This window comes from Patagioenas fasciata, chromosome 16 (assembly GCF_037038585.1).
Source record: "Patagioenas fasciata isolate bPatFas1 chromosome 16, bPatFas1.hap1, whole genome shotgun sequence".
Classification (NCBI taxonomy): Eukaryota; Metazoa; Chordata; class Aves; order Columbiformes; family Columbidae; genus Patagioenas; species Patagioenas fasciata.
In genome coordinates, this window is record NC_092535.1 from 4721510 (window position 1) to 4772267 (window position 50758).

The 50758-nt window shown below is 52.2% G+C and overlaps 3 protein-coding genes and 1 long non-coding RNA gene across 6 annotated transcripts; 3 read left to right on the plus strand and 1 right to left on the minus strand.

Annotated features, from left to right (window-relative positions):
* Positions 1-2393: 2393 nt before the first annotated feature.
* LOC139829230 (uncharacterized) lies at positions 2394-4182 on the plus strand. Its single transcript, XR_011741623.1, has 3 exons — positions 2394-2622; positions 3399-3461; positions 3806-4182. It is a non-coding gene; the product is annotated as an uncharacterized lncRNA (long non-coding RNA).
* Positions 4183-10107: 5925 nt separating this feature from the next.
* On the plus strand, positions 10108-18182 carry LOC136108289 (neuritin-like). Of its 2 annotated transcripts, XM_071815610.1 has the most exons (4): positions 10108-10202; positions 10674-10821; positions 13987-14223; positions 14590-18182. In XM_071815610.1, the coding sequence occupies exons 1-3, from the start codon at positions 10160-10162 to the stop codon at positions 14210-14212; spliced, it is 417 nt and encodes a 138-aa protein (XP_071671711.1). In that variant the 5' UTR covers positions 10108-10159; the 3' UTR covers positions 14213-14223; positions 14590-18182. The 2 variants fall into 2 exon arrangements, with proteins under 2 accessions (XP_071671711.1, XP_065706022.1); XM_065849950.2 differs by lacking the exon at positions 14590-18182 and having other exon boundaries at positions 13987-14527.
* Positions 18183-18293: 111 nt separating this feature from the next.
* On the minus strand, positions 18294-20537 carry SYS1 (SYS1 golgi trafficking protein). Its single transcript, XM_065849880.2, has 3 exons — positions 20354-20537; positions 19722-19789; positions 18294-19159 (listed from the first exon to the last, which is right to left on the minus strand). Exons 1-3 carry the CDS (start codon positions 20513-20515, stop codon positions 18919-18921), a joined length of 471 nt encoding a protein of 156 aa, XP_065705952.1. The 5' UTR covers positions 20516-20537; the 3' UTR covers positions 18294-18918.
* A 74-nt stretch (positions 20538-20611) lies between these two features.
* Positions 20612-46064, plus strand: SDC4 (syndecan 4). 2 transcript variants are annotated; one of them, XM_065850129.2, is made up of 5 exons: positions 20612-20710; positions 40719-40860; positions 41778-41830; positions 42070-42253; positions 43511-46064. In XM_065850129.2, exons 2-5 carry the CDS (start codon positions 40737-40739, stop codon positions 43660-43662), a joined length of 513 nt encoding a protein of 170 aa, XP_065706201.1. In that variant the 5' UTR covers positions 20612-20710; positions 40719-40736; the 3' UTR covers positions 43663-46064. The 2 variants fall into 2 exon arrangements, with proteins under 2 accessions (XP_065706201.1, XP_065706200.1); XM_065850128.2 differs by lacking the exon at positions 20612-20710 and adding an exon at positions 26869-27035.
* The last annotated feature ends 4694 nt before the right edge of the window (positions 46065-50758 follow it).

Sequence of the window (50758 nt, forward strand, 5' to 3'; positions counted from 1 at the left end):
GGAACGTGGCTACTGAGTAATGAGCATCTCTGCTGGGCCGGGGAGGCGAGGCGGGGGGAGACAAGCTGTGTCAAGGTCCCGCCTGGCTGGGGCTCACAGCATCGCTCCATGCCACGAGCTGGCTGGCTTGGTTGTGTCCTGCCCCAAGGGAATGGAGCCCAGTCCCTGCGTTGCTGGTGGAGGCTCCTGCCAAGTGTGTTGTGTCCCCGTGTCCTCGGGCTCCACACCATGCAGACATCCCCAACAGCCAGCTGCTGGCATGGGAGCTGGTAGAGCTGGGAGGGGGGTCAGGGTTGCTGAGAACAGCCCACAGGTCTGTTGGGCTGGCCAGGGCAGGAGCAATCCACTTTTCTGCTTGGCTTTTGTCTTAGGATATGCTACCTCGTACTGAGGGATACAGATCTGGCTGCTGGGGTCTTGGTTGTGGGAATGGCGGAGGAGATGGATGAAGAAACAAAGAGGAGGAGATGGAGGTGAATCTGGAGATGGAGGAGGAGATGGACATCTAGTTGAAGAAGGAAACGGAGAGGTACCCATCAGCAGCAGGACACGCACGTGCTCCCCATTGGCTGCCTGCAGTGACAGGGGATCGTGTGTCACCAGACTGGGACTGGGGAGGGTGGCCACGCTGCAGGGGCACAGCGCCTGCTCCCCTCCTCCTGGCGTCACAACCACCACCACCGCACTGCCCTGTGCTTTTTTGGGGGCGAGCGTGGAGTTTCCAAGAGTTGTAGTCTATTGTGTTGTTTTCCTGTAAATAGATTTATTTCTATTTTTTTCAGAACCAGCCTCTCTGTCTCAGGATTGCATTTGTTTTGGGCACATGTGGCATTCGCAGAGCTGTGGTTTCCGCTTGCTCTGGATTCCCGGGGCTGGAGGCACCTGGGGGTGCTGGCACGGCCGCCTGGGGGCAGGGGATCCCTGTGCGCTCGTTAGCTGCGGCCCCGCCCCCTCTAAATGCTAAAGCCGCTCATTAGGGGCAGCAGCGGGGCTGGTGTCCCGGCGGGGGTTTGGGGTGCTCGGGATGGGTCCCTTCCCCGGTGGCTTCTGGAGTGTCCTGGCAGGGGGCGTTGCGGGACTCCTTCCCCTCCTCCCTGGGTCGCTGCTAGTCTGCTTTCTGGCATTTCCCCTGTGCCGGGCGCTGCTCTCTGAACTCTCCTGCACCCCTGGATCCCGCCAGGCCGTGCACACGCAGATGCGCTCCCCGCATTGCTTCGTTTGCACGCAGGTGCGGTGAGTTCCCTCCGTCCAGCTGCTGCTCGGCGCCAGTCGTAGTTTGCACCGCCAGCCCTCAGCAATAGCTCCAGCCTCGAAGACTCGTCTTGTGACCCCCTTGCCCACCCCCAGCTGGGACAAGTGGGGCTGATGGGACCTGACACCCCAGGGGAGGGGTGAGGAGAGGTTGTGAGGGGGGTGGAACCCAGTGTCACAGGGAGGTCCGGGCTGCTGCAGAGGTTTGCTGGGTACCGAGTTCCCCATCTGAGCTGTCCCCCACCAGGCTGCTGTCAGGACTGGGGAAGCTGCTGGCTGGCAGAAGTGACCGGGCTGGAACTGAACGGAGGCACAAGGCAGCATCGGCATAAGAGGAGATCCTCATTGCAAAACATCACTGGCGTGTGGTGTTGACTGTTCACTCTGCTGCTGCTCAGGTTTTTGCCTAACCTAACTCATGCCAAGGCCCGACGTGTGCTGGGAGCAGTGCGTTAGGTCAGAGGCAGAGCTCCAGGGGGGCAGGAGAAGTGGCAAGAGCGAGCTACAGGGCTACGATGCACTATTATCGCCTGGAAGTTGCTGCCTCCTGCAGGCGGCACCTTTGTCTGGCAGTTTCGTCAAAATCTGCTAACTTACTGAAATGCTATAGAGCAAATCTCTCAGCTAGAGGGTATAAAACACGAGCTTTCTCAAAAAGCTTTTGAAGCGGCTGTAGCAGCAGCTGGACTGCTCAGGCTTTTGTGCTTCCCAGTGCGATACAGGGGATGCCCGCACCGTGAAGGAGGAGGAAGGATGAGCCCTTTGCCTGTTGGCTGGGTAGATATTTATCTTTTTGCTTGTAGGTGCACAAATTAAGAGTTCTGAGTTAAGAAACCTTAAGACTGGAGTAATGAATAACTGAGTTCACATGATTAATCTGGGAAAAGGGAGACTGAGTCTCTCTTTGTGTTTGTTGTATTTCTGTCCTTGCCTGTGTTCCAGCTGCAACTGCTGATGTCCGTTGATGAGCACAATGCAGCACTTCTTAGCTGCTCCCAGCACCTCAGTCCTATCTTTCCCCTCTTAACTTTTTTTGCGTTATGAAGATCCTGAAGAAGATGAAACCTGTGCTGCTGGAGGTACAGCCTCCACTGCCTGGAGTCCCCAGTGCAGTCGTCCTTCAATGAAACCTGCGCTGGCCAGGCACTGGAGCTCCCGTGTCACAGAGATGTGATGTCCAAGCCCGTGTTCCAGCTGCAACTGCTGGTGTCCATTGATGAGCACAATGCAGCCTGTCTCCTGTGCTCCTGGTGCCTCGGATGTGCAACTCGGCTCTTCTCGCCTGCTCCCAGTGCCTCAATGCAGTCTTGCCACTGCTGCTGTGTTCCCATTGTGAAGGTCCAGAGGAAGAGGATGCCTGCACTGCTGGAGGTACAGCTCACACTTCCTGCTTGCCCTACTAGTCCAGCCCTTGTATCCTCTTCCCCATGCCTTTGCCCATACCACCCAGCCCTTCTCACCTATTCCCACCAACCCAGTTCTACTCTTTTTTCATTATGAAGCTCTTGAAGAAGAGGAAAACTGCACTGCTGGAGGTACAGCACCCACTGCCTGGCCAGGCTGGAGCAGGCACCGCAGGGGATAGCATGGGATGGGGAGCTCACTGTGGGAAGTTCAGGGGACTGGGAGCTTGACTTATCCTCTCCACCCACCCCTGCAAGGCCATGGGCTGGGAGAAGCCCTTCTGGGCTGCTCATCCCCTGCTGAAATCAAGCATCCCTGCCTGGGGGGACACGTCCCCAGGGGAGCCCAGGGCACCCCGGACTCATGCCGGAAGGATGCTCGGCGGGAGCAGCTGGTGCTGCCCGGAGCCTGAGCTGGAGGAAGAAATGGAGGTGGATATAGAGACAGAGGAAGAAATGGAGGTAGATGGGTAGTTGAAGATTGGGTTGAAGATGGAAGTACCAGCAGCCGGATATGAACGTGCTCCCCAGCCATTGCCTGCAACCAGTGTAATGATGTTGTGGGGCTTGGTGGGTGGGTTAGACATTAGAAGAGGGAGTTTCGTGGTTTGTTGTATTTAATTGGGGTTTTTTTTGGTAAATAGGTGTTTGTGGTTTTGTTCTTTTTTTTTTTCCTTTCTTTCTGTAAATATATGTATTTAAGTTTTTATAAGACCTGAACTGTCTTTTTCTTGTATTTGCCAGGACAACCCAGCCATGCCTGTGGAGCAGCGCAGAGCCAGAAAACCACCTGCGCAGGATAAGGAGGTAGGTGTAGAGCACGGGTCTGTGCTTGGGATCCTATAGGGCAGGGATATGGCTGCTCACCCCTGCCCTCTCTGCTCCCTCAAGACTGTGTCACTCCCATATCTGCTGAAGGGCACAAAGCACAGGATCCACTGGCTGCAAGTGCTGGCCCATGGGTGCTGGTGACCCAGGAGCTGCCCAAACTCCAGGCAGCTCCTGCTGGGGACATGCCCAGGGATCCCGTCGCCCCACAGCTCTCCCTGGGCAGCAAGAGGGGTCATGAGTGCTGAGACCCCCGTCCCACAGGTCCGCTGGGCTGGTCAGGGCAGGACCAATGCACTTTTCTGCTTGTATTTTGGCTTAAGATACACCACCTCTTGCCGAGGAGCTGCTTATCTGGCTGCTGGGATGAAGGAAGGAGAGATGGAGGAGAAGATGAACGTACATGACATGATGGAAGAACAGATGGAGGTTGAGGTGATGGCGGAGGAGGAGATGATGGACGTGGATGAAGAGACAGAAGAAGAAATGGAGGTAGATGCAGAGATCAAGGAGGCAATGGACGTGGATGGATAGTTGAAGATTGAGGATGGACATACCAGCAGCCAGATAGGAGTATGTTCCCCAGGCACTGCCTGCAGCCACTGCAAGAAGGTGGGTGGGTTATTTACTAGAGATGAGTTGTAGGGTTTATTGTACTTAGTTGCAGTTGTTTTCCCTGTAAATAGTTTTGTTTATTTGATTGTGTTTGTTTTGTTAAATATATTTGTTTTTTTCAGACCTGAGCTCGTTGTCATTTTCTTGTATTTGCAGAGTTGTGGTTTCCGCTCGCTCTGGGTTCCTGGGGCTGGAGGTGGCTGGGGGTGCTGGGACGGCCACCCTGGGGACAGGGGGTCCCTGTGCACAGAGGGATCCCACTTGCAGAGGTCATGGCACTGGGCACCAGTGGGGTTGGTTCATGGGCTGCTGGAGAGTGGTGTCCGCAACAGCAAAGCTGTCACCTGCAACGAGTGAACTATGAGAACCTTGGGAATGACTTGTGCTGGGATCAGGGAGAAGGTTTTGCAGCTGTAGGTGCTGCTGTTTAAGACTCTGAACCTGCACATGCTCAAGGCTTTTGAGCTATTCCCCATCAGGCTGGTGTCAGGACTGGGGTTGCTCCCAGGTTGCAGAAGTGGCCGGGCTGGAGTCAGTGGGAGCTCTTCCTCTCCTCTGGACACATGCAAGGACCTTCAAGTCCTTCTCAAATGGTGGGGCCCAGCCCAACACAGCGCTCCAGGTGAGGCTGCACCAACCGTAGACCCAGTGGGACAATCCCTTCTCTCAGCTGGCTGGTCGGGCTGTGTTTGATGTCCCCAAGATGCCATTTGCCCTCTCTGGGCCCAGGCACACTGCTGGCTCCTGAACCACTGCACCCCCAGCACCTCAGATCCCTTTCTGCAGGGCTGCTCTCTAGCTGCTCCTCTCCCCATTTACACTTGTGCAGCTGTTGCCCCCTCCCAGGGGCAGAATAGGCATTTGGGCTTGTTACACATTAACCCATTCATCATCGCCCAGTGCTCCAGTCTGCCCCATCCCTCTGCAGGGCCTCTTGTCTCTTGAGAAACTCAACATAGAATCACAGACTGTTTGGGGTTGAGAAGAACCTCTGGAGGTCATCTAGTCCAACCCACCTGCTAGACCAGGTTCACCAGAGCAGGTGGCACAGGGTGGCATCTGTGTGTGTTTTGTATGTTTCCAGAGGAGGAGACTCTCCAGCCTCTCTGAGCAGCCTGTTCCAGGGCTCTGGCACCCTTGCAGTAAAGAAGTTTCACCTCATGTTGAGACAGAACCTCCTGTGTGTCAGTCTGTGCCCGTTGCCCCTCACCCTGTCATTGGGCACCACTGAAAAGAGTCTGGCCCACCCTGTCACCCACCCTGGAGATATTTATCAGCATAAACATGATCCTCTGTCAGCTTCTCTTCTCCAGGTCAAACAGACCTAGTTCTCTCAGTCTTTCCTCTTAAAAAAGAAGCTCCAGAGCCCCCATCATCTTTGTGCCTCTCCACTGGACTCTCTCCAGTAATTCCTTGTCCTTTGTAAACTAGGGAGCCCAGACCTGGACACACAACTCCAGATGCTGCCTCATTGGGGTAGATCGGAGGAGGAAGATAACCCGCCTCAACCTGCTGGTCACACTCCCTAGTGCTCCCCAGGAGACTCTTGGCCACAAAGGCACATTGCTGCCTCCTGTTCAACCTGTTGTCCACCAGCATGGGAGAAGAAACCAACACCCTCCCCGCTACAACCTCCTTTCAGACAGTAGTAGAGAGCGAGAAGGTCTCCCCTCAGCTCCTGTTCTCCAGGCCACACAGGCCCAGGTCCCTCAGCTGCTCCCATCACATTTGTGCTTCAGCTCCTTTCCCTTCTCTAAACTCTCTCCAGCACCTCAAGACCTTTTTTGTCTTGTGAGGCCGAAAACTGAACCCAGAATTCGAGGTGCAGCCTCCTTAGTGCCTGATACAGGGGAAAGATCACCTCCCTGCTCCTGCTGGCCCCACTATTCCTGATACAGCCAGAATGCTGTTGGCCTTTTGGCCACCTGGGCATGCACTGGCTCATGTTCAGCTGCTGTTCACCAACACCCCCAGGTCCTTTTCTATCAGGACGTTTCTAGCTGCTCTTCCCCAAGCCTGTAGGGCTGCCTGGGCTTTTTCTGACCCAAGTGCAGGACCCAGCACTTGTCCTCGTTCAACCTCAGACAATTGGCCTCAGCCCAACGGTCCAGCCAGTCCAGATCCCTCTGGAGAGCCTCCTACCCTCCAGCAGATCAACACTGCCAACCAGCTTCGTGTCCTCTGCAGACTTACTGAGGGTGTACTCAGTCCCTCATCCAAATAATTGATAAAGATATTAAAGATATTGTTAGGACAAGCTCCAGCAGCACACCTCTCCTTGTTGGCTCCTCCATCCCGTGTGTCAAAAAGTTATCATCAACGCTGCGCAGGAACCTCCTGCACTGTGTGTGCTGAGCTGTGTTGTCTCCCCAGCAGATATCAGGGTGGCTGAGGTGCCCCATGACAACCAGGGCCCGTGGCCATGAGGCTCCTTCCAGCTGTCTGTAGAGGCCTCATCAGCTTCTCTTCCTGATCAGGGCCTGTAGGAAACACCCACAACACGTCACCCAGATTAGCCTGGCCCTTCATTTTTACCCATAAGCTCTTGACTTGTTTTTCATCCCCCCATGCAGCGTTTGATACATTTGAGTTGCTCTGTCATGAAGCACAACTCCTACACTGCCCTTGCTGGCCTGTCTTTCCAAAAGAGTACAGACCCTTCCATTACAGCATCCAGTTGTGTGAGCTGTGCCACCGTGTCTGTAATCACAAAGAGATCATGGCTGTGTGACCACACACGGATCTCTCATTGTTCCTGTTTGTTCCCCATGCTGCGTGCGTTGGTGCACAGACGTTTCAGAGAAGGAATTGAGTGTGCGGATTTCCCATGAGGGGTGCGGAAGGATCCACCACAGCCATACACACCCTGGCGGTTGTTGGCCTTCTGGTCCTCATCTGGGGAGGCAGCTCAGGAACATTTGCCGCTGCTCTGGTTGGCCTGGCTTATTGCTCAGGTGGATGTGGTGGTGTGAGCATTGCCACTTTGGACACTGTCCCCAAGCCCACCTCACCAAGCTGCCCAGCCTGCTGCCAAACATTCCCTTGCCTCTTCTAGACAGGTGGATCCCATCCTTCCCTAGCTGGTTATAGTCATCAATGTCCCATTGTCATAGCAGCCAAAACCCTCAGGATGCCACCAGCCACAAAGCCAGGAGTTTATGTGCATTATACATCTATTTCTGGCTGTGCCCGTTCCTTCAACTGATAGAAGGGAGGAAAAGATGACTTGGGCACCAGATTTATTCACTTGTACCCCAAAGACTTTATAGTCTTCCTTGATAGTACCCAGGCTGGGACTTGCAGTGCCATTCATGCCCACATGGAAGAATGGCTGTGCTGTACAGGGGCAGAGCGAGATTAGGGCCTGATAAGGGATGTCCATGAACAGGGAGGTAAACTTCAGCTACTGCAGGAACCAGCTAAAGAAAAACCTTTCTGAGGGGTGAGGATGGCTCCTGGGCATAATGGGATGGCTGGGAAGGACCACTCATCCATCCATCCATCCATCCATCCGTACATCCATAACCACCACTGGGGGGGGGGTCATGCCCATCCCTGCTGCACAGCCAACACCGCAGTGCCCGTGTCACCAAGGTGCGATGTCACAGCCCATGTTCCATCTGCAGCGCTGGTGCCTGGCGACGACCACAACTCAGCAATTCCCCCGAGCAATCTACACAGCCTGTCGTGTCTCCCCTGCTCCCAGTTCTTCCCGCTTGCCCTGCTAGTCCAGCCCTTGTATCCTCTTCCCCGTGCCTTTGCCCATACCTCCCAACCCTTCTCACCTGTACCCAGCAAGCCAGTCCCATCTTTCCATTCCCACTCTTTTTTCATTATGAACAACTTGAAGATGAAACCTGCACTGCTGAAGGTACAGCCCCCACTGCCCGGGCAGGCTGGAGCAGGCACCGCAGGGGTGGCGTGGGGTGGGGACCCCGCTCTGGGATGTTTGGGGGACTGGAAGCTCGACTCATCCTCTCCACCCACCCCTGCAAGGCCAAGGGCTGGGAGAAGCCCTTCTGGGCTGCTCATGCCCTGCTGAAATCGAGCATCCCTGCCTGGGGGGACACGTCCCCAGGGGAGCCCAGGGCACCCCGGGCTCGTGCCGGAGGGATGCTCGGCGGGAGCAGCTGGTGCTGCCCAAAACCTGAGACCGTGCCTCCTCTGCCCCTTTCCAGGCTGGAGCCAGGGCAGCCCAGTCCTGCCTGGGGAGCAGTGCAGAGATGGAAAACCACCAGCACATGGCAAGGAGCTAAAGGGCTCCGAGGGACGTGTGGGGCCGGGGTCTGTGCCTCGGACCCCCCACAGGGCAGAGACATGGCTGCTCACCTCTGCCCTTTCTGCTCCCCCTCACAGATCTGGAAGAACAAATTGCTGCAGAAGATGCCAAAGTGCACAAAGCGCAGGATCATCTGGCTACAGGTGTCAGACCATGGGTGCTGGTGGCCCAGGAGCTGCCCAGACTCCAGGCAGCTCCTGCTGGGGACATGCCCAGGGGACCCATCACCCCACAGCTCTCCCTGGGCAGCGAGAGGGGTCGGGGTGCTGAGACCCCCGTCCTACAGCTCTGCTGGGCTGCCCAGGGCAGGACCAATGCAATTTCTGCTTGGCTTTTGCCTTAGGATACACCACACTGTGCACGGCGCTGGGTTATTCAAGGAAAGATTGAGAAGATGGAGGTGGATTTGACAGACGAGGAAGACATGGAAGTGGACGAGGTGGTCATCGAAGAAGAAATGGAAGTAGATGGAGAGGTTGAGGAAGAAATGGAGGTGGATGAAGACATAGTAGAAGAAATGGAGGTGGATGAAGAGATAGAAGAAATGGAGGTGGATGAAGAGATAGTAGAAGAAATGGAGGTGGATGGATAGTTGATATGTTGTTGATAGGCTTAGTGGGGTGGGTGAGACTGTAGAAGAGGGAGTTTTGTAGTTTGTTATATTTAGTGTGTTGATTGTATTTAGTTCGTAGTATTTTGTTTTTTTTCTGTAAATTGTTGTATTTCGTGTTTTTTTTTTTCTGTATAGTTGTCGTAGTTCAGGTTGTTTCTGTAAAGAGGTTTACTATATTTTTTTTTTCTCTGTAAATATATTTATTCATGTTTTTTCAGACTTGTGCTCTCTGTCATTTTCTGATATTTGCAGAGTTGTGGTTTCCGCTCGCTCTGGGTTCCTGGGGCTGGAGGTGGCTTGGGGTGCTGGCACAGCCGCCCCAGGGACAGGGGGTCCCTGTGCACAGAGGGGTCCCACTTGCAGAGCTCATGGCACTGGGCACCTGTGGGTTGGTTCATGGGCTGCTGGAGAGTGGTGTCCCCAACAGCAAAGCTGTCACCAGCAACAAGTGAGCTCTGTTGTGACCAAGCCCTGTGTTGATACCATCCAAGCAGCCAGGAGACCTCTGGCTCCCTTTCCTGCTGGACGGAAAGCATGAGGACTCACTGGGAAGAGCCAGGATTAGGCTGTAACGATGCAAAATTCTGACTAATCCCCTGAAGGTCATGAGAGTTTTGGGAATAGTTGGTGCCAGGATTGAGGGAGAAGGTTTGGGAGCTGTATGTGCTGATGTTTAAGGCTTTGAACTACACACACCCGGGGCTTTGCTTCACGTCCTTTGCTGGTTTCCCGTGTGCTGTGCCAAGAAACTAAACTCGATGCAAAGCCATCCGTGCCCTGCCCGTGTTTCTGCTGCTGGCAGCGGCCCAGCCCCTGCTCCCCATCGGGGTGACACACGCAGAGTGGGCAGCGCAGCCTGCGTGGGAATGGCGTGGGGCTTTTGGGAGTGGTGCTGGTGAATGGGTGCCATGGGGCTTGTGGGTGCCCGGTCCCTGGGGTGCAGGATGTGTGGATCCGTGCGTGCTGGCACAGAGTCCCGAGGGGAATGTAATGCCGCGAGGTCCAGAGCTGCAGGATCCAGGAGCCGCGGGGCGCGATGGGGTCGAGTTGCGAGTATGTGGCGGCTGCGGGCGGTCGTTAGCGCGGCCCCGCCCCCTTCCTAATTAGGCCCGGTCAGAGCCGCGAGGGCGGGCAGGGAGCGTGGCCGGACATGGGGATACGGGCGGCGGGATGGGGCAGCGCTGGTGCCCGGCTGTGCTGCTCCTCACCCTGGGTAAGGCTGCCGGGCTGCGACTGAGGTGCTCGGGATGGGGTTTGGGGTGCCCGTGGTGGGGAGGGGCCGCTTCCCCGGTGGCCCCTGGGGTGGGTGTCCGGGCGGGGGGTGATGTGGGATCTCCTCGCTGGATCGGTGCCCCGTGTCTCCCTGGTGTGTCCCGGTTGGCGGTACTCAGCTGGCCGTGTCCGCCGCCTGTCCCTGCTGCCTGCCGGGGGTGCTGGTGCTGCGTGCGGGTGAGCAGCTGGGGCAGGCTGGGAGCGGGCACCCTGGCTGCCGCCGCATCGGCTCCCGGCACCGGCAAGGGCTGCACCGAGGCTGTTGTGCTCCCCGAGTGGAAGAGGGAGCTCACTGTGCCCCGGTGGCACCGGCGCTGTGACAGCGCAGGGTACTCGGGTCACCCCGGGAATGAGGTGGGCTCTGTCCACCCAAGGTCGGGGTGCTCATACCGACCCCCTTGGTGGCTGGCAGGGCACCTGGCCGGGCTGCTGGCATCGGGCACCACCTGTCACAACGTTTACCAAGACTTATCAGACTGCATCCTCAAGCTGGGGGAAAACATGGCCACGTACGAGGAGGCAGATGGCATTGACCTACAGGGCTTGCACCGTGTCTGCGGGTGAGTACAGCCCCGTGCCAGGACCCCCTGCACGTCCCAGCCTGTGGGGCTGCTCCCTGAATTAGGGAGGGTTTGGGGCTTATCTGTTCTGCATGGCCAGTGTGTTTTTTGGCGTTTTCCCTGTGCTGGGTGCTGCTCTCTGAACTCTTCTTCTGTTCTTTTGGATCCCACCAGTCTGTGCACACGCAGGTGCACTCCCCGCCTTGCTTCAATTTCAGACAGACACGGCGAGCTCCCTCTGTCCATCTGCTGCTCGGCTCCAGCTGGAGTTTGCATCCCCAACCCTTAGCAATAGCTCCAGCCCCCATGACTGGTCCCATGACGCCCTGGCTGCCCACAGTCGGGAGGAGTGGGGCTGGTGGGTCCTGATCCCTTTTGTCCCCCAGGAGAGGCTCAGGGAGCAGCCTGCACCCAGCCCGGAGCTGGATCCTGCTGCTCAAACCAGACTTTTACCCTTCCTGCTGAGACGCTTCCTCTTTCTGGCTTGAATTTGCCTCAGTGCTGGTTTTTGTGGGTTTGTAGTAAGTGCCCTGAGATGATGGTGTGGGAGGGATGCTAACTTTGTCGTAACTGTTGGGTAATGAGGGGTGCTGTTGGACAGCTTTGAGGAAAGGAAACGAGCAGAAGCGGCAAGGTGTTGGGGGGCAAGTGAAGGGTGGGAATAAAATGTTTGCAGAGATAAATGGAGGCAGCTCTCTGTCCCCAGCAGTGAGTTGTGGGGAGTTAAAAAGAGTTATAGGGAAATGCAGACAGCAATTAAGGGAAAACCTGGGTGCCTTGGGGCAGCGGAAAGCTGCCAGGGAAGGCAGAGGGCTGAGTGCCCTGTGGGTCAGGTTTTCTGAGCTGCTGAAAACCACTCCATGGGCTGGGAGGGGAAGGCATTGCCCGTGGTGGCATGGGAGAGGCTCTGAGATCTGCTCTTGGTGCCGGCACAGCTGCCTGACATCTGGCGGGGAGGGGGGCAGTCAGTGGAGGCAGGTCGGGCTCTTGGTGAGCCAGGACGAGGAGCTGGTACCACTGCCAAGACAGGTGGAGGGTCCTCCCGCCTGCCCCAGCACAAATAGGTAACTTTAGAGTTGTCAGAAGTGGAAAACACTTCAACAAAACTACTTTGCTCAAAGAGAATGGAAAACTAACTACCCCCCATTTAAAAAAAAAAAAAAAAAAAAATATATATATATATATATTTTGTCCATGCATTACCCTGCCAGCAAACATGCTGATGAGAGGTTGGCTGTGACCTCCTCTTCTACTTTTTCCATAGGACAGCCTAACTCAGGGTGCAAATCCTCTCTGGCGTGTGGTGAAGGCTGGGTTGGAATGGCTCTGCTTTAGGCTGTAATATTAACATATACTTTTTTTGAACATGCGGCTGCTTGGTATTGGAAAACTACTGAGCATGCAGCCCAGCACATGGTGTGGTTGACTGCCGGAGGAGAGGTTCTGCTGCTGAGATTCACATCAAATGTGTGGGAGATTTTTTTCTCACACTCTGGGCCACAAACCATCACAGAACAGGTCGTAGCTGGGCTTGCTGTGGCTCAGAAAAAGTTGATTTCCTAACTTCCTGCCAGCAAGTACTTCTGAATTATTTGCATGTAATCCTCAGCCTTCTCTGCTGCTGTCCGCTTTCCTGGTGCGTTGGCCCGCTCTCCAGGAGTGCGGGCGAGGGACGGATGCAGAGTTGGGGCTGGTGGCGTCATGGCTCTGCGTGCGTGGTGCTGCTCTGGGGCTTGGTGCAGCCCGCCTGGCTGAGCAGATGGAGGCTGCGAAGGATGAAACACTGTGAATTGCCATCCAGGCTGAAAGCAGAACCAGGCAGGAGCTGTCATCCCCCTCTCATTTCCCCCAGCCTTACTTTGCCCAAAGACACAGGCTCAGTTTAACCCTCACCTAGCAGAGCTGCCTCCTGCTGCTGCTGCAGCTTGGGAGCGAGCACAGGAGGTTACCTGGGTTGGCACCAGCTTTTCTCATTATCTGGGGACATTTATTCTGCCACAATGATTCAGTTTAATGAACTCCCTCACAGCTGGTGTTCTGATGTAAGCCCCGGTAGGAAAACCAAGTAAGTAGAGCACTCAGGTCCATGTGTCTGCACAAGGTGGTATCTCCAGCACAGGGCACTTGGGAAAAACCGAGCAGCCCTTTTCCCATGTGCAGGGTCTCAGCTTGGCTGGGCTGCATCTTCATGTCCCCTAGGCACTCCCCAGCTTGCTGGTGTGTGATGGCCCGGAGGTGGTGCCCAGCCCCAGCTGACATGAGGCAGCAAAGCTGAGCTGGAGGGGTGGGCAGGAGGGTGCTCGGGGTGCAGGTTGCTGGGTGCTGTGGGCTGGCAGAGGCTGGTCCCTGCCTTACCCCAGCACTGGGTGCCAGGACATCAGTTGCTCCACAGAAGCTGTAATATGAAATGCTTGTGTGAAGTTACTTTTGGGTAAAAGGAACTCTCTTTGAAAGAAGTCATGGGGGGAAGGTTAGCAGCAAGCATGGTGGAGAGTCGTATCTGTCCCTTGGGGAAGGTTTTGTTTTGGAGAGGAGCCATTTCCGGAGGAGAGGGTGGCCCACGGCATTTGCTGAGACTTTTGGGCTCCTGGTGTTTCATTTTGTGGGTTTGTACCTACAAAATGGAGACCTTGCCTGTGAATTCAGCTGCATCAGGATTTATGGACACACTAGTGTGGATGCAGCAACCTCCTGGGCTGCGGGTCCCCTCCCCATTGCGGCAGCTACAGCAGCCTTGAGGGAGTCTAGTGCCTCGCTGTCCTCAGATACTCGACAGCCAAAGAAAAATCAGGCAGGGATGCCCATTCTGTCCTCCCCAAGGTGGAGGGACACAGCCCAGCCTGGTACCTGCTGTCCTGGTCCCCAGGCAGCTGGAGTCTCCTCTCCCTGCTCAGCTTGGCACCTGTGGGCAGAGCCACTGTGATTCTTCACCAGAGGTAAAAAAGCAGCTTGGGGAGGGGGATAAAACCTTGGCAGGCTGGATACCGCTCTGGGTAAATGCAGTGTGGGGTCATTCCATCTGGCACTGGCCACAGTGTGTGTTTGGAGTTTTAGCTGAGATGCTCTGGGAGATGAGGGAGGGGATGATAAAATACCATGGGCAGGCTCAGGGCAGCAAAGGATGGATGGGGGGGACTGATGAGGTGGTGTCTCCCCTGGCTCCAGGTACTGGGATGAGTTCCATACGTGTGCCCTGACAGCACTCAGGGAGTGCCAGAAGGAAGCAGCGGCCGTCTGGGAGATGCTGAGAAGGGAATCTCAAAAACTCAAATTTCAAGGCAGCTTGTTTGACCTCTGCAGCCCCAGCATGGCCCACAGCTTTGCCTGGACCCACGTTCCCAATATTTCCATCCTCGGCATCCCCCTCATCATTACTTGGATGAACTTATGAACTGCAGCTCTGTAAGTATCGCAGCTAAGGGGGTGGCAGCACATGTCGTGGCATCTTTCCAATTATTTTTACGAACCTTTGGGGGAATACACTTTGTGGTGCTCAGCGAACACTTGGCTCCATCCTGCACCCATGAGACGTGGAAGAGCTTGGCGCAGCTCCTGGGTTTTGCTGTTTCCCTGTAATTTGGGGTGACACCTATCCCCTTCTCCCTCAAGGCACTGACACGGATCTGGCTGACTGCAGAACTGGGGAACTTGTAGATACGGGGCAGAGGGTATGAGGAAAAATGATAAACTGGTTGTGAACACTGAATACTTTTGCTTCCTTCTACGGCTACGGGAAGGAAATGTGTTTACTTTGACACTTTCCACCAGATCAACTCTCCAGATTTTTGATTTGGGCACTGAAAAGAAGATGGACGTTTTTACCACTGATCTGTGAGGTGCAGGGGCCGGTGTATGTCCCGTCAAAGGCAGAAAGGAATCCTTATCACCCTGTCCTGGTCTTTTTCCTTTGAGGACATGGTGAAACCCCTGCTGAAGATTAATCACAAGTGCATGACTTCTCTTGTACACATCTGGATTCCTGAGTAACCCCTGTGTAATGTGTAAAACCCTTTTCTAATGAAATAGAGGGCAAAAATATTTGAGGGGAGAGGGACTGTCAAGCTAGCAGGACAAAAGGATTTATAGCAACTTTTTGGCTTTAAAGCTTTCTCCAAATGTACCTGTAAGCAGCTCTGTGGCTGGCAGAGTATAACTCCACAGTATTAAAGTTTGTTGTAGAGTCTACAACATGGTAGAAGCTATTTGTCCTGGCTCCTGTTTGATAATAGTCTCATCTCCTTTGTGGCTCAAAGTGTTGTTAGTTTTGGAGCTTCAGTACAAGCATGAAAGTATTTGCAATGGAGAGGTGCTTGCCCACGATTTCTGGCTATGTTAGAAAAACACAGCAATTTTATCAAGCAGGACAGGGCAGTTCAGTGTTGTAAGAATGCTGATGAAGCCCTGTGCCCTGCCTGGCTGCACGGGGCCACGGGAGCTATGACCAGCTGGGTATTTCACCAAACCTGAAAATGTGCTTTCCAGTGTTAGCAGGGGCTGTGGGGCTCTGCAAGCTCCAGAGATCCTACTGGATGCACTACAGATGTGTGGGCAAGCTTCTCCTGCAGCAAAGGATCTTTTTACTGACGGTGGTGTTGGGCTTTTTAGTGATGGGCTGTGTTGCTCTGCTTTGGCTTTCACATGTTCTTTTTACTGTCCCTATCACTTGACACTCTGCTCCTGCAGCAGCACAAGGGAACAAATAAATTGAGGCAAATTCCACAAAATAAGTCAGAGAGGAGCAGCTGGTGTTCAGATGGCACACCAGTGCGAGCCACCTGGGCTTTGTACAGACACCAGAGCCGTCACTTCTGTACTTGGCATCGTGGGCACAAAGCCTTGTGGTGAGTAAAGGGTGAACCTGGAGGGAACCGTTCCGCTGCTTCGGTTTTTCTTCTTCCGCTCCAACAGCAGCATTTGCTGTTTGATCCAGTTCCCCCCTCCCTGTTACCTCTTTTCCTGCCTGTGGTGCACGGCTGGGGAAAGCTGAAGCAGGTGGGTCCTGTGTACAACCAAGGCTGGAGTCTTCCTGCCTCCAAATCCTGTACCTGCTCTTTGTTTAGAACAGGTGTTTAATGCCTTTAGGAAAACAAATAAGCACAGTCCCCCAACTTGACAACTCTTAGTTTCTCTCTGGATTTGGCAACTTCCTCTCTGTTAAAATTTTCTACTTTTAAAAGCTTTGAGGAAGGGGAATGTAAGTCTCAGTGGAGATCTCCAAGAAGTCTTCTTTTTGCGGAGATATGAATACAAATGGTTAGCTGATGCTGCCCGGTCTCTGAGAAGAGCAGGTGTTGGGGCATATCTTCCCTGGAAGCAAATCACCCAACTATTGCACACAAGAAACCAAAGATTCATTAAGAAATTAAGACCATCTGTCACTATTCTGGTACGGAACAGCAGATTTTTTTAAAGCCAAAGGTGCTCCTAAATCTGACTGGAAGCACGTAAGTGAAAATTAGGTCTCACAGCATGGGAGTGATGAGTTTCAGAGGCTCCCTCCTCAATCAGTGTTTCATTTTTAGCAGAACTTCCCCTATGACTAGGACAATTACAATTGATTTAATTAAAAAATACACAGATTCAGTCCTCGAAGTCAGCAGACTTTCAGAAAGCATTTCTAATCCTTCAGCACAGTTCATGCTCATGCAGTGCAGCTTGTTGGATGTCCCACAGATTGTGTTAAATCCACATTTGTCAAGGGTTCTTTCTGTTGCCTTGTTCTGAGGGTCTCCAGACACAGAACTGCACCCAGACTTTACCATCCCAAAGGGAGGCTGCTGAAGTGGTTACAGGTATCTCAGGTATTCAGAGCATAAGGAGGTAAGTGTTCCTCACTCCAAAGTTTTCATCCCTTTTCTTAGAGGGGAACACAGGTAGCACCTTTTTAATATGGTCTCACCACAGCTCTGGGATCAGCTGTACACTCTCCTTTAAGAAATGGGACAAACGTGGCTTTGTTTCTGCTCTCTCGTAGTCAGCTTAGTCTTCTAGCTCACACTTAAGACCGCCCCTGAAGAACACAAGAGTTCACACTGTGCTTCAGTGTGGTATTAAGCCTCGAATTAAACCTGCAAATTTTCCCTGTGCGGGACTGGGATGTTGTTTCTCAATAACAGCAACAAAAAGCAGAAGAGGACAAAATGACCCCGGAAGAGTCTTAAAATAGGAGTGACACCAAGCCAGGGTTTGTCAGCCTCAAGGCAGTGTATGCTGACCCCTGATCACAATCACAGCATGCTCGCTGCTCTTTTCTGAAGGAGATACTGGCACCTACTGGATCATCAGTTTATATCTAGGCTGAAGTGACTGGAAGTGACTTCCTTATACTTGAGGAACAAGCAGATTTTGAGGGATGAACCATCCTGCTGACTGCAGGGCAGAGTTCCAGGGCAGCCCTAGGAAGGGACCTCAGGGTTGCCCTCCAGCAACCACTGGTTCCTGCCCAGAAAAAACTGGAGTGAACTCTTCCCTCTGAAAGAGCGCTGCTGTTCAAAACTGTGCTTAAAGGGGTTTGGGTCAGGAAGAGGTCCTGGCAAAACCTCAGAATATAAAAAGGTCTGTCTAAACAAACGTAACTGGCAATCCTCCTGTGGCAGAGCTGCCAAGTATGTAAAACATCAGGATGTTATCCTGTCTCAATGTATTGTACCTGAATATGAGAGCAGGAATTGAAATACAACTTCCCTGGTAACAAAAGTAAAAAGAGCAGCTTTGAATTGTTTATCAACTTCTGCATCTCAGATCATCCCACAACTTTTTGACAAACTGAATTAGCAAATAATTTTTGCAAATTAACACAAATATTAACATATAAGGGCAAGTTACTGCAGCAAGATGGTGCACAGGAGAAAAATCTGCCTTCAGACATGGCTTTGCCCTTGTTTGGGATGGCACGAACTGGCTGTCCCTCAGCAGAATCCAGGCAGGACACAGGTTGCTTGCTTGGGCTGAGGGATCTGGAAGAACCACCTGGTTTTATCCCATCAGCAGTCTGGTGTTGCCCCTGCCTGCCCATGGCTGATGTTTACTTGAAGTGCTTCTAAATAAAGGCACATCCTGTTATTCTGAGCAACAAGTAGAGTCTTGGAACAAACACCACCTCTCCCAGACCAGATCTGTTTCTAGACTTCAGAAGGCCCAGACAAGCGTGCAGAGCAGTGCGGCTCCAGGACACCTTTGCAGGCTTCCCTGCAACAGCTCCAGCCTCGAGCTGAACACATGGAGAACCCGGTTTGCTGGGACTCCTGAAGCAAGTATGACACTCGCTGGCTTCCCAAGACCGTACTCGCTGATGCCTTCATTTCACAGCAGAGGTATGGAATATTTATTGTAGGAAATTTTATGTGCCCCAGACAGCAGGCATCTTACAGCCCTGTGTTTTTCCCTGGCCAAATCCTTCTGTTGCCGTAACACAGGCACTTGTGGTATTTCCTGAAGTGCTCAGCTTCCCGGAGAACAATAACACACTCAGAGCAACAGAATAGTTTTATTATTACAAAAGATTTCTTCAGCAAACTGCTGTCTGACATCTCAGTGTATTAAACATGGAAAGAGCAAACAAACCGACCTAACATTACAGGTTATTTAGTGTCTCAGCTGGTGATTCAGGTAAGTACAACTGTTTTCTTCCCATCCATTTACTCTCTTGACTTCCAACCAAAGCCCAAAACAAGTTACAGATGGGAAGCAGCAGCTCCCAGCCCCACTGCTCATTGTGCCAGCTCCCACCAGAGGATCTGACCACCGCATTACCCACACAGGGCACTCCCACCTTTCTTAATTTCCAGATGCTCCTCACGCATCAAGTTCTGCTACTTGGCTTTTAACAGTCTCATAAACGAAGAGTTTTTAAGAGCACACTCACCGTACAGTCATATTAAATGCTTTGTGTTAACAAAATAAACATCTGCTCATCCCCCGTTGTCGGCTGATGCCAGAGGAGATGCTCACACTCATGCAGTCACCAAGGTCCAAAAACCAAACCAAACAAAAAGTCTGAACAGACCTGCTGTGCTTCTTCAATGATGATTCTCGGGCATTAGATGCGCTTGTGCTGAGAACAATGACGTAACGCAGCATGTTGTTGCCAGAGCGAGTCTATACGTTGGATTTGGGGGCAGAATTGAGGGGGATTTCTCTGAGTTCTATCCTCATGCAGAGGTACTCCCCGATCGCAGCCATCAGGGCGGTGCACACGATGTGCACCAGCCACCACGTCAGGGTGGAGGGAAAGTGCGAGTTATAAATCCAGCAGCCCAGGAGGTGGAAGAAGTGAACGGTCACAGTGAAGTCCAGGCACTGCTTTCCCCGGCGGATGAAGTACAGCAAGCCCAGCGCACTGCAAAACACAGACTAATAAACAAACTCTGCTGTGACCATGGAAAAGGGGACATAGCAAAAGCTACTAGGAGTTGTTGGTGCTAATTATTTATCTGTTCTAGAAGTTCTTATATGTTTTAAAGATAGGTCGTTTCTGACCTTGCTCCCAGCCACTGCAGCAAGGATTAAGCGCTTACAGCTTTTTCATCATCTGATAGCAGGGAAATGAGCTTTTAGTTTAAAAATTCCTGCTTGGATCTCTGCACAATCTCCCCCAGTAATCTTTGCCCAGTGGCAGGGTCAAAATACATTCTTGTTTATAGAGCAGTGTTTGCTGAGATCCGTTAATTCTAACTTCCAGTAAAATCTCTCACAAAAGAAAATCTCTTTCCCAGCTGAGAAACTGAGGCAGTGACAGGACACGACTGAACCAGTATTTAGCAGTTCCCTCAGCAAACACGCTCAACCAGGCACAAGGCTTTCAGATGTTTTGAGAGAGGCAGCAGGTCACGCTGAATTCTTTTAAAGTTTAATATTAAGCCAGAATAAGATGTGGGTGTTCCAGCTAGTTGCTGACTTACCAGGTGAGCGCATTGAGGACGAAAGCCATCATGGAGAGCCTCCCCGGTGGGGTTGAGAAGCCTAAAATCTACACAGGACTGTTAGTAGGAAACCACGGCACAAAACACAGCCCACAGCACGTAACCTGCTCCCGCCGCCCAGCCCTGTGCTGTGATCTGTGAGAGGAGCCTGGGCAGCTATGGCAGTCCTGCTAAGAGGCCTGCCCCTCTGCCTGGGGGTACCTATAGAAGGGGGACAGGTCTGTTTCTATACTGTAAACAGGGTGGGGGGGTGTCTCCATTCTGGGGCTATGGGGGAAGTTGTCATTATACAGGGTGTACCTACACAGGGTGTCTGTTTCTGTACTAGGGGGGGTGATGCCTCAATACCGGGGGCACCCCACATTCAAAGGGAGGGGTCTGCCTCCATACTGGGGCTCTGTATATCGGGGGGCAGCCCCCAGACTGGGGCAGATCTGCCTCTATACCGGTGTGCTATACCGGCGGGGGCTGTCCCTGACCCCCAGGAATGCCTGCACAAGGAGTGGGGGCTGTCCCTGACCCCCAGGAATGCCTGCGCAAGGAGCAGGGCCTGTCCCCACAAGGGGACCCACGAGCGAGGCCCCCCCGCCCCAGGGCCCTGCGCCCCTCACCTCGTCGCTGAACACCTGGTGAAGGGAGGGCCCGGTCGTGCCCAGCGTACCGAGGAGAGCGAGCCAGAGCCCAAGCGAGCTGTAGTACCCGGCCTGCAGCAGCACCATCTGCGCCACGATCAGCGCCGGGTCCCACACGTAGCTGCGGAACTGCGCCGCCATCGCCCGCCCGCCGCAGCGCGCCGGAAGCGGCCGGCGGTCCGTCGGCGCCACAGCGCCCCCTAGCGCGGCGGAGGGCGAGTCGCTGCCTCAGCGGGACCAAGCGGGGCTGACCCCTGGCCCTAACCCCGAGTCCCGGCATGGCGGCGGCACCGGGTCACCGGGCAGGGGTGCTGCTGCCTTCCCCGCTGCCGGGAGGTGAGGGCTCGGACCCGGGGAGCGGAGCCCGCCGGTTAATGCGGCCCGGCTCGGGGCAGGGCGGCCGTGGGGCCGGGCGGGTCTCGCCAGGAGCGCAGAGCGGGAGGAAAGCAACCTCAGCACGATTTTGGTTTGTTATATGGGGGAAATTTATTGTTAAGGAATTACTGGAGAGGGTCCGGTGGAGGGACACAAAGATGACCAGGGATCTGAAGCTTGTTTCTCATGAGGAAAAGCTGGGAGAGCTGGGTCTGTTTAGCCGGGAGAAGAGAAGATGAGAGGGGGTCTTGTTTATGCTGATAAATATCTCCAGGGTGGGTGTCAGAGGACGGGCCAGACTGTTCAGTGGTGCCCAACGACAGGACGAGGGGCAACGGGCACAGACTGACACACAGGAGGAGAAACTTCTTTCCGGTGAGGTGCCAGAGCCTGGCCCAGGCTGCCCAGAGGGGCTGTGGAGTCTCCTCCTCTGGAGACATTCAAACCCGCCTGGACACGACCCTGTGTGATCTGCTCTGGTGACCCTGCTCCAGCAGGTGGGATGATCTCCAGAGATCCCTTCCAACCCCAGCCCTCCTGTGATTCTGTTTTCAGGTTTCAGCCCGGCACTGCCAGCCCAGCCATCCGCACCCAGCTCCTGCTCATGCTGCTGTGCTTTGGGCTCTCCCCACCTCCCGCACCGTGCCCATCTGGGTTTGTGTCAAGGGATTCGATAATCTGGCTGAGCAGCCCTTGCTAAAATGACACAGATACTGAACATACAAGAAATGATTGTCCTGGGATATTTCCTTTCATCTCTAGACCAATTGCCATGGGCGCTCAGACTGTCAGTACCTGCTGCCCAGCTGTGCACATTTGAGCTTTAGGCCATGGGGCATCGGGGTGTTGTTTTGAGTCCTGGGATGCCCTGGCAGCTCCTTTCTGTTACAGGGCTGGCCGTGCATACAGCTTGGCTTCTTTGGGGAGGTTTCTTCTTTTTATGCCCCGTGAGATGGCCAGGTACTAGAGTCCCTCGTGCTCTGCCGTACCTGCTCTGTGATCTTCTCTCGACTGCCAGAGCTTGTTTCAGTGGCCTCAATGAGCTGTCCTGCTTGCTCGACTTCAGATATGAGAGTGCCTGCTATCAGAATACTAAAATCCCCAAGGCTGTGTGGGACGACGGGGCATTTTGGAGATAAGCGTCCCAGGACATGGACAGGGGAATTGCCACAGAGCTCTTGTCACCTGGAAAAAAAGATGAGGAGTGCAAAAGGGAAACCCACCTTTTATGGGAGGTGGTCGACTCACATCACTCATGGCTGTGCAATATTTCTGGCAATGGGAACTCAGATTATGATCTCTGACATTCTCTCATGACGTTTTTTCCATGTCCCCATATGGGAAGTTCCCTGTGCAGCTTGGTTGCGTGATTTCCCTCCCTTGTTCCGTGGATGTCACTGTGCCGAGGCAGGTTTGACACATTTTCCTCCCTCTTCCTGGACTTGTCGCTCCTAGAAAGGATTGTGCAAGGCAGAGGCGGTGGCCGTGGGCCACCACTGCTGAGTTATGACTTGGGCTTTCAGAGAATTTCTCATTGCAGAAGCTTACCAGCCTCAGCCAGTGCAGAAACGAACACGGGAAAATCCCGCCTGTATCAGGGCTGCCCACTGCCAGCACATTGCTGAGCATAAGCTGCAAAATTCAGAACTTCCTCTGTTAACTCTTGGTAGAAATTGGTTTCCTTTCCTGAAATCTGCTGCGCTTGGCTCTCTGAGATATGCAAGCCACCACTTAGATGATTTTTACTCCCTCTTTCCTTTACAAGCTTTATAGGACTGACTTTCATTTGCCAGAAAAATTGTAGTCATAGCCAACTAAAGCTCCAAGCTAGTGTAAGGCAGGACCGTTGGTATAATTGCTGGGTGTCTTTCCACAGCCAAAGTCATCAGCAACAATATTTCTGGTTTATGCAATAGTTTCTGGGATCACATGTTAGGAGCTGGTGATTTGGGAGGCACCGACTCGAGTTCATTCCAGACTGGGGGCTCGGTCATTGTTGAAGGTGGGAGTTGGGGCTCCCTCCCACCTTGGTCTGCTGCCTCCCCAGATGGACACGGAGAAGTGCTGTGGCACAAAGACATTTTTGCTGAAAGTCAGCTGCCATGAATTCATTTCCTGGCTGACTGTGTGATGGTGTGTTACACAGTCACGTCTGTTCGTCTGTGCTCCAAAATCCAGCTCTCCCTCCTCTCCAGGCTGCTCCAGCTTAGGGGACCATGTCCTTCTCCTGGAAGAGGGGGTGTTCTCCCCATTGGGAGCCTGGCCCCACACCCCTGCTTTGTGGGAAAGGGTTAAAGTAGAGCTGGAAGGCAAATATTTTTGGGGAAATAAGCAACATTTTCAAGTTTCCTTTTCTTCCTCTTTAGTTCAAACAAAACTCAGCTGCAGCGGAAAGATGCATTAAAGGGAAAAGGATGTTGAAACACAGAGATCACGCTTTCTAGGGAGCCATACGAGGTGCTGTTCATCTGGCTTCTGGTTAGACTGTCCTTTTTTAACCAGCTGACTGTTTTGTGTGTGACACCTCTGTGTCATGAAGAGCACAGGTGGAAGAAGTGGCGATTTGCCCAAGATAGAGCAGACGCCCTGAGAGTGTACCTGGATGACATGCAGCTGTCATGGTCACTTCTTTACCAGCAGTATGGGGTGAGAATGCCCTATTTAGCCAGGGATTCTTTCCATGAGAAATGGCTGTATAGGCTGGTCTTGTTTTTCCTCCCCGGGAATCATTGCCTAAACCAGGAAGCTGTTTATTTAGGTGATCTGTATTTTACCAGCTGGTGTACAAAGGGCAGTGCTATCTGAACTGACCCTTGCTGGGGTTCATTTCCCTCTTGCAGGTAGGATTTGTACCACACTGACCTTTGCTGAAGGGACAGTCAGGCTGAGGTTACACACTTCCAGAATAACGTGGCGTTAAGTAGCTCAAAATGTGGGATGAGAGTTTTCATTCACTCCTGCTCCTCTACCCACGCCGTGCGCAGGTGTGTTTTTTCAAAGAGCTCAGCGTACTGAGTGGATGTGGAGAGTTTTTTAAGACTCTATTTAAGGTTTCTTTGTGCTTGAGAATCCTAATTTATTCTTGTTTTAAAATCTATCTGTAGGAACTGTGCTGAGCGTGGCTGAAAAACTCTCTTCCTGGCCAGTGCAGTAGCATTTATGGTTTAGAATTGTCTAAAGGGCTCTGCCTGTGGCCTTCTCAGGATTAACTAGACATTCCTTTACATGTCATGTAAAAATGTGATTTTTCCCTCACTCTCCCAATGAATTGTGTTTGGACGCTCCATTCCACTTCCAGCACGTTTGTGTTGTGTATTGGGAACTAGCAGGAGTTTGTTTTCAACACAAGGGTTAGCTAAATGCTTACTGTTGAACACTGCGTTAGGAACAATGGTGGCCAGGCTACTTTATTTCCCTGCCAACTGTAGTTTTTAGATGGAGAAGGGAACTGGCACACCTTGAGCGTTAAAATTCATCACCCAGAACAAATGCATGGCTCAACGTGTGTTCTATTCTTCTTCTGCTTCTCTTATTTGTAGTGAGGTTTCAGGAAAGTACATTTCAGTTGTCCATTTTTCTTGCTGGGCCCATTTGTCCTGTCGCTTTCAGTGAGTGTCATATACCCACGATCTTTCTGCATTAATCCAGAGATAGGAGAAAGTCAGTGTTTTGAGAGGGGACATTTGAAGGGCAAAGTGAAGCAGGGTATTTATGTCACAGATTTGCAGAACCATACAATGATTTTTGTGGCTGCATTTCCTCTCGTGAATGCTTCTGAGATACGGTCGCAGAATGTGTGTGTGTCATTGAGGTGGAAAATGTCATTGGTAAAGTTACATTTGTGTGTTCTCAAGATTGGAAAATACATTAAGGTTGAGTTGAATTTTCTCTTCTGTTTCCAGAAGGCCAAGATTTCTACCAGTTTACGTGAAGGACTGTGCGTGCAGGTGTGACTTTGATGGACAATGTGCGTGGTCCCTGAGCCAGGTAGGCAAGCTGGCTCCTCTCTGTTCTGTCGAGGCAGGACTTCTCTAGGAGGGAAAACAGTGTCCTGTGTCATGCAGGGGACTTTTTGGCAGAGGGAGTGTGTGCTGAGGGTACGACAACCAGGAGGCGCACGGTGTATTGTGCGTGTTCAAAGAGGAAGTTCACAGGAGGTTCGCAGTGTTTATAGCCACAATACAGGCAGCTGGTTTTGAAAGAGTCTTTGTGTGGCTGCTTTACCTGGAAGGAGGTGTAGAGGGTTCATGGCCACACGCACACAAATACAGGTGCCGTTTAGAGGGTTGGGGAGGTGTGGAGTGCTGGCCACCTCTTGCTGTCCCCTGCCTGCCAGACTTTCTCATGGTATGGGCCAGTTTTTGCACATTTGACTCAGCCCATGTGCTCTTGTTCCTCTCCACCTTCTGCTGCCAGCTCTGCTGGGTGCCCGGAGCTGGAGACTCACTGGAGCTGGGCTTTCTGGCCGTACCAGGAGCAGCTCTCATCAGCTCCGTGATGAAGTGAGGGTAATGAGGAAGGGCAACGACCCAGCCCACAGTGCTGATCCCTCCCTCGTGTCCTTGGCCTTGGATGCTGAGGTGAGCTGGTGGGTTGGTGATACATCCCGGTCCTGAGCACAGCGGGTCAGGTGCTACAGGAAACCCCACCACAGCCTCCTCCAGGCTGGTTCCTACCCTCACGTGGATATATGCTGTCTTTAAATCTTATTTTATTTTTTAAAACTCTGAGCAGTGCTCCTTGTCACTTCATATTATGCTGACTGGCTCCACAGCCAGTTCAGCACCGTGGTGCCAGGAGATTCTCCTGCCAGCGGTCATGTGTGCAGGCACAGTCCTAACAAACGTTGAGGAGACCTCATGGGTTCAGCTCACACCATCTGTACCTACTTATTCCCAAAGGAACAGGCAGTTCGGATGGCTGCTTCACCTTAGGGATGTTTTTGTTTTGAGGGTTAGCATGTGAAGGTAGGACAGGGGGAAGGCTGCAAGTTCACTTGGAATGGCTTTGTAGTATTGGAGCGGTCTGAGAAGCAGATCTCGCAGAGTTTGCATCTGTACCTGGCAGGTGGGATCGTGGCACACATGCTTTGTAGCCTCTGCATAGCTTCCCTGTTAAGAAAATATTCTCTACAAACTAGATCCCAAGTGCAAACGAATATGAAGCAGGGATTGACACAGAGGGTGTACCGATCTGACAGTTCAGGTGCACCTCGGGTTGTTACAGGGCTGAAATGGATGCTTTCAGGCAAATTCTCTTGGTCAGGCAAAGTTATTTGTGAGACAAGAAACAGTGAAATAGTTAAACTATGCTGTCGGGTTTTTCCCCTTCTTTATCTGTGTGGGTTTTTTGCACTTGCCGCTTACAGAGAAAACAGACGGAGCAGTTTCATTTTCCATCTCCAACAAGAACCCTGTGATGTAACACCCCACCGGATAACCGCAGCGGTGACACGCTGCGAGTCGGTCTCGGTTTTCTGTAAACTTAAGACTGTCACTTGTGGAATGCTGCAAAAATGGATACTGTGGGCCTGCTTTCCCCTTTCGCTTCGTCCCCTTTCCCTTTTTCTCTTCCCTCTTTTCACCTTCCTTTTCCATTTATCCCCCCTTTCCTTTTTCCTTCCTCCCCCTTTCCCTTTATCCCCCTCTTTCCCCCCCTTCCCTTTCCATTTCTCTCGCTTTCTATTTCTCCCTCCCCTTTTTACCTCCCTTTCCCTTTCAATTTCCCTCCTTTCCATTCCCCCCTCTTTCCCTTTCCATTTCTCCCTCCACTTTCCCTTTCTCCCCTCCCCCTTTCCTTTTCCCTTTCCCCCTCCCTTTCCCTCCTTTCCAACCCCCCAGGTTAGTGCCCGTGGCCCTGCAGAGCGGGTCCCGCACCGCACAGCCCGACCCGGCTGCCCCGGGTTTCACCGCGGGGCTCAGTGCTTCCATCAGCCCGCCCGTGTCCCCAGCCCCTGTGTCGGCCGCCCGGGGATGGGGATGCGGCTGCCGGTGCGGGGCAGCTCGCAGCCCCCCGGGCATCCCAGAGCGGGCGGGGCCGCGGGCATTCCCGGGGGCGGGCGGCAGCCACGCTCCGCCCCGCGGAGGCTGCGCCGCTGCTATAAGCGCCGCGGCGGCGGCGGGGCTGGGCAGATCTCCCTGCGCCAGCCCGTTGGTTGCACGGTCAGAGCCTCCTCGCCCAGCGCAGGACAGCCCAGCCCGGTCCGGCCATGCCGCTGTCCCGCGTCCCACCCATGCTCCGCGCCGCCCTGCTGCTCGGCCTCCTCCTGCCCGCCGCCGCCGAGTCGGTGAGTCCCTGGGACAGGAGAGGGTCCCCTGCCTGCGTGCCCTGGTAGCAGAGAAGGGTGCTCCCGGAGCTGGGTGACCCAGCTACTGCCCACTGTGCTGTGTGTGCACTTGTGGTGGGTCCTGCTTGCTACTTACCTGAGAGCTAAAGCTGCCCTCCCCGGGATCTGTCCCCCACCATTTGTCCTTCTCCAGGGAAGGAGAGGACAAAATGGGTTAATAGGAATCTGTCCATTCCCATTCTTTCCTGCGGTTCCCCTGCCTGGCTTGCACGCTGCTTCCTCGGTTTGATGGCAAAGCAGCGTTGTCCTGGCCCAGCGTGCCCCATGTGGACCACTCACCCTGTCACTATGTGCCCCAGTGGTTGTGCCACCCCTCACACGTCTCTTTCCCACTAAGCGCTTGTGAACTTCGTCTTTCTCTTCTGTAATCAGGAATTAAAGCCGTACAGGGTACAAGGGTACGTGATAGAAATGAACTGCTCTCCGTTACAGCTTTGATCTTCAGCTGCTGGTCACAGACTTAATTCCTTGAATCCCTCTTTTATATGAATGTGTGATGGGTCAGGTGTGTGCAGTGCATTATAGTGCTTTCCAGCCTTACCTGGGTTTGGTTGTGCTGGTACCTGATGTCTTAATGTGTATCAAACCTTCCTCGTTTCCAAATAGGACTGAAAACAGATGCACTACCACGGAGGGCTTAAGAGTCTCTTAGATATATAAGGAGGTGAAACAGTTTGGATGCATCAGGCTGGGCACATGTGGGATCTTTGTGGCGAAGCAGAAATTTCAGGATTTTTGCCTTCCCTGCTGTTTGTTTGTGTGTGTGTGTCCATCTTGCTGATAGTGCAGTCAGGGCAGATTCCTCTGCTAGTCTGAAAGAGCTGCTGAGATTAAGATAACTGCAGGAGATCAGGGGTTCTCAAAAGTAGGTTTAATCATCCACATTGCTTCCTTCTGGACTGAAGGCTGGGTGGGCAGATCAGAACTGATAAGGCTCTGCTGCTTGGTTGCTCTCAAATACGGACACAGGGTTGGGGGATTGCTGCTTGTAGAGTAGGAAACTCCCACAGAGAGCATCTGTAGTAATTGTCAGCTACTCTCTGCTGAGATCGACCAGCCCAAATCCACTTTACTCTAATCTGGTGTCTTTATCCCTGCTATTAAACACGTGAATCGCTCGTTTGAGAACTGGCCCAAACTAGTAGGGCAAACCTTTGGGGCAGACAGCATCTGGTAGTTGCATTGACCATGTTTGGTATGAAATGCAACTTGGTGTCCCTGGGGAATTGAGTGGTCTGCAAGCATCGGATTTCTGCAAAGACAACAAATTTTGCACAGATGTATTCTGTAAATCCTTATATAGAACTTGGGCGAAGTATTTGTCCATATATTTTAAGCTACCTAAGATAGAGTGTATGCTTGAGAAGTAACACTGCCCTACTATAAAGCCTTATCCAAACAAATTGTTTGGGTTACAGGCTGCTGGGGAGGAGAGGAGGATGACACAGTGTTTGGGAGAGTTCTGCTGGCGCTCCTCCCATATTATGTTTTTTTAAAATAGCACTGCCAAAACGTGCAGGGCTGCACAGCATGCAGCTCTTAGTTTTTTCTGTGCGGGCATGGTGAAGACAGGTAGCTGTTTCTTAACAAGACAAGGATTGTATTTCTTGTGCTTATGTAAGAGCGTGGCTTTTGAGAGTGATTCGGTCCTTGAATATTTCCCCAAGCCTGTACAAACAGAAATGCCTTGGCTCCTTTCCCCTTGCGTGGCTTTCTGGTGTAGATGGGATTTCTCCACATGAAGCAATCTTGGATGTGTAAGAGGGTGGGGAATATTACGAAGTGCCGAAGCGTGACGTCGGTGCTGAGGCTGTGGGTGGGTTGTGTTACGGCAGCTCGCTGTGAGAACATCGCCTATTTCCCGTGGGGAGGCTGGAGCTGAAGCCTGACATCTCCTGATGCTCCCCAGCCCTCTCTGGTTGAGAGCTTCAGAAAGCAAAGGCTGTGCAGGCAGGGTGCTCCCCTTGCTCGTGCCATGTGAGGATAGGGGTCTTGCAGAAGGTGCTTTAGGGGCCAGCAGCTGGGGATGGGCAGAAAGCCACCAGTGCCGCGCAGACATGGCATCAGTGGAGCTGATGGGGGATGTGAGGTCTGCCTTGCTTGGGCAGAGTAGCATCGTTGAGCAATCCTTGGCATCTAAAATTGCCCCTGGCAGCACGAGAGGGAAGCAAGGGACGTCCCCCGCAGCAGTGGTGTCTGCCTGCTGCAGGCTGGGGCTGCTCCCGTGTCTGAGCCGCGGGAGGGCTCCGAGTGCCCTGAGCCCTGCAGGCCCGTCCCAGTGCTGATGTGCTCCAAGCTTGTTGCAGCTGCCCTACTTTCCTGCCTTGAAGTGGGCAGAAAAAGTCTCTGTACTGCACCATGTCGTGCATGTGTGTCCAGCAGTGTGGACAAGCAGAAATCCAACCCAAGACACTGCTGGCAGAGGATTGATTGCTCAAGGAGAGGGGGGGAGGCTTCATGCTGTTTGTGGGCTGTTTGCTGGTTTAAAGCAATCATGCTTGGAGGCCTCCTGATTGGCAAAGCTGCTGTCTTGTTGATGATAGCTGTGTTTGGAAAGTAGTACGGCATTATTAATGTTAAAACCGGTTTGGCTTGTCCTGCTGCCATTGATCCCCGAGGCCTGTTCTTTCTGCTCTTTGCCCAGTTTCTCATCTGTCCCTCCCAATCAAATCAAGACATTGCTATCTGCACATTTTACTTTACCTTCTGACTTGGAAAACTCACGGGGCAGCTGGATGTGTAGAGTAAATCCTGGCTTTGCTTTGGCTTCCCTAAAACACAGAGCAGCAAAATGATGAAGTCTTAAGGTGATGTCCCTTAGTCCTCAGGGGAAGGAGCTCATGACTTCTCATAGCTGAACCTAGAGCTGGCTGTTGGGGTGAAACACCTGTAATGTATAGAAAGAAATAGCTTCTCTAGAACCTTGTATCTTGTGGAACTGCATGCACAGCTCAGGGGGTGGGAGTTCAGGGGTCCTTCTGCAGCCAACAGCACCTTGTCCGTACGAGAGGTGGAAATTTCCTGGGGGTGGGAGCAGTCGCCCCCCTGTGCTTGGGGCACAGTCCTGCCAGCTCTCATGCTGGAGAGCACTTTCTTGTGGTTCAGAATTTTCCGAGCAGCTTACACAGGAGGCAAATCGTGGCCTGAAATTGGGACATTTAAGAGTCATGGTACCAGAGACTCATTCACTCTAGGAAGTCAAGGCCAACACAATTGCTTCTTGCAGCCCCTGCTGTTGTTGTCTCCCAAGTCCTTGGCACTTGAGGTCCTGCAAAGGCCCCGTACCCAGTCCAACAACAGTGAAAATGTTTTTTCCTGTGTCCTCCCCTCTCCCCTCCAAGCTTCTGTTAATGGCTTTACTCTTGGCTCAAGGTGTCAGAATGGTTGGGGTGAGGAGGCCATTTGCTGCTGTCAGATGCCTGAAGTGGAGCCTAGTGTGAACTTTCCCTGGTTTTTCTGTGGTGGGTTACTGCCTGCTTGGTATGCTCCTGTCCCACTTCCACCGCAAGCTGGAAGCAGCTAACTTGACTTTCCGAGTCTGATGGAGAGGAGGGAGCCTGGCTGGCTGCTGGGCATACAGACCAGCACAGCTCCCGCCGCTGCTTTCCTCTTCCCTCCAGCTCCTGGTGCTGGTAAACACACCATTCAAAATGTGCTGGCTGCTTCAATCCACTTGGCTGGCTGTAAGTTAACACTGGGTTGTGTTCCACTTAGCGTGTGTTAAGTCGTTCACACTTAGATGATGGATTGATGGGCTTTGTCTTTAAAAGCTTTTTTTTTTTTTTTTTTAATTTGGTGATAGTGACCATATCAACAAGAGAAGCGTGGTACTGTGGTTCTGCTGTCTGCAATGTAAGTGACTTAAATTGACTCCTGAGATAACATGATTAAGTTATTGTGGCTTGCAGTCCCACAGAACTCCCCAGCTATCACTTTGGCTAGACAAAGTGGAGCATCCATCCTTTGAAACACTTGCTTTTAACATTTGTCCTCTCCAGGCTGCTCTTAGATCTTTGCACCTTCATTCTCGCCCTCCACTCCATACAGCTTGTTCCCTTATACCCTGTAACAGCAGCGGGGTTGTGCTGCTTTTGTAGCCTCAAACCAGCAGGTAATGTCATTGAAGCAGTACGAAACCAGTGGGGACAAACCCTGTGCAGACCAGAGGATGTGTGGCTGTTTGAGTCTCGGTGGAATGCAAACGCTTCAGATTAAGGATTCGAATGGTTTCCACTAGAATGAGACTCTTGTGATGAGACTGGACTTGGTGGTTCTGAATAGACAGGGCAGCATAGCTAAAGAGTTTAACTTGTAATAAGCTTCTGCTCTGGGGGGCTATAAAAGATCCTACGTTAATGAGCTGTTAGGGCTGCACTTCTAGATTTGTTCAGGCTATTTGTTTTGTCTTTGAGCGTGCTCCTGAATGGTTGTCCAGGGACTGCTGCTGCCTCTGCCCAGCTCTGCCGTGTGTCACCGTCAGCCCCGGCTCTGACTCAGGGTTTCTGGCACTTCCCTGGCCTCGCAGCTCCCAGAGATTCTGCTGTCACCCTCTGAGTAACGTCCCTGGCCCCTTACCCAAAGCAATGACTCAGACTTCCGACGTGCTGCAGCATAGAGGTGGATCTCATGGGGTTAGAAAAGGGGTGACAAGCAAAACTAATGCTATTTGGCAGACAGTCTGTGCTGCCCTGAACACTGGCTGCCTTCGCTGCTGCCTCTCATCTAATCTGCCTCAGTTTGTGGCTACGGTGGGCAAAAAGCTACCATCGGGCTCTGACATATGATTGCAGCCTGTGGCTGAGCCGGCGTTGGCAGAGGCATATCAGAAAACTGCCTTGTCTTGAGCAGCCACCAACTTGCTCTGGCAGCTTCGTGTTGGTTGTGTTTTCAGACAGATAGAGCTGGAAACGAAAGTTGCACAGGGGAGAGAGGAAAGCGGCATTATTATCTGCAATGAGTGAAAGCGTTCAAAGCGAGCTGAAGGAGCGGAAAGTCTCAAAAGACGGGGTTAAATACTTAATCCTGAGCCTGGAGAAAATGTCAGCGTAGGAGGGGAAAACACGCAAGATGTAGCTGCGTCCCTCTCAGTTTCTGAAGGCTGGCTGACATGAAAAATATATTTGTAAAATTTGCTGGAAATATACACTCTTGTCAGTTTTATCCTTAAATCCTTTGGGGCTGAGATGACTCTTATAAAATGCCAAGTGGCTCTTGTTAGACAAATTATTGGGATACTTAAAAATCAAAGCAGTTAATTAAACTCTCAAGAGAGACACTGCTTGGGGTGGGAAGGAGACTGGGAGACCTGTAGCACTGTTACCCAAGCGGATAGCATCACGTTAAGCAAAAACAAGGTTTCTTTTTGCTTAAGCAAATTGCATTTTGTCGGGGAAAGCAAAGCCCACCATGGGAAGGCTTTCTCTCTTCTGATGCTGCTCTGCCTTAGCTGCTGAAGGCGAAAAGGTATCTCCACCACAGTACAGCTGAAACTCTGCTGCTGTAAAACTGGAATAGAGTGTGGTGGCTTTGCCCTGTTTACTGTGCTGCCTCCTGCCCTTTAGCGGCCTTTACAGTCCAACTATAGCAATAAAAATAAGTGCTAATGTGCATTAGTGGCTGGGAAAGTGCCTCCCTGGACTCGCACCCAGATGGCTGGTATGGCCCAGTAGCCACAAGTCCGGGTGGCTGGAAGGAAGGGTGCCTGGTGTGATGGGGTGCTGCTGCGCACCCATGGGTGGGGGGACAGATCCTGGCTAGAGTGGTGCCAGGAGGGTGGCAGAAACTTCTTGTGTGGGCTGATGTCCCCCTTTAAAAACAGAGAAGCGGTCTCTCCCCCAGATGGAAATATAGTCCTTGCTGATGTCAGGAGCCTTTCCTTTGGAAGGCTCTGTTCCTCCGTGAGATAAATATTTATTACAAATCCACAGTGTGCAGTGGAGCAGACTCTGGAGCCAGGATCTTGCAGGAGACTGTTTATGTGCGGGCTGTTCTTGGCGCTAATTTGAAATTTCCTGAGGCTGAGCATAAGGAGCTGGTCCTGCACATTGGTTACTGAACAACTTGCTAGTCCAGCTGAGCGCAGGCTTTGCAAAGCCAGGGAAGGAGTGACCAAAACAAGAGCCTGGTCCCTCTGCTCCTGGCTGTGACAGCGAGGGTGCTGAGATGCCGTCAGGGAGGGCTGGGAAACCGCTGCTGGTGGCTCATCCCTGCCTCGCAGAGGGGAGGAAGCCTGGTTGGGACTCCAGAGCTCTCCAAGAGGGGAGAATGCTCCCAGGAGCGACCGGTTTCCCAAAGTACAGCTGTGTTATTCCTAATAGCACACAGGCTGTGGCTGCTGCTCTCTGGGCCCAAGCCAAGGCAACCTCTGCGTAAGTCGGGAATGTCTCTATTAAAAAACAAAACACCCCTCCGCACCAAAACCCCAGCCTCTGCTGCTGGAGCTAACTAGGAAATTCCCTGCTGTTGAAATGTTTGTTTGTCTAAATGCTTACACGGATATCGCCTGATAGTGGAGTGGCATGGATACTCCCTCTCAAGTGCTTTCATGCTGATAACTTCCTCTGCTACGATTTTTTGCTGGTAGCTTTGCCAAATGAGCAAAACTCTAAATAGCATAACTGTGCTGGCAGAGCTCAGCTGCCTGGGCTAAGCCTAAATCTTTGAGCTACTACTTCTGATTAGATTAAAATGGATTGTGGGAGGGGAAGCGTTTGTAGGGTGCAGCATTGGGAATCTTGACTGTACAAACAAGCTGAGATTAGCTGCATGGTGAGGAAAGGCACCCTTTGAAGCTGGGTGTCTGTCTGGCTTGATTTTGCTAACAGTCAGGCATGAGGTAGCATAAAGATCCCAAAAATGCATGTCACGCGTTTCTTGCCAAGGGGAAGTTCCACTTTTGTGCGTGTCCAGGGAAATATTGGGGCGTAGCTGTATTCTAGGAAAGGGCAGTGAGGACAGTCCTCTCCCTGGTGTGGGGGGAAATATGATAGATGAAATAGCCCAACTATCAGCATGAGAAATCATCCTCGATGGAAAAGCTGCTTTGCTGGGGCCTTTATATCCTCTTTTGTTTCCTTCCACAGACAAGGATGCAGTAGGAGCCTCCTGGTATAGAACAGGGTAACTCAGGGTGAGCTGTGAGCCAGAAAAACTTAATTCCTTTTTAACCCTGAATATATTTCTCCGACTTCTGAACTGAGCCCTGGGCAGTGAAGTGTGTGAAATACCCATGATCAGGTTTGTAAATACTATAAAAAAATATAATCTCTTTATGAACTAGGTGTGTATCGCTGCCTGTGATCAGGAGAATCTTTCAGGGGCACGAAATGGCTCTGCTGTAATTGTTTTTCTCCCGAGTCACATGAGAGCTCCTGCTTTCCCCTCCTGAATCTTATCTTTACTTGCTTCAGGGCAAGTGATTGACACACAGCCATCTGCAACTGCCTGCTGAGCTTTATCTGCGGAGCTGGAGGGGGATGCAGTCATCTCCTTTCCCTCTTGGTCTCCGTAGGTCTCTGGAGCTGGGCACTGAGTATTTAGGGCAACAATTTTGCCACCGTTGCAGTAAACAGATCCCAGCATGTGCCTGTTTGGCAAAGGGCTCAATCTTTATGGCTTTGCTCTTGGTTGATAATCGGGCAAGAGTGGTTAATCAAGAATTCATTCCTTTGTAATCTCTCCGACCTCCTGCTCGCTTCTATGGCATGGCCTGGAAGGCACACAAGTGCAGTGTGGTCTGGAGAGAGCGGGCTGTGTGTAAGCAAACGCACGTGAGTTAAAAGGTAGCTGAGGTTTGACTTTGTAAGAGCAGGAAAGCCTATTTTCAGCAAGCAGAGCCCAGGAGGATTCATCCCTGCTGCAGAGAAGGCACTCGTGACAGCGAGTTGCTGTCCAGAGCCCGGGATTACGGTGTCATTGTCACGGGGATTATGCCTCTGCTGTCGCATGAGCCCCCAGGAGAGCTGCTTGGGACAGCACAGCTTAAAGAATCGCACGGGGTGAGCGGGGCTGACCCGCGCTGGGGCAGTGCTGGACGCGCCTTCCTGCGCCTGCCCCGTCTGAGCGCGCAGGACCGGTTCTGTGGCCGTGGGGAGATGGATACCTGGTTGGACAGGCGCTGGGGATGCTGCTCCTAAGTCACCTTGAATGAGTGACACTTTTACCAGCTGAGCAGTTCATCAGCCTGTAGGTTGCTCTTGCTGGGTCTTATTAGGCAAGACCCTGCTCCTTGCGTGTGTTACCGAGCACAATTAAAAAAAATAAATGTATTTTTTTTTTCCCTCTTTGAAAAGAGGCACGAAGAGATAGCATAGCATGACTGGTCCTGGGGTACTGGAGATGTCGTGCTCCCTCTTGCTGCCAGCCAGGAGCCGCCTGCAAGCCTTGGTCTGTGCTTCTGTCTCCGATTCCCACTTCGTCCTCAGAGGTGTTACCAGTGTACCTTTGCAGATCACGGTGATGGGAAAGTCACCTGTACAGTGGCTGTCAGAGAGGAGACAGGCAAGACTGACCTTGTTTAAAGCCACTGTGCCTGTGGCCTTGCTCTGGAAGGTGTTGAGCAAAGGTACAGTGGTGTTTAACCATGTCTGGAAGCCTCAGGGTGAGCCTGTTGTGCAACTTAACACACATGTGGCTGGATGAAAGCTGATTAACTGCTGTCCCTTGGCACAGAGGCCAATGTGGACGGGTGTGCTGGGAATTATGTGGGACAGACTGACCAGGAATGGGAGTTAAGATGTTACCCTCCGGGCATGGGCATGAGGAGTTAGCACAAGTGGATGTGTTACCTTGGTGGATGTGTTGAAGGGGTTAGGTGTGACCTAGATTGAAATATCGATATTTGCTTTACTCTCAGGACAAAAGTGAGTTTTGTATTTTGCATTTTTTTCCCCCTCCATGGAGCTGGAGCTTGGTGGGAATAAGGGGTGATTTGGGGGAAACGTAAACCCTTGCCTTTCTAGTCTGGCAGGAACTGCCTCTGCCGGAAGCTCATGTCACTTCCAATAACTTTCTTTTAAGGGTTATTAAGAAGAGAAGACAGAGCTGTCTGTGCTTGTTACCTCGCTGTGTGCCTCTTCCCTTGGAGGTCAGCTCTGTTTGCTGGGCTCGCCCCATTCTCAGCGCTGCTGGCTCCTCTGCTTTCCTGGTTTCGGGGGGCTGATGTTTTCGAGGGGGTGAGCTCAGCTCCTAATCCCTGCTCCTTTGCACACTTTGCATGAGCTTTAGAACCTTCCTGGTTTGTGTGCTCCTGCAAGAGCTCGGTGGAAGTGAACTGTTTGGAAATCCCCTCTCTGGGGCTTGGTTTACACAGCTTTGCATCCTTGCACTGGAAAGGCCCTGTTGGATTCAGTGCTCTCTGGGCTGTGATGCAGGGCAGCACGAGGGCTGGGCTGGTGGCTTTGCAAGAATGGCCTCTCAGTAACCAGGCTCTGAGGCTGGGCCATGCAGACAGCTGCTCGTGTTGTCCGGGAGCCTTTTCTTGTTAAATTGGTCTGGATGTGCATTGTGGTGGCGTAAGGCGACATCTGCCCATGACAGCACAGGTCTGGGAAAGATGTTTTGTGTAACACTGCTCACGAGGTGATCCATACAACTGTCCCCTAGTGCAAAGCCCCTGACAAAACCACCAGGAGCCACTTGGGTTTCTCTGGCCCCACAGGCTACAAAGAGTTAATGGGTCTGCACCTCTGCCCCCTCTTGTGCCACCTCCCAGGCTGGCCCAGCTCCATGTGCCTTTGTCTAGGAAAAGTTGACTTTCACCTTGCTCCTGTTTACTCCTAGGCTTGTGTACACAGTGCAGGGGAGGGAGCCGCAGGAGCCAGCGCTGGGTCTTCGCGCCAAAGTTATAAACTTGATAAAGAGCTCCTTGCGCTTTGGATGCCCGAGTCTCCGCAGGTCTGAGTCCCTTTGCAGCTTGCTGGCTCTGACCCTTCAAAGAAGCTTTAATGAACTCCAGCGCGTTTGATCAGAGACAAGGACCAGCCATAAAAGCCAGTTCGACGTCTGGAAAACTTTGTCTCTGCCTCAAAACATCATTTGGGGTTTTTTTTTAAAGGGTTTGCAAAGGTTGTGGTGAGGACGTGTGGGCTGGGGCAGGCAAGCTGCCTGGGTTTGTTATTTCCCAGAACTAGCCAGCGGCTGGGGAAATTCACACGTTTGACATAAACTTTGATTGCTGCCTCAATAGATAGATGGTCTTGCCCTGAGAGAAGCTGGGGCTGTAAGTGAAGGTCCCAGGAGCACAAAATGGAGCAGGGTGTGCTAGGGATGGAGCACAGCAAGGCTGCAAGCCCAGCCTGGGGTGCCAGGGCTGTAATTCCTGTGCCTGAGCTGAGCAAACAGTGTCTGGCTTCAGCCAGTAGTGCAGCCTGTCTCGGGCTCAAACATGAGACCTCTGTGCCCAGCTTTTCCAGGAATGACGTTCATAGTTCACGTGCCTGACGTGCTGGTTGTCTGACAGGGAATAAACTCTTTTTTTGCCACTGGCAGGCAGCAAAAGCTGCTGCTCCCCAGCAGGCTGGTTAATCCCCCTTGGTGCTTACTGGGGATAAAGCTGCTTAACATGAGGAAGAAATGCTGGAACTAGACCCCCACAGAAGAGGTTGATTTCTGTACAGACCCCTCCTGGAGAGGAGCATATTAATAGTAAGGCTCGACTTCAGCTGCTGGGGCGAGGTGGGGCCGTGCAGCCGCCCAGTCCAACGCTCTCAGCAAGTCCCTGGCCCAGCTCCAGTGGTGAAAACAGGTGGTGGAAAGCAGCTCCCAGCAGCGCTGGTGCAGAAGGTGTTAAGCTGAATGTGGCCAGAGACGACTTGGCAAGGTCTGGCCCCGTCCTGCGGCAAGCTCCCGGCTTTTTCCTCTCGGCTGCAGCCTGCCAGTGAGAGGAAGCACGGGCACCTTCTTCATCCTCCTGGAAAGGGATGTACTTTTTCAGCAGTTCTCCGGGAAGATATTTATGTAGCACTTGGGAAGCCCACAGCCCTTGCCTTTAAATGTGTGCAAGTGCCTTTGTGCCCTCTCGCAGGTGTGTATGTGAGGAATGTGCCTGCTCTGGACCTGCTCTGTGAGCACAGTTCTCCCGTGTTAACTCTTCACAGGCTGCCTGTGCCCTGGCTCCCAGGAAGAGCCTGACCTCTAGGAGAGCACGTCCTGAAAGCTCGAGGTACCTGTCAGCCCTCTGACTTCCCTGGCAGATCAATCTGTAAAATGAGGATCGATGCCCACAAGAAGAGTTTCCTGCACCATTTGAGAAGTTCTTGTGGCTTCCAGGAACTTCTGTCCTTGGTCAAGAGGATGATGAAAAGTGACTTCAGGGAACGCTCCCATATAATCTTATTTACGCTTGTGAGTCAGTGATTTCCGTGTTAGGTCCTGTGGGTTGTAAACACTGTCTGTCCTGATTTAAATAGGGTTTTCTGATAGCCAAACCTGGTGCGTTCCACAGCATGTACTAATCATGGTGGCTGTCTGCCACCGCTTTGCTCACGGCTGGGCTGATCTGATAAGGCCAGCCTGCTGTCCAGCCACTCGGTGGCCTAAACGTGGGTTTTCTTGAGCCGCCCTCATTAGGACATTTGCTGGCCGTGATTCATAACGAGGTAGGACGTGAGCTGGCAGAGGGGTGCGGCACAGCGCCCTGGCCAACATGATCTGCCCTGGCACAGCAGCTGGCTTTGCAGATCTGCAGCGAATGTGCTCCCCAGCCCGGGATGATCGGAATTGGGCTCTTCCTGCCCTGGACAAAATGGCCAGGAGCTCTCGTGGGAACAGTACTGCCTGCTGGCAGCGGCTTCCATTGCAGGTCTGACTTTGGCTGGGTTTCACATACCTTGAAATGAATTCGCCTTGGAGCGAGTGATCCGTAACATTAGGAATGCCTGGTGCCAGGCCGGGAGGGGGATTTTTTCCCAGCTGGCCTTCCTCGTCAGCCCCATCCCCGTCACCTCATGCCAGGCTGGGCAGAGTGGAGACAGGGGGTCTGGAGGAGAGCTGGCCGCAGCCCTTCGTGCCCTCCGGGCTGTTCATTTGGTTATCCTCCAGCAGAGTCGCTGGGGAAACCAAAGATGCCTCAATAAGCTGATGAAAAGCACATCTAGTAGCCACTGCTCCTTATGCAAAATGAGAAACATCTTGTCCTGACCACAAGGCCTCGTTTCTGGCAAAACCAGCAGGCTAATGGGCAGGGAGGTCTGGGCTGGGAGCAGGGCTGTGGGCAGAGGAAGCTGACACATGGCTTGTGGCTCATTGTTGGCCTTGGCTTGTGTGATCGATAGCGAATGTCATTTGTCAGGTGCTATGTGTGGCTGTGGGATGGGCCAGGTGTGGCCAGGTGAGGAGGAAGGTGATCCCAGCCACTCAGGGTCTCCCACTGCCCTGAGGAAGCAGCAAGTGCTGGGGTGATGCCACCCAGCTCTGACTGTCCCCACTGGTCTTTGCTCTTCTCCCCCTCTGAGGCTGTGGCTCGTGGTAAATCTGTACACTCAGAAGAGCCCTTGAATATGCAGGATTGTGAAGTAAAGGGGTGTTTTAAAAGTGCTCTCTGGGGTAGATAAACCTTCAGAAAGGCTTTCCAGTCTTTTTGTGTGGACAGCATGAAAAAGCATTGGCAGCTTAGCCCCTGGCTAAGGAACCCACCCATCCGCATTGTGCTGTAGGGGAAGGGGTCGAGTCCCCACCATGGCAATGACTTCATGGCTGTGGAGCTGCTGGAATCTGTGGGCTGGTGTTGAGCAACCCGAGAGCTCATACCTGCGGTACCCGCACCGGGGCTGGCCCCGGGGCTCTGGCGAGGAGAAATAGTTCTGGGGAAATTGCAGAACCTCAGTGAGGGCAGGAGGTTTGCGCTGGTGGCTCCTTGAAGGTCCAAATGCAAATGAGCTCTGGTGTGTGAATTGCCATTGTGGCCAAACAGCTGGTTCTCTGGAAGGTTCTCCTGCTCTCCCTAGCGTGTCTGTAGTTGCAGTCATCGGGCTTCGGGATCCGGGACTTCATTTTACAGACTTGTTTGTTTACTCACATTTTGAAAGGTGAGGCAGGGGAAGCTCTTCCTTCGGGCAAGTCATTACTGATAGCGAGTGCTCTTGAACATCACACTATATTGCACTGCTATTCAGCTGAACTGACAGACCAGATTTTAACCCTTGGGTGATGAAATAGGTTCCCAATACAAGAAGCAATGAATTGTCTTGGCGTGAGGCTGCAGTGCTATGCAGAAAACGGACCTAAAGGTGCCAGGCTTTTTCCTCTGGGAATAGCAAGTCCTTCCAAATCCTTCCTTATAAAAAACTGAAGGTATTGTTTTTCCAAATGTTTTTGCTACAAACTCCTGACCAAGATCCTGTTGTGTTATTTTCACCCTGTGGGTTAAAGTGAACCTCCTGAATCTATAGCCCTCAGGAAATTCCCCTCCCAGGCTGGCTCTCACTTCTGTTCTGAGAAATTCTAGGGGAATTCAGCTATTTCCAGCGTGATGAAGATAATGCTTTTGGTGGAGAGGAAGTTCAGCATTTAATAGTTCTTCTGATGGAAGTGATGTGCTCAGCACAGGCTCTGAACTCCTGACCTTTTGTGAAATGCTTCTGAAGAGTTGCCTGATACTTAACACTTCTCCACCCCTCTTCTCAGGTGAGAGAAACTGAGACCATGGATGCCCGATGGCTTGACTACCCTGCCTCCGGAGACTTGCCGGATGATGAAGACATTGGCGGATTCAGGCCTCACTTAACTTCCGACGGGTCAGAAATAGATGATGCATCGGGGTCTGGAGGTAAGCAGGGAAAGAGGGCAATGGATCTCCATCAGTCGACGCTGTGAAACTTTTTCCAGCACCAGCAGTCACGAGTGATGGTGTAAGTGCACATTCAGAGCTCTTGAGGGAACTGCAGTGTCAGGTGGAGATGAGAAAGCCGTATGAATCGTAGGCACCCACAGATGTGAACAGTGAAAGTGGTTGTACTGTGATGTTGAATCACTTGGGGAGGACAGATGGAGCCCAGCCAAGCTTGTCTTACTGCAAGTGAAAAGGCATGGCACTGCCTGGATCTCCTTCCTGTTGAACTCCAAAGAACTTCTGAAAAAAATAAAAATAATAATGAAAGAATAATCTATTGTTGAGGCAGTGTTACAAGGCTAAAAGTGCCTCAGCTGAAACCAAACAAGGTAAAGGACTAACTGGTGTTCACGTGAATTCTGTGACATGCAAAGCTCCCTGCCCAAACCAGTTTCTGTAGCTCAGTGTCCCCTTTATGTGAACATTTGTTCTCTAAAGGGGAAGAACAAGTGCTGAAATCGGTGCCTGACATGTTTGGGCAGATCTGGTAACGAGAGGGTTGGTGAACCATCCTCTAGGGATGGGTGTTGAGCATTGCCCTCCATTGGCATTACCTTCACAAGCTATAGCAGACCTGCTCTGCAGGGCAACACCCGATCAGCTGCAGCAGGGGCCAATGGATCCAGCTGCAGATCCCTCCCGTGGGAGAGGTGTTGGTGTGGAGATTACATCTCATGGTCTTGTGCAATCAAAGCCATTCAGTGGTGAAAGTACTAGTCAATTGTAGTCAGCAGGGAGCAAGAGTCCTAGTTTGTCTGCAGTTGCTGCTGTTGGAAAAATGGCATATAATGAGAGGAAATATTAGTGTGCTGTCCTGTTTTGAAACTTTATTGATTTCCTCTCCCTCTCTGCAGAGTTCTCAGACTCTGAAGATGCCGTGTATCTGACTACCATGGATACTCCTTTGGTGAGTATTGTCTCTGCATGTTTTAAGCAGCACGTAGCTACCCTGGTCTGTCTGTCACACTTTCTGAATACCCTTTGCCCTCAAGACATGGCATCAAGATGAGTCTGCCTTCATGAGCAGGAACAGCACACTCGTAATGCACTAAGCAAACTTTCTTTTCCCTGCACACCCTCCTATTTTCAATTGTTGGTAGTCTGGGTGCTGCTTACTGATGGGTGTGGTGTGTCTATATTCTGTAGATATCTGACAACTATATCCCTGGAGATACTGAGAGAAAGATTGAAGGTGAGAAGAAAAACACACTGGTGGACAACGAAATAATTCCAGACAAAGCTGCACCTGTTGAAGAGGACGTGTCCAACAAGATCTCCATGGCAAGCACAGCCAACAGCAGCATCTTTGAAAGAACAGAAGTCCTTACAGGTAATATTCCACCTTGTCCTGAGAAATCAGTAATACTGTAAATCAAAAAGGCTTCTCTTGTTCTCTGTTTCTCTGGGGGGCAGTTTCTGCTGACAAGGGGAGCGACATGTGTTACCTCTGTGACTACCTGTAGCATGGTCGCTTCAGCCTTCTAGTCCTTGACCAGAAGAGGAGGCTACTGCTGTGTTTCTGGGGTAAAGAGCTTGTTTTTGAGCCTGCCAGCTGACTGTTGGCGTAAGTGCCACACGACTCACGTGGCAGCTGCTCTGCACCCAGATACTACCTCAGTGAGGGGCATATCTAGCCATATATCAACGACATCATAGACTTTCATATCAAATGAAGGCATTTTTCTTCTAACCTCTGCCCAAGTCCTGCCTTTCCTGAGCCTTGCCAGGAGCCAGGCAGTTCCTCCAAGGGATTTGAACACCTGCTCAACTGGTGTGAATCTAAGCACCTCTGTCTAGAGCAGAACCCAGCGAGTGGCTTCCCCGCAGCACATGGAACAGGTCTGTCTCAGGGCACACTTCATCACGCCCTTGACCTGGTGGTGCGAGTACAAACCTCAGCACATCTTGCTGCTCCACAGTTGTCCTTCCAGCTGGAGGACTGACTGGAAGAGTGGATTGCAAAGCCACCTCACAAAGAAACTGATTTAGTGCAATGAGTAGTTGTCACAGCAAAGGATAAAATTCACTGAGGGCTTGTGGCCATCCTTGGTGTGAGGAGAGAGAGATCTTGGTGGGGTTTTTTTTTGGTTGTTTGGGGTGTTTTTTGGAGGGAGGTGGTGGTGGTAGTGGGATGTTGCTGTCTAACTGAACTGCAGTCCCCAGAGTGTGCTCACACAGGCAGTTGACAAAGCATTCAGATCGGAGCTGGACCATTTTCCTGGTGTTGACACTGTTTGTGTATTGTGGTGGGGTGGTTTTGGTTTTTTCTTTGTTTTGTTTTGCTTTGTCTTTGTGCAAGGAGGATGTCTTTTTATCAAAACTTTTCTTCCTCTAAGCTGGAGTACTAACACAATCTGGTTAATGTGGAACATGTGATTATTCTATGGTTGAATGAAAAGCAACTTCTGGCCTTTTCCAATAACATCTGTTGCTGAAAATGCCAGCACGTCCAGTGACAGGCACAAGGACAGCGCTGGCTCTGGGGGCAGTTCTGGGGCTGGTACTTTTGAAGCAGGTTTTGAGATGTAGCTGATGGTTTGGCGTTGTCCAGGAGTTTAAACTTAATCCATTTTCTTTCCCCCCCCAGCTCTCATTGCCGGAGGGGCAGTGGGCCTCTTGTTTGCTGTCTGCCTGATCCTCCTCCTAGTCTATCGCATGAAGAAAAAGGATGAAGGCAGTTACGACCTTGGGAAGAAACCCATCTACAAGAAAGCCCCTACAAATGAGTTCTATGCTTAAAGCTCAGCAGCACCTTGTGCCCATCAAGGGCCAAACAGACTGTATGGAAACACTGTGCCCTCAGATGAGATGTGCTGAACAAATGCTCTTTTTGGATTGAATTTCAAAGCGACTTTTGAGAGAAAACAAACTTCCTACGTGACCCTTCCCATCCTGCACACTAACAAGGGCCCAATGAAATACAAAGAGTCTGAAAAAAAACCAAAACAAACCCAAACCTCAGTGTATTTTTCTTCTAAAGCTAGTGTAAAGATAATAAAGATGCCAAATTTTCTGCTTGGTCTTATAGAGGGTATGTAAACACAAAACAGACTGTATGGAGGCAAACACCATGTGTTTGCATCCCATGTGCTGTGCTCAGATTGGCTGCTTCTATAGAAGATGGCTTTTTTTTATAAACCTCGCTAATAGATGTCTTGCAGCGGGCTGGTGATGTGAAGCATTTTTGTGGAGAACTATTTATGAATCTCTTACACTACAGATGATAATGTTGCCTTATCAGGGAGTAAAAGGGCCCATAGGGGCTCGAAATCCCTGAATGCCATAAAGGGCCTATGGGAATGTCTTCCCCAGGAGATTTGTGTCTCTTCCTGTCGGCCCCAGGCAAGGGCCATTAATCCATGGAATCAGGACAGCCAGTTTTGTTTGGCTATGACAACACCCTTTCCTTGCCTTCAGTCTCTTACCTTTTTTTTAAAGATTGCTTGTAGGATTTTTTTAATAACAAAATTTTAAAGAAAATAGCCTGATGTTTATATAAAGTTTGTAGAAATTGTTTTGAAATAATAAAAAAAAAATTACTTTTTTAATTTCCTCAGATTTATTTTTTCAATCCCTTTGTGTTTCCTTTGGCTGGGCATTTCTCTAGAGATGTTGTTTTGTATGATTCATGTTCTGAACCGAAGCAGAGTTAGCTACAGTGTGTTACAGGTTTCTTTTAGTTCTATAGCAGCTACTGTAGAGGATAAAGATATTTATGGCTTTCCCATAACTTTTTTAGCGTTTGATTTTTGTTTTTTAAACAGAATTATTTATAGTTTCTGAAATGGCTGTTCTCATTTGGTAACTTTTTATCCTTTTTATGTAAAACACTAATATAATGAGTCTCTGTGAAAACTATTTAAGCTTTATTCTGTTAATTTTAAATTCAAGGCAATAACTTCTAGGATTAATCTGTATGCAAAATTGGATTCATAATATAATTGCGGTAGGGAAAAGACGAGAGTATTTCTAGCCTGTAATATATTATAATCAGTCCTATAGAGCTATATATTATATATTTTACTGAGAAATATACAGTTAAGAGTGAAAAGGCTGGAGTTAATTCTTTGGCAGCCTTATTGTGTGTGAGAGGCTTGATCTCGTGTTTGCTGTTTGTCCAACATCTCGTCTGGAGCACAGGCGGTTTGTGCAGAGCCTGGGGCTCCGTCTCCGAGTCCCAGCCGTGCCTGGAATAGGTCTGGGTGCAGGATGGACCAGGTTTGGTCCTCTGGGTTGGAGCAGAGCTCCCCATCGCTGTTCTGGGGCGGGTTTTTGAGGCAAGCGTTGGGTGTTTGCAGTATGGAGAAGGTACCGCTCTGTTTTGGGGGCTGGCTGTTTTGTGGGGTCAGGACCTGCCCTGCAGAGACTGGGTGGGGGCTGCAAGTGCCACAAACTGGGAGTGCTGGGCTTCCACAGACAGCTGGTGTGGAACCTGCGGTGTGGATTTCTTCACGTATCATGTACGTAGCTCCTAGCCCTGCTGAGAGCCAGACCAGTTCCCCCAGTGCTCCCGGAGCGGAGGGTGACGTGTGTCCGATGCCTCTGTTCCAGGGTGGTGTTACAGAACTGCTTCGTACAAGTCGTGTCCTACTGCAGCTCTCTGCATCTGGTAGGGTTTAACACAAAAAGCTGTGTGACCGGGTAGGCAGCACAAACCCAGACTGTTCCAAAGGCTGTTTGGAAATCCCATCGGCTCCTGAAGCCTCCTTACTGAGCCTTTGTTGTAGGCTTGAGGCCAAATTCATAGAGGTGCTAGAACAAAGAAATTCAGCTTCAGCTGGTGGCAGCTGCTTTTCAGAGCTACACAGGCGAAGTGGAGATGGCAGGGGAGCTGTGAATTGAGACATAGATGCAGGAGGACTTCTCCCAAGGGTCTTCCTCCAGGTTGACTCACTCGCTTGGTCCCCATACAAGTGTGTTTGGGGAAACTGGGAGCTCTGGGAGGCTCTAAAATCTGCACAGAGGTCACTGTTGACTGGAAGGAGAGGGAGGATTTTACTGCCTGTGGACAGCCCTACCAGGAGGGCAGGAGCGGTGTCTGCTTCTCGGGATATTGAGATTCTCTTGTGTAATTGCTCCTGGGGATTTTCCACTGTTACTGATCTTTTATTTTCTTTCAAATAAACTGGTACTTTCTAAAATTGGCTTTTTGGACTGTTTCTGCTCTGAAATTACTTTTGGGAGCTGGATAACAGGGAGCTCGTGTTTGTGTAACTTTTTGGTTTACCGAAGGGGGAGGCACGCTGGGATCTGGCTTGGTGGTGACCCACAGCTCAAAGGGGCTTTGTCAGCTGCTCCCGAGCTGTCCTCAGCATCCGACCCACCGGTGACTCCAGCAGGACCAGTGTCACCGGCGTTCTGGAGCCACCTGAGCTCCTCCAGGCGAGTAAAGCCGATGGAGCATGGCGCAGTGAGGTGAGTCAGTTTCTTATCTGGTGCTTAGTTTTGTGATGGCACTTTGAGAGGGCTGTCCCCTTGCAGCCAGAAGGGACAGCGGGATGTATAGATGGGCTTGTGCACGTCCCCTGATGACAGCAGCACGTTCCTGTGCCCTCAAAGTGGGGAGCAATGTGCAGAGAGTCCTGCTCGACCAAGTTTCAAGCCAGCCCTGTTTAACTCATGGGCCATCAAAGTGGGGGAAGAGCTGTTGCAGCTTCCCTGGGATCAGCTGCTCCAGGAACAAGTCCCCAGGTGACTTCATGCCACTGGGGACTAAAGCAGCTCTTAAGCAAGAACTGGAGGAAGCTGCTGCTTCTCCAAGCCCCTCAGCCCTGGCAGCTTGGTGCTCCTGAGGGATGTGACCCAGCTCTGCCTGCCAGGGACGTGGGACAAGGAGGGCTGCGCAGAGAGCGGGGCTGCTGGCTGGGAAAAGCGCTGAGTCTCCTTACTAAGAAGTGCCGTATTTAAATGGATTATCCTCCTTGAGAAAATCTAATTCCCTTCTCCCTGGTGGGAACTCCTGCTCTGGGTGGTTAGGATTAGCAGGGATGGAGGAAACAAATCGGGACTGGTACACAGGCTCCCTCGGGGGTGAGTGGGTAGCAAACCTCAGCTCTGCTCCTTGTTGCCTGGTCTGTCAGCGGTGTGCTTGAGGGTCCTCTGAGAATCTGCCACTGGTACCAAGAACCCACATGCTCACTGGGTTGATCTTTGCTCCGTGGGAGCTGCTGTTTACCAGTAAATCGGTGACGTATGTCTGCGATCTTCGTGTTCTTGTGCCTCGTGTGGCTGTGACAGGTTCTTGGATGTGCTTCTTGGAATAATGTGTGTTTGTCTTTTTTTTTTTTCCCTCTCCTGGGTTTCATCTCTGTTGCAAGAATCCCGCGTACTTTCCAAAACCGCCCTCAGCGTAAAAGTGCCTTGTTTTTACAAAGCAATCTGGACGGGTACCCTGCAGCTCCCTGGAGCACAAGCCTGGCTGCCCGCCCGTGCTTGCATGGCTGCAGTTCCTGGGATGGATTTGTCACCATTCCCTCCGTCTGCATTTCTGCCCTCCCCGGCCAGCCTGCCTGGGTCTGGTGATAGCTGAGGGGCGATTGCACTAACGCCTTGGGAATTTCTGATCTTCAGCTCTGACCCTTGAGATACCACTTCGTTGTTTTTCCTCCTAGTGCTCCTCTGGTTTTAGAACCAAACCCCTGAGGACCTGCTTTGCTTGGCTTGAAAATATCGGGCGCCCTCCTGGGTACTGATGTGACCGAGCAGCCGTGGGCAGCTATGCCCTTCCCAAAACCCTCCCTGGCAGGAGGGGCTCGGGGGAACGAGGGGACCCTTGCTGATCCCCTCTGCTCTGCGGCTTCCAGGGGGCGTTGAGGTGGAGCTCATAGGTGTCCGGGTCCCTTGTTTTCCCGCGGCGCTGGGGCGGGTGTCCCCGGGCACTTCGCTGCCGCTCGCCTTGTGTCTGCTGCCACCTCCTGGGAAAGCCTGGTCAGCCCTGCCCGCCCCTGCCCGGCTGCTGCCATCGCTTCCACACAGCCCCGGCGGGGAGAGGATGTTTTTGGGGAGCCGCTCTGCTAATTACAGGCTGCCTCGCCGTGGCACCCCGCCACGGCTGGGAATTCCTCGGCAAGAGCTGGTCTCAGGTGCGGGACTGCAAATGGCAGTGGTGGTAACACTATTCAGAAATGCTGGCTGCTGAGAGGTTTGCCTTTTTTAGAATATCTTTTTCTTCTTTTTTTTTTTCCCGCCAGATTTTTTTCTGTGTGTTTTTATATTTTTTTCTCTATATATTTATTATTATTATATGGTTATTATTATTATTACTCTATTTTTGCAGTGCGTGGCTTCACTGCAGCTAATGGCTCTGAGCCCTTGGGAGGAATGGGGAGAAGAGGCCAAAACAGCTTCTCACCTGGAGATGCCACCAACTCCTGAATTCTCAGTGGGGTGCAAGTGCTTCCCGAGGTGCTCCCCAACCCAGGTTTGTGCTCCCTACAGGGAGGATGCAGAGGAAACGTTGTCGAGGCATTAGCTATCTCACTTTTTATCGCAACTATTGCAGCTGAAGCTTGTGAGCAGTTTTATAGAGGTGGGGTCATTTCATTTTGTGTCTGGAGACAATCAGACTGTGTTGTGCCTCACAGCTCAGCCCATGTGGGGAGAGTCCCCCCCAGGACCTCCATGTGTCCCACCACCGCGGGGATGGGCCCATCCCCTCTCCCTTTCCCCAGCAGATGAGATGGTCCCTGCGTGGAAACCAGGAGCGGGGATTTTTCCTCCCATCCTCAAATATTGGTGGCTTGGGAAAAGTGTGGGTGGGAAAAGCTGTAATGATGCCTTTGTTCTGGGAATAGATTAAACTTCATAATGCGGGGTCACTGTGGTGAAGGCGCATCTGATTGATGCTGTGAGACGAGGCAGAACTCGATGGTGGGGAATGGACCTTGTGGGAGCAGGTCCTGTGTGTCTGGTGTGAACCCATGATGCTGGAGTTCACCTGAGAAAATCCCCCCGCAGCTGTGCTGAGTGTGAGGTTTGGGGGTGCCAGCCAGCCTGCCTCAGCATGGGGGTCCCACTGGGTGCTGGCAGCCCCAGTAGCACCCCCAGCATGTCCTGGCCTGGGACCAGCATGTTGCAATGAGCTGCCGCGTTCACAGCTCTGGGAGCTGTGTCCTCAAAGCCACTGGCAAGCCTGGACCTGTGAGGGCTGTGCCGAGCATTGCGGAGGGTGTGGTGGAGCCAGGCTGGCTACCAGCAGCACCCCCAGCCTCGGGGGACAGGGGGTGGTTTGGTGTGGAACCCGAGCTCCTGGCTCAGCTCAGCCGCCCCATCGCGTGCTTTGCTGTGCGATGGAAACCGCGTGGGGCCGTCATGAGCCCTGTGGGTGCATCTCCACTCAGTTGCAGGGTGGGATGCTCTCCTGGGACTGGTGGTCCCTTGTTCCAGGTGCTTGTCTGTGTGGCCAAGACAGCCAGATGTGCAAGGTGCTAAACATCTGCCAGCAGCCAGTCCCTGCCTGTCCTTATCCCAGGCGCTGCTTCTGCAGGATCTGGCCACCAAGGCTACCGAAGCTGCTGGGCTCATTGCAGGTGTGTTTTGCGAGTCTGTCCTTGGCAAAGGTGTTCCGAAACCCTGGGCCTTGGTTGTGCCTTTGCTGGGGATACCAGGAAGGTGATGGTTCATGCATGTCTCCTTGCAGCAGGCTCAGGATGAAGCACAGTCTGAAAGCAAAGCCAGAGCTTGGGGCTGCCTAAATTTGAAGGCAACCTGCTGGGACCAGCATGAAGAGTAGGCTGGCATGCTGTCCCCTGCTGCTGCCCCAGTGAGCAGTCATACCACCAACGACCAGTTTGTTGTTGGAAACCAGTTTGTTGCAGCCGCAAGTCCATTTCTATTCTGCATGCCAAGGGCGGGAGTGTTTCAGCATGGGGCAGGTGTCATCAGACCTCTGTGTGGTTTGGTATGGACGAGGATAGACACGAGTGCTGATGTCCCCATGGCTCTGCCCAGCTGGGCTGTTGTGAGGTGCTGGGGGTGCTCCCAGTGCCGAAAGGCACCTTTTCTTCCATGGATGCTGCCCTTTCTGCCGCAGTGTCACCCTGCCAGCCCTGGAGTTTTGCCAGGCATTTTGCCCAGTGTTGACATTGCAGAGAGAAAAGACCCGGTTTTTAATCATGGGCTGGTTATTTTGGGGAAGCGGGGGATGCAGGAGGTGGGCCGGCAGCCCCAGGCACGCAGGAAGGAACAATGGGGCCACTGTGCAGCCAAACGCTCCGGCTCCTGTCAGCAAGGTCCAGAGAGGGGTTTTCAGCACGTTTCTATTCCCCTGTTTGGGTATAATTACATGGGGGAACAAAGAGCCCTTCAGACCTGCCCGCTCCCCCAGCCCAGCCCGGGGGGGTGTGTGCACGCACACGTGTCAGCTCTCGGCTGGGTTTGAGGAGACGGTGACACTGGGCAGTGGCGTGGGGACAAACCCTGTGTATGTCCTCAGGTCTCCTGGGAGCCATGGCTGGGGTGGGGGGTTTCTGTCCTGGAGCTCCTGGTTGTGCACCCCAGGGCAGACAGCAAAGAGCGAATCTCCCCGTGCCTCTGAGCACTGGTCCTGGTCTGGTTAATTTAGCCATATGCTGGAGCAGGTTGAATAAAGCACCTTTTCTTCTGCCACGTGGAGCCCCATCCTGTGCATGGCAGTCACTGCAAGCTCCCTGGTTGGGGGCTGGTTTGGGGCTTGGGGGGGGCAGCAATGGCGGCTGCTCCCTTTGCTCCCTGCAGGCAGTGGGGTCCTGGCAGCCCCTTGGTGCGGGGGTGGGATGAAGAACCCCCAGTTGCTGTGGCACGGGTCTGGCATCAGCCCCACACGGGTCTGGCATCAGCCCCACACGGGTCTGGCAGG

Excerpts from the sequence above, each read along its gene's own strand:
- LOC136108289 (XM_071815610.1), top strand. The coding sequence starts at position 10,160 with ATGGGGCAGCGCTGGTGCCCGGCTGTGCTGCTCCTCACCCTGG. Across the intron at positions 10,203-10,673 it reads TGTGCTGCTCCTCACCCTGG|GGCACCTGGCCGGGCTGCTG; the intron begins GTAAGGCTGCCG and ends GGTGGCTGGCAG. Across the intron at positions 10,822-13,986 it reads GGCTTGCACCGTGTCTGCGG|GTACTGGGATGAGTTCCATA; the intron begins GTGAGTACAGCC and ends CCCTGGCTCCAG.
- SYS1 (XM_065849880.2), bottom strand. The coding sequence starts at position 20,515 with ATGGCGGCGCAGTTCCGCAGCTACGTGTGGGACCCGGCGCTGATCGTG. Across the intron at positions 19,790-20,353 it reads ACCAGGTGTTCAGCGACGAG|ATTTTAGGCTTCTCAACCCC; the intron begins GTGAGGGGCGCA and ends AGTCCTGTGTAG. Across the intron at positions 19,160-19,721 it reads GTCCTCAATGCGCTCACCTG|TGCGCTGGGCTTGCTGTACT; the intron begins GTAAGTCAGCAA and ends TGTGTTTTGCAG.
- SDC4 (XM_065850128.2), top strand. The coding sequence starts at position 26,958 with ATGCCGCTGTCCCGCGTCCCACCCATGCTCCGCGCCGCCCTGCTGCTC. Across the intron at positions 27,036-40,718 it reads TGCCCGCCGCCGCCGAGTCG|GTGAGAGAAACTGAGACCAT; the intron begins GTGAGTCCCTGG and ends CCCTCTTCTCAG. Across the intron at positions 41,831-42,069 it reads CTACCATGGATACTCCTTTG|ATATCTGACAACTATATCCC; the intron begins GTGAGTATTGTC and ends TATATTCTGTAG.